At 33.4% G+C, this 72,089-nt stretch overlaps 1 protein-coding gene across 1 annotated transcript; it reads right to left on the bottom strand.

The window, feature by feature from the left end:
• Positions 1 to 26,399: 26,399 nt before the first annotated feature.
• On the bottom strand, positions 26,400 to 26,929 carry LOC120178770 (probable calcium-binding protein CML27). Its single transcript, XM_039184565.1, has one exon. The coding sequence runs from the start codon at positions 26,910 to 26,912 to the stop codon at positions 26,415 to 26,417; it is 498 nt and encodes a 165-aa protein (XP_039040496.1). The 5' UTR covers positions 26,913 to 26,929; the 3' UTR covers positions 26,400 to 26,414.
• Positions 26,930 to 72,089: the final 45,160 nt, after the last annotated feature.

Below are 72,089 nucleotides of genomic sequence, written 5' to 3' on the forward strand. Positions count from 1 at the left end.
AAGAATGGTATAGAGATGGTTGCGGAATTGATGGTCTTGTTGGTTGATGTTGTTGGTGTTGATGGTGCAATGGAGATAGTGATGTTGTATCTCAAACACGCCAAAGAGGAAACTATGCTATGAAGCACAATCCCGGTCTTCACAAACTTGCTTGAGGGTTGGTGATAGTGTCTTCAACCCACTAGATATCAATCTAGGAATTTAGGAATCAAGATGGAAGGAATGACGCCACAAGTATAGGAACTATACTTGTTTAATCGATAAAGTTCACAAAGAACTTTGAAGAGAAATTAACTCACGAGAGTAATTTTAATATATGAGATGAGATGAGTTACAAATGAAATGCCAAAGCCTATTTATAGTTTTCAAAGGGTTTAGGCCGAATAGATACATGATGGTTCGGCCATGGATGAAACCCCTTTGAAAATACATGATTTTTAAATGAAAATACATGATTTTAATGAAGATACATGCTCTTGGCCGAATGGTAAGGTGTTGGTTCGGCCTATGGATGTTTTAAATGCTTTTGGAAGTCATTTGGGCGCCAAAATGGAGAGGAAGGAGTCTTTGGCCGAATAGGAAGCATCCCTTGGTGTTTTGGCGCCTATTTGATGTCACATGGAGTGCACATGCTTGAATGATGCACATGGCAGCCTACTTGAACGCACATGGGTCTTCTTGCAAGGCTTTGGTGAGGTTGCAACCATAGGATTATGTCTTGAAGTCCATGGGCAGCCTAGAGATGAACTAGCTTTAAGGTAAGCTAGGTGAGTGTCTTGGTAGCTAACTAGGTGACCTATAGCTTGATGAACTCAAGCTAGTTAGCTTTGGTCTTCTCAGCTACTCTCCCAGCTACTTCCAGTTACCTTTAGTCCACTTTTCAACAATTTGGTCCAAAGCTCTCCTCCAACTAGGTTCAACTACATGCTAGCTCCTCCAGCTAAGTTGAAGCTCCTTAAGTGATGAAATGAGCTGCCATAACGTTCAAGAGCTAGTGTGAGCAACTATGCTTATCCTTTTAGCTAACCAAGCTACCATAATATGCCTTGCTTTGTGTTTCACCTATAGGAATTAACAAACAAACCAAGTAAGCAATGTGTGAGCTCATTTAAGGTAAAATGCATGTTGTCGTGGGGTGTTTGAGTGATATAAGCTATCAATGATCATCTAGAAGCTAAGATAACATGTATATAAGCTAGATAAAAGGCATAGGACGTTCATGAGCTTTAAGAAAACATATATGAGCTAGAAAATAGATGCATGCATACAAATGAGCTAAAGAATCATGGATTTAAAGCTAGTGAGCTAATGTAAACATAACATGAGCTAGAATAACATGACATGAGTTAATGAATGAATGAATACATGCTGTCATGATATGTAAATGATATGCAAACATAATAAATGAATCTAAAACGTATGTAAACATAATATAAAGCTAAGTAAAGATGTGAAAACATATGTTATGCATGAAAATCATATAGTTGCAAGTGAATGATAACATATGATTATTCAAGCATAGTTTAAGATGCAAATGTATGCTCATAATAATATATAGTGTATAAATGAGTAAATATAATATAAAGTATGGTATAACTCCCTTATATCGAGCATGATGAATCTTCAATGATGTGAGTGTGTCATGAAGAAAATTGGTGCAAGACATGATCACATCATCCTCCTCTTCTTTTAGGCGATTTGTCCTCAAATCGTAAGGTGACTTCTCCTTAGTATCTTTCCATTCAAATTTTGCTGATTTGACTTCAAAATGTATCCATTCAATAGCAAATTGTTTAAGACATTTCCTTTTGAAAAGATCTATGAAAGGATCCTCATGAAAGGTCATGAATCTTGAATAAGTACTTTGAACCTCCTTGTCCTGAAAAGAAAGAAGACTTTTATAAGTAAGGGAAATATTAATCATTAGAAAGTTAAAGGTATACTCCCTGTTCACATCTTTTGGATGGCCAAAAGTGATGTCTTTTGAATCACAAGATATATTACTTTGAACGATCATGTCCCCAAAAGTCATGTTCCTTGGTCCTCCAATAGGTGTATTCATTGAATAATGAAAGGTTATAACTCTTGGAATGGAAAAGACCTTAGAATCCTCATAAGTCATGTCCTTTGGATGATAAAATGTCTCCTTTTACCTCGCATCTCTTGCCTCTTCAAAGGTCACGTCCCTAGCCTCCCAATTTGACAAGTTGTGTCGCTTGGAACATTCGAAAAATCAAAAAAAAATCTACAATTACATGGTTAGAATAATCATCCTTGATCTTTCGTTTCATCCATAGGCATTCTCGAATGACCTTGCCATCACCAAGTGATAAGATAATACCATATATATGAATCGAATTGCTGCAAAATAAATCAAAACATGTAAAGGAAAAACTATTGACAAGATGAAAGGAAATATCAAACCAGGGTGGATATTTAATGGGAGTTGGTTGCTGAATTCTTTTATGGATTGGCAATGTACTTGGAATGTCAACGAACACAACTCTTGGCACTTCAAGTGATGCTTCTTTTGGAACTTCAAATGGCATAACCTTTGAAATATCAAGAGACATGTTTTGTGAATCACCAAAAGTCATGCCTATTGGTTCTTCAAAAGTCACATCTTTTGGTTTTCCAAAAGCAATGATTTTTGAATCATCTCCTTGAAAAGATATGTCTCTTGAATTATCCTGCAAAATAAAAAAGAGAATAGGAGAAGAAGTAAGGTTAGATAAAAATTGTTCTTCATTCTCCTCTTTTCCTCCAAATTCATTCTTTTCAACTCCAACGGTTTCTGCATCCACTCTCCGTTCATCATTTTTAACTCTAACATTTTGTTCAACATCAAAATGCTTTTGTTCATTTGAATTTTTCTCCAAACATTCTTCAGTTGCATTGTCTTTAAGTTGTTCTTTCATTGCTTCAATGTTCTTCTTCAAGGTGTTCTGATCTTCATTTACTCGGCTAGGAGATAGTGGAGTCAAGATGATTTTTCTTTTATTGTGAAAGAAAGAGTATCGGTTTGTGAAACCATCATGGAAAGCCCGCTTGTCAAATTGCCATGGCCTCCCCAAGAGTAAATGACTCGTATTCATATGTACCACGTCACATAGAATCTCTTCTTTGTAACTTCCAAGTAAGAATGGAACAAGTACTTGTTTAGTGACCTTCATCTCTTCCTCGTTGTTCAACCATTCCAATTCATATGGGCTGGAATGTTTAATCATTGTAAGCCCCAATTTGTTCACCATGTATGTACTTGCAATGTTTGTACAACTTCCTCCGTCAATAGCTACAAGAAACACTTTACCATTTACACGGCAACGAGTGTGAGATGTGTTTGTTCTTTGCTGTTCGTTCTCCATTGTTTGGAAAGATGAAAGATCATAAGACATTGTTAGTAGAAAGAAAAAAAATTAAAACCTTTCCAGCACGCTCTCAAATCCTAACAATTTTCACTCCAAAGAAAATTAAGAGATCACTCCACTCAACACTCGTGTTTACTCTCGGGAATATAATTTGGCTTTTAACAATTCCCCTTCTGATCTCACTCTCTCAATTAGCCTTTTTCCACTCAATTTCTCTTGTTAAGTCCTTTGAGGAACTTACTCAAGATTATAACAAGTTAATTCTTTCCTTGTGTGCGTCGACTGCAAATAGGTTAGGGTAGAAAAAAAATAGAAGATATGGATAGGTAAAGAAAGGATTCAAGGTATTAAAAGAAGGAAATGGTTAAAGACAAAGAAAAGAATGAAAGGATTGAAAAGGAAGAGGTGACTTACAATTCAAGAAACAACACTTACTGCAACCTTTCTCAATAAACAATAAGGTTATCTTCTCTTAGTGTAGATGGCCTCTTTGATGTACTTTGCAATGGTATAGCACTTTCCTTGGCTTGCTCTCTCTTTTTGAACTTTTCTTTTCTTTTCTTCTTTTCTTTTCCTGATTTATTTCTTCTTTTGTCTTTTTCTTTCTTTTTGCACTCCAATTCTGATGAAGGAGTCTTTTCTTCTATTTTTTTGGTTTGCTTTGCACGCCAACGACACTTTTGTTGTCAATCCAACTATGCTCTGATTACCGCTTGATGTAAGGCGAATCTACACGCTTTGGGAGAAGAGAGTAGATAGCCTTATTGTGTCCCGATCTAGGATTGACAAGTATTGATGTCCTTGAATTATAAGCTTGGGCTGCAAATAAGATAAGAAATAAATATGTTTAGTAATGGAAGGATAAATTGAATAATAAGATAAGAAATTAATTTAAAAGAATGGTATACAGATGGTTGCGTAATTGATGGTCTTGTTGGTTGATGTTGATGGTGTTGATGGTGCAATGGAGATGGTGATGTTGTATCTCAAACACGCCAAAGAGGAAACAATGCTATGAAGCACAATCCCGGTCTTCACAAACTTGCTTGAGGGGTGGTGATAGTGTCTTCAACCCACTAGATATCAATCTAGGAATTTAGGAATCAAGATGGAAGGAATGACGCCACAAGTATAGGAACTATACTTGTTTAATCGATAAAGTTCACAAAGAACTTTGAAGAGAAATTAACTCACGAGAGTAATTTTAATATATGAGATGAGATGAGTTACAAATGAAATGCCAAAGCCTATTTATAGTTTTCAAAGGGTTTAGGCCGAATAGATACATGATGGTTCGGCCATAGATGAAACCCCTTTGAAAATACATGATTTTTAAATGAAAATACATGATTTTAATGAAGATACATGCTCTTGGCCGAATGGTAAGGTGTTGGTTCGGCCTATGGATGTTTTAAATGCTTTTGGAAGTCATTTGGGCGCCAAAATGGAGAGGAAGGAGTCTTTGGCCGAATAGGAAGCATCCCTTGGTGTTTTGGCGCCTATTTGATGTCACATGGAGTGCACATGCTTGAATGATGCACATGGCAGCCTACTTGAACGCACATGGGTCTTCTTGCAAGGCTTTGGTGAGGTTGCAACCATAGGATGATGTCTTGAAGTCCATGGGCAGCCTAGAGATGAACTAGCTTTAAGGTAAGCTAGGTGAGTGTCTTGGTAGCTAACTAGGTGACCTATAGCTTGATGAACTCAAGCTAGCTAGCTTTGGTCTTCTCAGCTACTCTCCCAACTACTTCCAGTTACCTTTAGTCCACTTTTCAACAATTTGGTCCAAAGCTCTCCTCCAACTAGGTTCAGCTACATGCTAGCTCCTCCAGCTAAGTTAAAGCTCCTTAAGTGATGAAATGAGCTGGCATAACGTTCAAGAGCTAGTTTGAGCTGCTATGCTTATCCTTTTAGCTAACCAAGCTACCATAATATGCCTTGCTTTGTGTTTCACCTATAGGAATTAACAAACAAACCAAGTAAGCAATATGTGAGCTCATTTAAGGTAAAATGCATGTTGTCGTGAGGTGTTTGAGTGATATAAGCTATGAATGATCATCTAGAAGCTAAGATAACATGTATATAAGCTAGATAAAAGGCATAGGACGTTCATGAGCTTTAAGAAAACATATATGAGCTAGAAAATAGATGCATGCTTGCAAATGAGCTAAAGAATCATGGATTTAAAGCTAGTGAGCTAATGTAAACATAACATGAGCTAGAATAACATGACATGAGTTAATGAATGAATGAATACATGCTGTCATGATATGTAAATGATATGCAAACATAATAAATGAATCTAAAACGTATGTAAACATAATATAAAGCTAAGTAAAGATGTGAAAACATATGTTATGCATGAAAATCATATAGTTGCAAGTGAATGATAACATATGATTATTCAAGCATAGTTTAAGATGCAAATGTATGCTCATAATAATATATAGTGCATAAATGAGTAAATATAATATAAAGTAAGGTACAACTCCCTTATATCGAGCATGATGAATCTTCAATGATGTGAGTGTGTCATGAAGAAAATTGGTGCAAGACATGATCACATCAAATATTGATAAAATTATTACATATTAATACTAAAAATTCAAAGTCAAATCTTGTGATTCATATCTTAAATTTGTAATGTTAAAGAACCGGTGTGTTGGATACACTTGCATATAGCGTGAATAAAATTAGACATAATTTGAAAAATTAAATATTTTAATTTAATTTTATATTTGACTTAAAAAATTTAAATTTAAATAACTAAAACTTTAGTAATTAATAGATATTCGCTGCTACTTGCGGAGAGAGTGTTGTTGGCAAAAGTGTTTGAATAATGTAATGGAAAAAAATTCTTCACATAGTGCAGTCGAACAATTATTTTTTAAGTAGGGTCATTGCTACAGCGACCACCATAGATCTCCAGGAGCACATGGCGACCTCCACAGGTCTCCAGGAGCACAAGGCGACTTATGGAGCACTTGGCGACTTATGGAGCTGTAACATCAAGAGAAGAGTTGCTGCGATAGAAAGGCTTTATCGCAAGGAAAATTTGGCGACCTATGGAGTACTTGACAATCAATGAGGTCACTGTAACAACCATCTCAGTTTAAGAAATAATTTGAGTAGAATCTGAGGAATTTTTTTTTTCCAACGCCTTACATGGGCAAGGAAGCCGGGTGTTGTTGGTCCAGTTGAGCAAGCGGCAGCGTGAGAATTGGTATGGTCCATAACCCATATGGATGCATGCCGCATCACATAATTGAAACCCTGTCAATTCATTCAATCAATTTGGTCCATTCATATTGACTTTCCACCACTTGGGCACTGGGAAAGGGATGCCCAGCCCCCACTTGCGTATTATTAAAGGATCACATATGATTTAAATAAATCATATAGAATGTAATATTTTAGTTTTGTTTTAGTTATTTATCATTATAAAATTAATTTTAACATTGATGTGTTATTATAAAATAATATTATATTATCATTAAAAAATTTAAAATTATCGCATCAGTAATACTGTTTATTTTTAACGATAGATAATCAAAATAAAATAAAAACGTACCATTATGATTTAAAAAAATAATTAAGTGACCAAAATAAAATTGTGAAAATAAGTGGAAAACTAAATACATAGCTTTCCTTGAATTTTTATACAAGAAAAATATTTTGGGTGCTGCTGAACCAAAAAAAAATGGGGCGGATCAACAGAATTTTGGGAATAAGAAGGAAAGCTGAGTTGATTCTTTGTTCTTGTGGGTTCATTTTAAGTTATATTTTCGATCGAGAAGTGAATTCACCTTCACCTCACCAATTATTGATGGTAAGATATGAGTTATGATCCTCTCCTCAATCTTGCATGAGTGTCGTTCGCCCGGGCACGAATGTTTATTTGGCGAGAAAAATGATGTTGATAAAAATGATTTTGATTAAAAAATGTTTTAGATTCGCCATCGAACCTTTTGGGTTAGGTAGATCGAATACCTAAAAAATCATCTTTTAAAATAGTTTTTAATAAAACACCATTTAAAAGATAAACTGGTCTACTTTTAACCAAAAATTCGTTCTTTTTAATAATAAAAAGGGATTCGTGGTCGGTTACGTTTGGGGAAGGATTAACACCCCACAACGTCCAAAATTGATACATGTCGATTATAAATTGTCTCTAATAATAGAATTTAAAGAATTTGAATATAAATTTAATTTACTTACACTTATTCCAGATTTAATCGAATAATTTTAAAGAAAAATAATTTTTATAAAACTAAAGTAAAGATGTATATTTTTAGGGTTTATAAATAAGGTATTTATTTATTTAGAAATATCAGAAAATGACACCTAGTTACTTTAAGACTGTCTCTTTCTTTAATATTAAAAAATAAATAAATATTAATAAAAAAATTAAATAAAAATAAATAAAATATAGTATATACTTATTTAAAAAACTTTTAAATGACGCGTGAGTCTATGCGCTGGTAAGAGTGATCAAATAAAACTTCCAACATTTGATCCATTTCCAATCCAAAGACCAAGGTAACTTCTTCTTCACATAATGTACTGACATGACACCTTATAATTATAACTCACATTTAAATGAATCAAACAATGAGGGGCCTACCATCATACCAAAACCAATTGAAATCAAGGAGCAAAAGTGAAAGATAATTTTGATTTTTATGTTTAAGAATGTTGAGATTTAAATGGTTTCTTAGAAATATTGTAACCGGTATTTATTATTTATTGTAATGAATCTAATGTATTGTAATAAAATGGGCTCATTTATTTATAAAATAAAAAATAATAATTAAAGAACTTATTTTAAAATATTTAAATATAAAGGGTAATCATAAAAATAGTAATAAAAATATAAAAATATATGATTAATAATAAAAAAAAATATAATAATAAAATCTAATTAAAATATTAAAGTTATTTAAAACATTATTAAAATATAAAATATCAAAATTAAAAATACTAATTCGAAATAGCATGTAATATAAGCATAAAGTATTATTTAATCATAATAATTTATTCGGGATCTAAATAAAATTAATTAAAATTAATAGGAGTTAAATAGGTTATTTTACCTTAGAGTATATAACTAAAGTAATTTAACTCAAAAGTAGAGATTTGATTTCAACAGGAAACACACAATTAATATTGGAGTTTTCAATGTAAAAGCATGGTAGGTTTTAATTTTACATCAAAACAAAAAGTTTTATTTTTATAATAGATAAAACAAAAGCATCATTTTTTTTATTTGAATTAAAGGGTCTTTTAATCAATTACTTGGTTTCAACTATACAGCTATTAATACGTTAATTAAGGGGCATATATATATATTAATTAATGACTAAAATTAAATAAAGATAAAATGAAAGATAATAATTAAAGTATTGAAAATAATAATAGAAATAAAATAAAATTGCAATTACATAATAATCAAAATAAAATAATTAAAATTATAACACTAAATAAAAAAATAAACTTATGGTAAAAAAAATACTAACATATCAGTAATTAAAATGTAAAATACCAAAATTAAAGGCTCTAATTCAAAATATTATGAAATATATATTTAATTTTAATTATTAACCAATGATTAAAATATAAATTATTAAAATCTAAGGGACTAAATCTGTTATTTACTATAAATATATATATTTACTGATAATGACTAAATTATAAATAAAATAAAATTAGAAGACCTAATTAAAACTTACAGAAATTGATTTCAGTGACAAAAATGGAAGTATACAAACTTAATGAACCTATATTGTATTTTACCCTATATGAAAATTATGCAGAAGGTCCCTCCCTTAAATGACGTCGTTTAACGGAGGGTATAAAGACCCTATTAAACTGGCCTTTAGGCCAGTTTTCTCCATATTTCCCATTTTGCTTCTCTCTCTATGAGAGAGAAGCTCTGCCTTCTCTCTAGTTTCATTCGTCGGAAGGAAAATTGATCCCCAGCCAGCCGTCGCACGACGCCACTAACCCCACCGCCGACCACCGTCATCGGTGGTCAGAAAATATAAAACACTCTCAAAAGATAGATCGAAATGATCTAAAACCGAATCCAACCCCCTTTTTTCTATAAAAACACATCCTATTTACGTAGATCTACAAAAATACCTTCGGGTATTTCGAATCTTTGCGTGATGCGTGGATGTTCGTGGTTTCTCCGGTGACCGTGGAATCCTCTTTGGTAAGTTCTCACTCTTTCGGTTTAATATTTGTTGGTTTTTGGTTGTTTGTGGCTCTTGGTTGCTGGTCGTTGGTGTTTTCCTCTTGCTTGCTATCTTTTTTGTTGGTTGCACTCTCTTTCTCCTCCTCTTCCTCCTCACAGGTTCGAAGGCTTTTATAAGCCCCCGATGACGGTGGATTCGGTGGATCTATGGTAAGTCTATGATGGTGACTTAACATAGATCTGTGAAGTGTGCGACCATCCTTGTGCTTCTGGAGTCTTCGGTGCGGCGTTGATGTCGTGGCAGCGGCTGGTTGGGGAACATGACAGTAGAGCAGTTAGAGTAGAGGCGGTAGAGCAGTTGGAGTAGAGGTGGCGTCGAAATCTCCCTAGGGTTGGTGAACCCTAGGGTTTCTGCCAAATCCATTTTGGGCCGTTGAATCTCCCCAGATCCAACAGATGAGATTGATGGCGGTTGGAGATAGGGATGAAAACCCTATATGAGTATTGGGTCGTCTGTTGGGCCTCCGGGTTCTTGATTTGGGCCTCCGAATTATTGGGCTTCGGGATTGATTTGTAAATGGGCTTCGGTTTGTAATTATTTATTAAATAATAATAATAATAATATATAATATTAATAATAATAATAATTTTAATAATAATAATAAAACGAAATGAAAAATTTATTATTTACAGCTGCCCCTATTTGCTCATTCTTGTGTTAACAAGAATAGAGCAAAGACGAAAAAGACAATAATTTTTCATCTGACTTCTTTTGAGTATGATGGAAATGTTGAAAACATCATGCACTGAAGGGCTTACAGATGACCCGAAGGTTTTGAAAAAAACATCAAAAAGCTCCTGAAGGCTTTTTGAAAACATCATGCACTGTAGGTCTTACAGATGACCCTGAGGGTTTAAGAAAACATCAAAAAGCTCCTGAAGGCTTTTTGAAAACATCATGCATTGTAGGTCTTACAGATGACCCTGAGGGTTTAAGAAAACATCAAAAAGCTCCCGAAGGCTTTTTGAAAACATCATGCACTGTAGGTCTTACAGATGACCCTGAGGGTTTAAAAAACATCATAAAGCTCCCGAAGGCTTTTTGAAAAAAAAATATCAAAAAGCTCTCGAAGGCTTTTTTGAAAACATCATGCACTTTAGGTCTTACAGATGACCCTGAGGGTTTAAGAAAACATCAAAAAGCTCCCGAAGGCTTTTTGAAAATATCATGCACTGTAGGTCTTACAGATGACCCTGAGGGTTTAAAAAAAATCAAAAAGCTCCCGAAGGCTTTTTGAAAACATCAAAAAGCTCCCGAATGCTTTTTGAAAACATCATGTACTGTAGGTCTTATAGATGACCCTAAGGGTTTAAGAAAACATCAAAAAGCTCCTGAAGGCTTTTTGAAAACATCATGCACTGTAGGTCTTACAGATGTGGGAAATAGTTTACTAAGTAAGAAACTATGGAAATCGTTTTCTTACTATTCAACAATTTCATTTTTAGAAAAGATTAAATGAGAAATTTTGGAAATCGTTTTCTCATTTTTTCCAAAATAGCATGGTTGATTGGGTAACATGCCCTAAAATAATACTTCTTTTATGGATTGCGTCCATCTATTCTTCATATGTTTGCATGATTCCTGCATTCAAGGTTTTGAATTCTACCTTATTCTTGTAAGGTTTCATGAATCTTCTTTTTTCATACGCAAATCTGAAAAAAAAAACCTCATGTTTGAATGCAATCAAATATATCGATATAATGAATTTTCTATTATGCAAATAATGTTTTTATGAATGCATGAATGTTGATGCAATCTTCATTTGACTTCAAAGTGACGAACTTGGTCTTCCTTCACTTGATCATTTATTTCCAGGGTTACCTTCGGATATCAGTGTAACAACCTATGCTATCAAACTTGTATCTTTGTCTCTTCTTTGTTTCATGAAAATTTTAGAAGAAATGTTTCATGTATGGAACTCTTGCTGTAGTCCGAACTATGGTCTAGATGCCCCATTTTCGTCTTTGATAGCATCGGTTTTCTTTACTTGGACTTGCGTAGAAATCCAATAAAGCTTTCATCTTTGAAAAGAGAATCTATCATCTTTGAAGATAGAATCTATCATCTTTGAAGAGAGAATTTATCATCTTTGAAGAGAGAATCTATCATCTTTGAAAAATGAATGTATCATATTTGAAGAATATAGATGTAGATTTGCTAAACTCAGCATGGATTAATTAGGATATCAATGTCTGTTTTGATTTGACTATTGCAACACAATATAAGGAGCATGTATCCTAATTCTTTTCATGTCTCCACATCTAATCAGATCTCGAACAACAACCTGTCAATTAACTTTAGTTGGCTCCACTAGTTTCTTGTTGTTAAAATTTTTATTTCCCTTCTGTGGAAAGAAATCTTCATTATATCTCATTTCTAACCTTAAATTTAAAGAAGACAGACTTCATCTTAGATCCATAAATGGAAATTCCATATGATTGCAACAGTGGTTCAGCACCATAATAACTGGTTCGTAAAACATTTGACAAAACATTCATCCTTTCCTGTGGCTTCTACACAGATTTCTGGTCAGGGAAACTCTTTCATAGTGTTCAGAACTTTTTGTATGATGTCACAAGACCACTTGAGACCAAAATTTAATGGGAATACAAATGAAATTCTGGTATGACCAAAAAGTTGGTCAAATTCACAAAATATGCTAGTGCCGAGTTGAATAAGAGATACCAACTGATATTGATATCATCTTGAGCAAGTGTGATACCGATCACGTTTTCTTCCGTAATGAGTGTTGTAGGAAGTAGAAACACGTCAGCTATAGGATCCATGTACAGAAGGAGGTACATGGAATTCTTGTTGCTGTAGATGAAACGCACATGATAAAACCCAATAGATTAAAACTCAGTTTATCCTGACTGGCAATGATAACCCCAATAACAATGGGAATAAGAATAACATAAGCTGAGCCTCTTTATTCAATGTAATCAAGTAAGCGAAAACTGTTGTGAAAAACATCTTCGTAGCCCCAACAATATGATTGAAACTAAGTGTAATGAATCTTAAAGAAATATGTCCAATCATCACCGAAACACAGAATACAAAATTCAAAGCTGAGATTTTGAAGAACTGAACCCTGGATCGAATAGTATGCCTGGGGACCATCTTTATCCATGCAACCGTGATGTATCTTAACAAAGAACATGTTGTCATGTGACACGTGGTTAAGAATATTGGGTATTTGAAACCATACTTGTTGAGTAGATATTTGTTCAACAACAGGACCCTAATGTAACCGCCTGATGAACGAAGCAATTATGTATAGTCAGCTCCACTGTCACTGTTTTTTCATTCTTCATACCTTTCTGTCTTATTGGAAATATTTGCTCAAAGCAATGATCTTTAACACATAATGTCGTGGGCCTTCAGCATGCCCCAGCATTTACTGATATGAACGTTCAAAATGTTATTCCAATTTCTGATTGAAATGGGCTTTCAGCATGCCCCAACATTTGCTAATACAGACGTTCAAAATACGCCAATATTCCAATTTTTGATTGAAATGGGATTTCAGCATGCCCCAGCATTTGTTGACGTGAACATTCAAAACGTGTCAATATTCCTGATTATGATTGAAATGGGCTTTCAGCATACCCCATCATTTGCTTCTTGTTGATGTGATCTTTCAAAATACCCAAATATTCATACTTACGTGGGCCCTCAGAATGCCCCACATGAATCATTTCTATCTGAAATGGGCTTTCGAGATACCCCAACATTTTTGTTTCTGATTCACTCTCAATGTCTGTTTAACTGGAATATCATGATCCTCGCGAGGTCCAATTTTGGCAATGCACTGTTATGGGTACTTGTGACTTTATTCGTGCCTTAAATATGTTTATCTTGAATACTCTCATTCTGATGTCACTAAACAGCAGTTGTTAAGTAACTTGAGGAATTCTCTTCATGTTGTCACAAACTTAAGAAGTAATCAATCATTTTGACGGAAATATCTAAATTGTGCCTCTTCTGAATGAGGTGCCCATTTTTTGGATCTGGAGGGATCTAGTCGGACAGAGTGGTATAAATCATTTGGTAATTCATTCTAGGCTGTCACAGTGAACCTTGTTTTTAGTGAATGCTATTTCTGGAATATACTTTTCTCTGATTATGAAGCGATCTTTCAGGATGATTTCACAGATATTGATAGTTCTTCTGATACCGAGGAAATCCTGAATTATGATTCTGATGAGGAGAATAAACTGTTACACTTGACGAAAATGGGGGTACTCAGATGCTGAGTCTTTAATAGCCATGGAGAGATGTGGTCTGGATTCATCAATTGCAGAGTTGACAGATTTTATATGTGCTGCTCAAATGGCAAAGGCTGCTGACGCACTTCTTCCGGTAGAAGATAGGAAGCCATTATGCAATGACCCCAATTACAAGAAAAGGCGAAACTCGGGCTATGATTTTTGTTTTTTTTATAAAAAGGAAGGAGCAGAGGAAGCTTGAAAAGAAGCTTTTTAATGAAGACGATCATGCAGTTCATCTTTCAAATCCAATGATTAGTTTTGGGGTTTCTACCGAACCAGATCAGATCTCAAAGAAAACTTCCAAAAGATGCTATTGGTCCTCCTTATTTCTACTACGAGAACGTGGCACTTGCTCCAGTTGGTGTTTGGACTGAAATGTCACGGTACTTGTAGATTCGAAGTATTTTTGTGCTGCTGCGCGGAAAAAAAGGCTATATTCATAATATGTCGATTGAGAACAAATTTTATTTTGTTCTGCTTCCTCCAAGCACCATACATGATAATTTTCCATTGACAAAAAACTGGTGGCCTTCCTTCGAGTGTCCAGAAGTATGTTCTTGATGAGTGCCGAAAATGGAATCTGGTATGCGTTTGAAGAAATAAAGTTGCTTCACTTAAACCTGATGAGGTGGAAATGCTTCTAGGTTTCCCTAAAAACCATACACGAGGAAAAGAATCTGCTAGAGACATGTTCCCCGGTGGTATCAATGTTCTGTCTCTTTTCTCTAGAATCAGTGATGCAGAGGTTATCTTTTACTATCTTGGCATATCCTTGAAATGTGCAAGAACTGAATGGTGATCGGTTGGAACAATTAATGAATAGATTTGGCGAATTTGACCTTGTTGTCGGTGGCATCCAATGTAATAATCTTAACAGAAGAAATAAACATCATTGGGATGAACTAGAAGATTTTTGTTGGTGCATTTTCTTGCAATGACTGCTACAGTGACTGGCTCTTCTGCTACTTCAAGATAGACATCTCCATAACCTATTCTTCCCAAACCATTGAAAGGTTTAGTTGAAATGGGTTTTCAGTATGTCCCTTTAGTACAAGGTAATCATTCTTGATGAGTTGCTGATAATGTCACAAGAAAGGGCATTACAAATTCAATTCTCCAGACTTTTTGGCTTCTTGGACCATTTTCTTTCAAGAATGTGAAATGATTCATCTTTTTGGCATCACTTTCTTTTTCTACAATAAAGGTAGAACATGCAACTTGCTTCAAGGACCTTCCTCATTTGAGATTGTCCTGTTTGAAAATGTTTTCTCATTTCTTTATAGAAGAATGAAAGAATTTTGTAAAATATTGCCTATTATAGGTTCAAAATAGAATCAAATCATAAGACATGAAATTAATGAATATCAAATAAATCAACTACTCTTTTAAATCATTCAAAAATCATAGTCCTATGGCAAGTGTCAAAATTATTGGCTGATTTAAGGTGTAGGTTGATTCTGGTAAAGTAGGGTTTCTCAGGTTAGTCCAACATATATGTCTCTTTGGGCTTTCATTAACTTGAAGAAATGGTTGTTATGCTTATCTGGTAGAGATAGTTAATGTTGTTATGCTCATCTCGTAGAGATACTTCTTGTTTCCAGACTCTCAGGAACATCTTTGGGATGTGTGGTGCTTCATTAAGAGCTTAAGATCATCTCTTATGTCGTTGTTGCACCATTTAATATTCGAGCCGCCTTTTCAGGTTTTCAACTCAAATCCTCCTTTGGTTTCAAGATGTTATTCAAAATTTACATCTTGAACCCCCTTTTATCATTTTTCATATCATGCATTAAAGATTTTAAAAACCAATTTTTGCAAATAAAAATCAATCTTGAGAGGCAGAATGAATTCAGAAGATATTCTCTTTTAATTAGATGCCTTCAATCTTGCTTTGCTTGACTTGGATCTGCTTTGCTGGGGATTTTTCCATAAGATTCATTCAACTCCAGTATTTCTTGCGCTTCTTGTTGAATATGAACTAATTGTATTTGATCAATCTTGTAACTTGAGGCTCTATGAGTCGCCTATTTTGATTCAATTTTTTCTTTTTTTCCTTTTTTCTTTTTTTTCTTCTTCTTTAAGTATAATATTTCTTGACAGAATCTGAGTTTATTTGGTTTCTCAGAACTTTCCCATCCATTTATGCCAAAATCAATGCTCATCTGGAAAAAAAAACCCATTTTTACAACATATGACCCTTCCCAATTAGGCATTCATTTCCCACGGAAATTTTTATGTATGGGCAAGATCTTTTTTAAAAACTAGATCACCCTCTTGGAACTCTCTCGGATGTACTTTCTTGTTATGATCTTTCATCATCCGTTTCTGATGCATCTTCCCATGGTAAATAGCTTTCAATCTCTTCTCATCAATAAGGTTTAATTGATCAAATTCAGCTTGGATCCCTTCAGCCTCCTCCAATTTTAGCTCCTTCAAGATACAAAGTGATGGGCTCTCAAATTGGTAAGACTGAACAATAAGGTGTTGCCCCAATGATGTTCGAACAGTATTTCGACATGCATATAAGGCAAAAGGTGGCTTCTCGTGTCAATCCTTGTAAATTTCAGTGATCTTTGTATTGATCCTCTTAATGTTTTTATTTGATCCTTCAACTGCCCCATTCATCTTTTGGCGATATGTCACTAAGTTTGTATGCTTGATTGCAAAGTTTAGTCATCTCATACATAGAAGTCTTTGTAAAAAGAGGTATCTCCAACGGGATGGATATTCAAGATTAACTTTATTTACATGAAAACAATGTAATTAATGCATGATATATTTATTTAAATCAATCCTTTTTTTCTTCTACTTTGAGTATGCCCCAATCACTTAAAATTATCTTCGATAAGTTGGTCCATAATGCCTCATCTCGTCTCTTCTTGCAGGAAGATCCACGGATAATTGAAAGTTTGGTTCTTTTGAGGTTATTTGGTTTATGATGGTTTTGTATTTGGAAGAACAAATGTGTGACTTTTGAAGTCGTGTATGTGGTGGAAGGTAGTATCATAAACCAATCAACTCTACCCAAGAAGGTAAACATCTAGAATTGGTGTCTCAAAAATAGGTAGAGACATTTCTTCAGAATCTCAGATAAATGTAGTGTCAGGATTTGGTTTTGTAAGGATCAAGTAATTGGCATTGGATGGGATAAGGAAAGATATAATTTTATCACTTGCTAAAGATCTATAACTCTTGAAAAAGTAAAAGAATATTTAATCTACTTGATACTAAAAAATTTCAAGATTAAAATTTGATTCCTTTCTCATAACCATAAAAGCAACACAAATTTATTTATTGCACAAAAGCAGAGAAATGAACAAAAAACAAGTTCAAACAAGATGCTGAAAATGAAAGGTACTACAGTGGTAGATAACACTTCCACTTGTTTATGCATCATTACTCCTCTAATGTTGGATGTGTAATAGGATCAGGATCATTGTCCTTAGTTGCCCCCCATTTCTTGATCATTTCTTGTGTCAAGACCCCCTTGTCAACAAGCGTCTCTATTTCTTTTAACAGTGGCCAACAACTCCCTGTTGAATTCCCTTTCACCCCCAAGTGAAAATTACAGAAGCTATTTTGATCATAGCAATGGGCAGAAGGGTTTGGTGGTACTTTCGTTGGTCTTGGTGTGATGTATCAACCTTTAACCAAATGAGGGTACAAGTCTGAAATGGAAGTTTGGAACACTTCCAAAGTTTTTCTTGATCGCATGACTTTCTTTGGTCGATCCGAACAACTACTTGCTCTTTTTCTTTTGCAATTACGAGGACTCTGGATGTGACACTCATTTACATCATCAGCTTTCGCTTTTTGATTCGCCAGGCTCTTGGATATGACTTTTGAGTTTTCTTCGCTGATTACATTCTCAATTAATTTTCCACTTGTCACAAGATTCTTGAATTCCTTCGTCGGATTTGCCTGCATTAACTCGAAGAAAGGAGCAGGAAGGGAATCACGAAACATACATGATATTTCTTTTTCTAACATGGGAGGTTGAACTTGTGCTGCCACTCCTCTCCATCTTAAGGCATATTCTTGAAACCTTTCATTGGCTTTCTTCTTTACTCCTTGAAGATTCATACGTGTTGGAGCTAAGCCTTTAACATATCGATATTGTCCCAAAAATGCATCAGCTAGATCAACCCATCTCTTGATCTGTTCTTGGTTCAAATTACTGTACCATACTACTGCTGGGCCAACGAGGCTATCATGGAAAGAGTGAATTAACAGATCACCAGAACTTAAATATCATTCCATTTTTCTGCAAAACATTCTCAGGTGGATTAGAGGACAACTGGTGCCATCATATTTCTCAAAATCAGGCATCTTGAATTCATGAGGAATAACCAAATCTAGAACCAAGCTGAGCTCTCTTGCTTCTAGCTCTTTGTAGGAAGTATTAACACCTTTCATATTTCTGATCGCTATTTTGCCCTCTTGAATCTCTCTTCATACTGTGAATAATTAACGAGGCTATTCATTGGGTTCGAGTGGGATGCCCCAGGGTATGTTATCATTCTTGACTCTTCAATCTGACAGCATGGTTGCTCTTTATCAATTATCTCTTCTTTATCAGATGCCATCCCCTGAATAATTTGACTTGATCCCTCTAGTACTGAATCTAATATGTTTTCCTTATATCCTGAGGTAACCCTGTCAATTATTCTGGCCACTGATCTTGTAGCCCCTCACAAGATTGCTCCATTGTTTTCATAATGATGTTACAATAATATGGATGAATGGTCTCGATTTTACTGTTACAGAACCCTTCATGAATTATTTATATGTTTTTATAATTAATGTATATACCAATACTTGAACAAATAAAAAAAATACAAAAATAAGAATGCAAACTATGCAATGCAAAAGTAAACATAAAAGTATGAATACAAAATAAAAATGCAAAGATGTAAAATGAAAATGCATGTATGAAAAGGTGTTACTCAAGAGTGATCATCTTAGAACAGATTTTATTGAACAAAAAAGTTTTTGTGCATCAAACAAAACTTTTACATGTAAGGGATAACTTTCACTCCTAACTTCTCTATTTCCCTTAAAAGCCAAATTAACTTCCACTCATGCTCAGGTGTGGAGTTATCAATCTGTTTTAATTATCTAGTAAAGCCAGCGAAGTCCACCAGCTTATGAGCCACATTACTTGTTTGAACATCAACTTCCTTCATGACGTTGTCTTTTTTCTTCATCTTTTGTGTCAATTCTCGGAATTGTAGACAATGTTGTTCATTTTTTCTTGTGAGAGAATCTTTGTGTTCAAGAAGTTCTTGTGCAAGATCTCCATAATCATCTAAACATTTCTTCAATGTCTTGTTCTTGGCTATAGTAGCTTTTAATTCAGTATCAATTTGATGCTGATGGATCTTATATGATGCTTCCATGTTGATTATAGCAATATTCAACCTTTGATTTTCGACTTGACACCTTTTCAATTCATTGATAGATGTATTGCGTTTTTCTTCTACAACTCGTAAATCATGAGAAAACTTCTTGGCTGTCATTCCTTAGGATGCCATTCCTTGGCTGCATCATATTTTGTTTGATCATAAAACTTTTTGTCCATTTATAATTTCTTTCCAATTTGATGAACAGTCTTTCAAGTCAACACCTTTTGGTTATGCCATGATCATGCAATGCAGACAAAAGAAATTAATATAAACAAGTTAGAACAAAATGTATAAACATGAGAAAGGAAAAAATAAATTGGTTAGTACAAATTAATGGAAAGAAAAGATCCTATCTATCAAGGTATAAATTCTAACCTCATGTTTTCTAGTTCCATGCGTTGTTTGAAAAAATTAACCTAACTGTATGATTTCTAGTTCGCATGCATTTATTCAGAAAAAGAAAAAAATCAAATAAATTAAAAAGACAAAAAGTTAGAACTTATTTCTCCTTTGTGTAAACCAGAGGTTCAGTATTGTCTTAGATCAAGAGAATTTCTAGGGTTTATTATATGTAGGATTTCAGTTCTAGGACTAAAGGTACTCGAACTGTCCTTGTTGATGCCTCCTTAGGCTGTCAATCCCTCAATCCTAGTCCATTACAGACTTAAGCGGATCGAGTTCAATTCGAGGGGACACATTTCTCTATGCCTGACACGGAGAACATAGAGCATATGAACCCCGAAAGCTACTTGCTAGGTCTGATACAGAGAATAAATTCTCACGAAGACGTCGCTTTCACTCTCACTTAAGAGGGACAAGCTTGATTATAAAGCTTATGTTATGAAATTCATGTATTGTGTGTGAGGAGAAATATTCAAACCTTTGACAAACAAATAAAAATGAAATTTAATAACTGGAAATAAAATAAAAACAATTAATAAAGAAGAATATAAAAATATTATGAAAACCATAAGTAATAAAAAAATTGAAAAAAAAGAATTATAAATTAAATATATATGAATTTTTAATTTCTAATTGATAGAGACAAATTATAATTAATTTTAAAAGCTTGACCAGGTCCCCAGTGGAGTCGCTAAGCTGTCGAAACCGGTTTTCGCCCGGGCAAAAATGTTTACTTGGCGAGAAAAATGATGTGGATAAAAATGATTTTGATTAAAAAATGTTTTGGAGTCGCCATCAAAGCTTTTGGGTTAGGTAGGTTGAATATCTAAAAAATCATCTTTTAAAATAGTTTTTAAGAAAACACCATTTAAAAGATAAACTGGTCTACGTTTAACCAAAAATTCGTTCTTTTTAATAATAAAAAGGGATCCGTGGTCGGTTACGTTTGGGGAAGGATTAACACCCCACAACGCCCAAAATTGGTACATGTCGATTATAAATTGTCTCTAATAATAGAATTTGAATATAAATTTAATTTACGATCCTCTTATTCCAGATTTAATCGAATAATTTTAAAGAAAAATAATTTTTATAAAACTAAAGTAAAAATGTATATTTTTAGGGTTTTATAAATAAGGTATTTATTTATTTAGAAATATCAAAAAATGACATCTAGTTACTTTAAGACTCCACTTTCTTTAATATTAAAAAATAAATAAATATTAATAAAAATCTTTTAAATAAAATTAAATCAAATATAGTATTTTATTTATTTAAAAAACTTTTAAATGGCGCGAGAGTCTATGCGCTGGTAAGGGTGATCAAATAAAACTTCCAACATTGGATCCATTTCCAATCCAAAGACCAAGGTAACTTCTTCTTCACATAGTATACTGACATGACACCTTATAATTATAACTCACATTTAAATGAATCAAACAATGAGGGGCCCTACCATCATACCAAAACCAATGGAAATCAAGGAGCAAAAGTGAAAGACAATTTTGATTTTTATGTTTAAGAATGTTGAGATTTAAATGGTCTCTTAGAAATATTGTAACGGGTATTTATTATTTATTGTAATGAATCTAACGTATTGTAATAAAATGGGCTCATTTATTTATAAAATAAAAATTAATAATTAAAGGACTTATTTTAAAATATTTAAATATAAAGGGTAATAATAAAAATAGTAATAAAAAATATAAAAATATATGATTAATAATAATTAAAAATAATAATAAAATCTAATTAAAATATTAAAGTTATTTAAAACATTATTAAAATATAAAATATCAAAATTAAAAATACTAATTCTAAATAGCATGTAATATAAGCATAAAGTATAATTTAATCATAATAATTTATTCAGGATATAAATAAAATTAATTAAAATTAATAGGGTTAAATAGGTTATTTTACCTTAAAGTATATAACTAAAGTAATTTAACTCAAAAGCAGAGATTTGATTTCAACAAGAAACACACAATTAATATTGGAGTTTTTCAATGTAAAAGCAGAGTAAGTTTTACTTTTCTATCAAAACAAAAAGTTTTATTTTTATAATAGATAAAACAAAAGCATCATTTTTTTTTGTTTGAATTAGGGGGTCTTTTAATCAATTACTTGGTTTCAACTATACAACTATTAATACGTGAATTAAGGGGCATATATATATATATTAATTAATGACTAAAATTAAATAAAGATAAAATGAAAGATAATAATTAAAGTATTAAAAATAATAATAGAAATAAAATAAAATTGCAATTAGATAATAACCAAAATAAAATAATTAAAATTATAACACTAAATTAAAAAAAATAAACTTATGGTAAAAAAAAATACTAACATATCAGTAATTAAAATGTAAAATACCAAAATTAAAGGCTCTAATTCAAAATATTATGAAATATATATTTAATTTTGATTATTAACCAATGATTAAAATATAAATTATTAAAATTTGAGGGACTAAATCTATTATTTACTATAAATATATATATTTACTGATAATGACTAAATTATAAATAAAATAAAATTAGAAGACCAAATTAAAACTTACAGATATTGATTTCAGTGAAAAAAATAGAAGTATACAAACTTAATGGACCTATACTGTATTTTACCCTATACGAAAATTATGCAAAAGGTCCCTCTGTTAAACGACGTCGTTTAACGGAGGGTATAAAGACCCTATTAAACCGGTCTTTAGGCCATTTTTCTCCATATTTCCCATTTTGCTTCTCTCTATATGAGAGAGAAGCTCTGTCTTCTCTCTAGTTTCCTTCGCCATAAGGAAAACTGATCCCTAGCCAGCCGCCGCACGACGCCACTAACCCCACCGTCGGCCACCATCACCGGTGGTCGGAAAATATAAAACCCTCTCAAAAGATAGATCGAAATGATCTAAAACTGAATTCAACCCCCTTTTTCTATAAAACACGTCATATTTACGTAGATCTACAAAAATACCTTCGGGTATTTCGAATCTTTGCGTGACGCGTGGATGTTCGTTGTTTCTCCGGTGACCGTGGAATCCTCTTTGGTAAGTTCTCACTCTTTCGGTTTAATATTTGTTGGTTTTTGGTTGTTTGTGGCTCTTGGTTGCTGGTCGTTGGTGCTTTCCTCTTGCTTGCTATCTTTTTTGTTGGTTGACTCTTTTTCTCCTCCTCTTCCTCCTCACAGGTTCGAAGGCTTTTATAAGCCCCGATGATGGTGGATTCGGTGGATCTATAGTAAGTCTATGATGGTGACTTAACATAGATCTGTGAAGTATGCAGCCATCCTTGTGCTTCTGGAGTCTTCGGTGTGGCGTTGATGTCGTGGCAGCGGTTGGTTGGGGAACATGACAGCGGAGCAGTTAGAGTATAGGCGGCGGAGCAGTTGGAGTAGAGGCGTCGCCGAAATCTCCCTAGGGTTGGTGAACCCTAGGGTTTCTGCCAGATCCATTTTAGGTCGTTGGATCTCTCCAGATCCAACGGATGAGATTGATGGCGGCTGGAAATAGGGATGAAAACCTTATATGAGTGTTAGGTCGTCTGTTGGGCCTCAGGGTTCTGGATCTGGGCCTCCGAATTATTGGGCTCCGGATTGATTTGTAAATGGGCTTTGGGTTGTAATTATTTATTAAATAATAATAATATATATAATATTAATAATAATAATTTTAATAATAATAATAAAACGAAATGAAAAAATTATTGTTTACACATTAGGATTTATATTACTTGCCTTTAATGCTAGTGTCATAAGACGGCTATATGCCTGTGTGTAGGTTGTTAGATTAAACAGATAGGACTGCTTGACATTAGATTTAACCCCGACATATTTCTCTCGACTGTCAGTAATCTTGGTAAGGAATTACGTTTGACCAGAGAATATGAAACTCCATAAATTCTAAACAGCGGACGAGTTTCTCTAAAGACCTGGGTAAACGAAAGAATAGTTGCGAAGTTGTGGCGTACAGAGTTCATCCAAACTTACACCATAATTGTTTCTGAACGCAACTAAAATACATGTACTATTGTGAAAACTCCCAAGTAGAATGATGGCAAAATCGAATTAATAGGTAGAGATGTTCTCATAGTATATAAGGTAAATTAAGTATTTTGTCACCCAACTATTTTTGCAGTTTCATTTTAGTCATCTAATTAGTTTTTTTAAAAGTTATACTTAACATTACGTTTTAGTTTCATTTTAGTCATTTTTCGTTAAAAATAATGTGATGTTTATGTATCACTATAAGATAATGATATCATTAAAAAAAATTAAAATTATAACATCAACAGTTCTAATTTTTAAAACTATGGTGATAAAAATAAAACAGAAACGTAATGTTATATATAATTTTAAAAAAAAGAATAATTGATTTACTGAAACAGAATAATAAGAATAATTGAGTGGCTAAATACATAATTTACGTATAAACTATATGATTACGTGAATGACATCAAGGTTCCGTTACTCTTTTGACTTAATACTGTTGGTGTTTGACGATCCTGGGGAAAGGGTTTACCGTCTTACTTCAGGGTTTAATTTTATTTTTTTAGTTTGTTTAATGAAATGACCATCCAGTTCAGTTGGTAGAACACAAGGTTCTTAACTTTGAGGTCGTGGGATCGAGTTTCACGAAGGCATTTCATAATTCGGAGGTCTCTTACGGAAGCTGCTCTCAACCTGGTGTTAGGAGTAACCTACTATCTTACCTCTCCTTACTCCATACATATGGGAAAAAGGGACAGTCATTTAGTTTGTTTAAATTTTAAGATTTAAAAAAGTCCAAGTGTATATATTTATTGAAATAATAAAAAAATAGATTAGAAAAACAATATCAAGTAGAAAACTGATTGTCTGTCCGGTCTGATCAACCTTTAAAAATAATTTTGTAATGAATCGGTTGAGAATCGATAAAATTAATGTGAATTGATGGTTCACATAATTTTATTTTTTTATTAAAAAAATTAAACCAAACGGAGCAGGAAGGGAGTGAAAGCGCGGTTAACTCGTTGATGAAAGTGTGTTAGGAATCATTGGAAGCCAGGGAAAAAGCAATAGTGGGTGGAGTTTTGACGCAGTTGCTGTTGCTTCTGCAGAGCCACTGTAGTGGTAGGACCAAAACAAAGGCCACTGCTTTGCTGAAGATGCTATGATCCATGTGGACCAAGCTGAAATTTAAATTGGTGTTGAATTACGGTTATTATCAAAATGAAGATTTGCCTGAAATTTGAGGGAATCAATTTTAATAAATATTATGATGATTGATATTTATATTAATTATATATATTTTTTAGTTAGTTGTTGATAAATTTCATTAAGTATTAACCTTAAATATTATGTTGTAATTGATTTGAATCATTTTTTCAGTTAATATTATAGTATTTAACTTATTTATGTTATGATTTATGATATTTTTATACATTTTAATATTGTAAACTTAAAAATAATGTTATATATATATATATATTAATATTACTTTGAGTATTATATTAAATTTTAGAAAATTATTATTTTATATAAATCAATTCAATCGCGATTTAATCACGATTGAACCAATAAATTAATATTTTCACCGGTTTAAGATCATGTCAGATTTTAAAAACATTGAAAAAATATGTCAGAGTATGATCACGACAGGCGACACGAGTTGACGTCGTTCTTAGAGAAACGTCTCAGACACTTGGTATTCGAGAGTTTCATTTTGGAAATGAATAATGAATTCGGTTGCATGATAAGCAGAAAATCTATTATTGTCACAACGTAAATGGTGAAAAAATCGTATTGTTTTTCTATGCCGACAAATCTATAAATTAAACAATTTATGAAAGCTGTGCTTTTGTGGTGATCCCAGATCTACTAACACGTGATTAAACAAAACTAAACCTCTACATAATCATATTTTATAGGATAAATTTTATATTTAATATATAAATTATCAATTTTGATATATTTTAATATTTAAATTTTAAATTTTTTAAAATCATTTTTAAAGTTTAATTTTTATTTTATTTAGTACATGCTCAAAATTTAACAATAAATTTCAAAAATAAAAATAAAAATTTAGGTACTAAAACAAAATAAAACTAATAGTTTAAATATTAAAAACGTTAGTTTTTAATGATTAAATAATAAAATGAAACAAAAACTAAACGTTAAATATAATTTTAAAAAAATTAAAAATTTATGTTCTAAAATAGACCGAAACAGATAAAAAAAAATAAAGACAATCACGATTCAGTTTTAAGCATGCATCATTAATTCATTCAAACAACGCAAACATTAATTAATCTAATATTATAAGCATAAAATTAGGAGTGCTAACGTGCAATAACTAACAAAGTCAACAGGATTTGCAATGCATTATTATGTTTTTATTTTAGATTATGGAGTAATATAAGATGCCAATGAATTGTACATTTGTAGTTTTAGATTAGAATTCAAATCTAAATTAAGGTGGTATTTATCTAAATGACAAACAAATTTATTTGTTACACAACTAGCTAAATCTTAAATCTGGTGTCAATGGTAACCAAGCTAAATTCTCATTTGATTCGATACAACAAGTACGGCAATTTCATTAGATATGTTGAAGAAATTATTTTTTTTGGAAACGACCACAAGGTCATAAAAAAAAGCCATAAAAAGACTAAAACTTACCTTTGACCGAATCGTCGGAATCAATCATTCACCGTCAAATTTCTTTCAATCCTAAGGCTTAGATCCGATGTCGCTATTCATCAACGAAGCACTCATCATCTTCTGAAACTCCTCGAAATTGACATTCCCATCGCCGTCGGAATCAACCGACTTGATCATCCGAGCACAATCATCGACCGAACTATTCATCCCCAGCCGATTCAGAACAAGATGCAACTCCTTCTTCGAGATCAGGCCGTTCTTGTCCTGATCGTACAAATCGAAGGCGTCGCGCATCTCCAAGGCGGCGGTGACTTCATCGGAAGACGAGCGGCAGAGAGTGGAGAACTCGGAGAGATCGATGAGGCCGTCTTTGTCGGTGTCGATGTCTTCCAAGACACGTTTGAGCTCGTCCTCTGAGTACCTGGAGCCCATTGCTTTCAAGACGTCGCGGAGTTCAGAAACGGAGATCTTGCCGTCCTTGTTGGCGTCGAACTGGTTGAAGACCTTTTGGAGTTCTTCGTCGTTGACGCGGGAGAATTTCGCGGTGGTGTTTGCAGTTGTCGACATGATTGCTTAGAAAAGAACAAAAGGATAGTGGAATATACTTTTGGGAGGAAAATCGAAAGGTGAGGGGGAGGGTGGGCTTTATAATATGCTAATCCAAAACCCTAACTTATATGACTTTAGTATTGCTAAATTCTGTATTGTACAAGTACACGTACGGTACACAATTCTTGTATAAAAGGGTTAAATACATCATACCCCTTATCTATATCATTTGTATTGTGTTATTCCTAAAATATTTTTCGAAAAATTTTATTTTTAATTTGAAATTGATACTATGTTTGTCCTAATATATTAACTCCGTTAAAAAAATTAATTGATCAATCAAAATATATCACATAACTGTTTATTTTTAATTTATTTTATATAAATAAATAAAAATCAATTAAAAAATAAAATTACATAATATGTAAAAATTACCTTCCCTTCTCCTCCTCCACCGTCTACCCTCCCTTTCTCCAACACCGTCCACACTCCAGCATCACCGAAAGCTAGTTCTTGCTCCAGTTGCATGTTATGTGTTGTGTTGCTTATATGTTTTTGGGGCGAGAAAATACATTTCATATTTCTTTCCCTCTTCGGCTTCAGTTTGTTCCTTTTCGTTCAAATCTTGTAATTTGATTCTACAAAAACAAAGTGCAAAGAACCAAATTTCTTCCCCTTTCCCCCACCTTGATTGCTAAAAAAGGGTTCTTCAGCTATTTTCAATTCTTTTCTTCCAAAAATATCACCATTTTAGCCATTACGGTTGCTGTTTTGATTTCTTCTCTTTTATCTCTTGCCTTGCTCTTCAGCCCTCTGGCATTAGCAAACATGTCTGCTAAATTCAAGTAAGTTACTTGCACTCACTTTCTGTTTTCCAGGAAAATTTTCGAGTTTTCTTCCTTAATTCCTGTATTTTAGATCAGATCTGACTTGGTTTTTCTCTTTCTTTATTTGTGGGTTTCCATTTCAAAAAATTTTGGTGTTTTTACTTGAACTCTGGATTATTTCAAGAAATTGAAATTTAAACACTTTCATCCGTCACTTTCCACTACTTCTTGTTACTTGATTCAGTTTTTAAATCGTTTCTGTTTTCATAATCTTGATGTTTTGATTATTTCTTTTCATTTTCTAATGTTTTATTTGAATTGTATATGAATACATGTGTTAATTCACTAATTTGATATTGATGTTGAAAAAAGTTGCCAAATTAGGAATAAATTCATCTTTACTTGAGTTTTCACATCACATCTTGTTTATTTTTCACGTGATAGTGTGTTTTAAATTCTGGGTTTTTTATTCTAATTCTCAGAAAATTTTACACTTTGAACATTTAAGCAGATCTGGTTTATCTGAGACTCCTAGCAAGGCTTCACCAGCAACACTTAGAGTGGCAAGTAAATTAAGCAAGGGACTGACTAAATTGGAAAATGATTCATCCTCTCCCTTGCAACTCGCCATTTGATTGATCGGCTCAGTTGAACTCGGTTCTGGAGGATTTGAAGAAAGCAAAGGAGCAAATAGCACTAATTGAGAGGGAGAAGTCACGAGCGACTGATGAACTGAAAGAAGCACAGAAAGCTGAAAGAGCAATGGGTGGTGATACGGGGGAGGTGAGGTTGGGAAAAGTGAGAAAGGGCAATTTTAGTATTTTATTTTATTTATTGATTTTATTTATTCAGATAAAAAATAAAAATTAGGAGGTGACCTGGCGTATTATAATTGGTAAGTGATTTTTTTAATGAAGTTAATGTTTTGGGGCAAACGGGATCACGATTTAAAGTTAGGGAGATAAAATATCTAAAAAAATATTTTAGGAGAAAACTCGGTACAATGATATAGTTCAGGAGGTGCATTTAAGCCTTTATAAAAAGGTAAAGTACAAATTTAGTAACTAAATTTTATTCTCTTTCATATTTGTTGAAAATATTTTTATATTTCGATATAACAAATTAGTTTAAATAAATTTTAAGATTTTACAAATGATTTTCTAAATATATTCGATTCAATTAATCGAATATCAAATTATTACTCCAAGTCTTTTAAGATCAATTTCAAACTTTACTAAATGTGTAAAATTGTGTTTTATACTTAATATATTTTTGAAATAATTTTCACAAAGTATTTTCAATAAAAAATCAAGCCTAAAATCAATTTTTCAGAGTGATGCATCGATGCACCATGAATTAAATTGAACATATAATGCATTTCATGCATCGATGCACATACCATGCACCGATGCACTGAGGATTTTATGAAAACATCGAATGCATTTGATGCATCGATGTACTTTGGCTATTTTGAAACATCGATGCACTAAGGGTCTAACGGTCAAAATATTTGAATTTTACACGGATGCACCGATGCACCATGGGTATGCATCGATGTACTGACGCTCCTAATTGTTTTTAATTAATTGTTTTCACACTAAAAGGGTTATATTGACTCCACTAATCATCCTCAACATTTAGAAGTGATTCAAGGTGTATTTAAGCAAGCTTAGAAGCCATTGATCAACAACAAGAAACATCAAGCAACAAGAATCAAGAGAGAATCAAAGAGAAAGCATCAAACATCAAGTTTGAGCATTTCAAGCCTATTTTTCATTCAATATTCATTTTGCTTTCAATAACACTTATTGTGCTCAATTGTATTCATTCTTGAGTATTCTTTTCTTTGTTCTAGAATTGTGCAAACAATCTACCTTGTGAGGATTTCCTTGTAAGTTTGCAAATTTGTATTGTTCTCTTTGGGAGAGAGTGTTCTCAAGAATTTGGGGTATAATTCTTGAGTGTTTGTAAGGTTACTCTTTGTCTTCAAAAGAAAGACAAATTAGTGAATTTGTGGAAAATCCTTAGTGTGGATAGCTAAGGTAGTGGACGTAGACTATGGTTAAGAAAGTCGAATCACTCTAAATCACTGTGCAAATTTCTTTCAATTTTCTGCAAAAGCTTTTACCAAAATTTTAATTGCCAATTCACCCCCCTCTTGGCCATATTCATCAATCGATCAACTCAACAATTGGTATCAGAGCCTAATTCATTTGAAGGTTTAATCGCCTCTTGAGTCGATTCGGGAAGAGTTACATCGATAATCAAAGTCATCAATGGCCTCTACTTCAAACTTCGACTCCGGCCTCGATTCGATGCCCGTCAACAAGCCTCCTTTATTCAATGGGGCTAATTATGCCTATTGGAAAAATAGGATGATGTACTTCGTTCAAGCAAGTGACATGGGAGCATGAAATGTTGTAGAAGAAGGATACTTCAAGCCTTTCACTCATCCAAGATTATGGAGTGAAGGAGAGACAAAAATGTTCCAACTCAACTCCAAAGTCATTCATATCATATTTTGTGCTTTTGGACCAAATGAATACATAAGAGTTTCATCTTGTACAACCGCCAAAGAAATATGGGACAAACTTCAAGTCACTCATGAAGGTACCGATGAGGTAAAGAAATTTAAAATTAGTATTCTAACGCATAGCTATAAAAATTTCAGGATGAAACCAAATGAAGATATCAAAGCTATGACGGATAAATTCTCAACGATTGTCAATGGTCTCAAATCATATGGAGAGATCATTTTAAATGAAAAGCTTATGAGGAAGTTAGTCTACTCCCTCCCAAAATCGTGGCAATCAAAGAAGACGTCAATCATCGAGTCTAAGGATCTAACGTCCTTAACTCTAGAAGAGCTAATCGGTTCACTCATCACTCATGAAATGATGCTTGAAGATGAGGTGGACCTTGATAAGATTGAAGAGACACCAAAGGAGAAGGAGAAGAAGAAAAACATTGGAGTTGCTCTCAAATCCACAAAAAATGAGAGTGATTCAGATGAAGATGACGATGACGAGGAAATGGCATTATTTGCCAAACGGTTCAGAAAAATGATGAGACCTTACCGAGAAAGAAAATTCAAACGAAATGAAGGCCTAAAAAATGAACCAAAAGAGAAGGACCCAATCATTTGATATGAATGCAAAAAGTCGGGGCATGTCAAATATGATTGCCCATAATTAAAGAAAAAGGGTCAATCAAAGAATAAACACAAGGCTCATGTGGCTACATGGAGCGATGAAGAAGGTTCCGATGAAGAGGAACAAGAAGTAGCAAACTTGTGCTTGATGGCATTCGGGGAAGATTCTAAGGTAACCTCTAACTCATCTGATTTTGATGATTTATCCTATGATGAGTTATTAGAGGAATATAATGGGTTGGCTTCAGATTATGAGAAATTGTTTTTAAAATATAAAAATGATGTTTCAAAATTGAATAAACTCATATCCAAAACCAACAACGATCTTGAAAGTAAAATCAAAGATTTGCAAATCAAACTAGAAGAGTTTGAAAAGAAAATTTTGGATTTGCAAAATTTACTTTCAAAGGTTAATAATGATCATCAAAAGAAAATTGATGATCTTAAAACTTCTTTTGATAAAGTTGGAACAAAACGTTTTGAAAATGGAGAAAATTCAAAATCCAACTTTGTTAGAAAAAGTTTTAAAAACTACAATCATAGAGGTCCCCAAAGAACCTCTAATGGAAAAATCATTAGAAGTATATGGGTTCCTAAAGAGCTCATTACTACTAAAGATAAGGATATCCTATACAAATGGATACCTAAGGGGACTAAGATTTTGGAAACTAATGAATATGGACGCAAAAGAATTTGGGTACCAAAAATTAGAAATTAATCTATGTTTGTAGGAAAAGGAGCATTGCTACAAGGCACGGGAAACAAATCCAAATTCATGGTACCTTGATAGTGGATGCTCAAGACACATGACCGGAGACAAAAAACGGTTCATTGAGCTTAACGCCAAAAATAGAGGAGAAGTAATTTTTAGTGATGATTCAAAAGGTCACATTGAAGGTATTGGTACTATTGGTAATACCTCTTCCATACAAATTAAGAATGTTTTATATGTGAATGGATTAAAGCATAATATATTGAGTATTAGTCAATTTTGTGATAAGGGATTCAATGTCATGTTTGATATTAATGGTTGTAAAGTCATTCACATTGCATCTAATCAGATTATGCTTGTTGGTCATAGAATAGGAAACATATACATGGTGCATTTAGATTCTATTGATATGACTAATATGTGCCTAGTTGCTAAGGATGAACATGATAGTTGGTTATGGCATAGGAGACTAGGACATGCTAGTATGAGTGTTTTGCAACGGTTAATTCAAGGTGATTTAGTTCGAGGGTTGCCTAAGCTTAAATTTGATAATGATAAAATCTATGATGCTTGTGCTAAAGGAAAACAAAAGCGAGTTTCATTTAAATCCATTAATGATGTATCAACTAGTAGAGTATTACAATTGATCCATATAGATCTTTTTGGGACAACTAGGACTACTAGCTTGGGTGGAAAACAATATGCATTTGTCTTCGTAGATGACTATTCTAGATATACTTGGGGTTCTATTCTTAAGTACTAAAGATGAAGCATTAGAAAATTTCATCACATTTTCAAAACTAATCCAAAACGAAAAAGGTTACTCTATCACTAGTGTTAGAAGTGATCATGGCACTGAATTTGAAAATCTTGGATTTAATGAGTTTTGTAAATCTAATGGTATTAGCCATAATCTTTCAGCACCTAGAACCCCTCAACAAAATGGAGTTGTTGAAAGGAAAAATCGAACTTTAGAAGAAATGACTAGAACCATGCTTTGTGAAAATAATTTACCAAAATATTTTTGGGAGGAAGCCACAAATACCTCTTGTTATGTTGTAAATCGAGTAATGATTAGGCCTATTTTAAAGAAAACTCCATATGAAATTTTCAAAAATAAAAAGCCTAACATTAGCTATTTTCATCCTTTTGGATGTAAATGTTTTGTTTCAAACAACAGTAAAGAAAACCTTGGCAAATTTAATGCTAAAAGTGATGAAGGAATTTTTCTGGGTTATTCCTTAAATTCTAAAGCTTATCGAGTATTTAATAAAAGAACTTTAGTTGTAGAAGAGTCTATACATGTTGTTTTCGATGATAATCCCCTTCCGAGGAAGGATTCTTGTGTGAATGATGATGTAGGTAATATAAATACAAATGAAGTTAGACATGACGTTGAAGAACCATCATCAAAGAAAGAAACAAAAGATGAGGTAACTCATGATCCTCTTGAGAATCTAACCATTGAAGAAAGGGAAGTATCTTATCCAAGAGAGTACAACTATGTCAAGGATGGTGAGATTATAGGTGATCCATCCAAATGGGTAATAACTCGATCTTCTCTTAGAAATATTTGTAATTATGTTGCATTTATTTCATGCATAGAGCCTAATAATATTAAAGAAGCATTAAAAGATGAACATTGGATTATGGCTATGCAAGAATAATTAAATCAATTTGAGAGAAGTAAAGTATGGACATTAGTTGAAAGGCCTAGTAATAAATCTACTGTAGGTACTAGATGGGTATTTAGGAATAAGCTTGATGAGAGTGGTAATATAGTGAGAAACAAGGCTAGACTTGTTGCTCAAGGGTATACTCAAGAAGAGGGCATAGACTATGATGAAACATACGCTCCCGTAGCTAGGATGGAAGCAATTAGAATGTTATTAACATTTGCATATTTTTATGAATTTAAATTATATGAAATGTATGTTAAAAGTGCATTTTAAATGGTTTTATAAAGGAAGAAGTGTATGTGGAACAACCTCCAGGTTTTGAAGATTCAAAATTTCCGGATCATGTTCTTAAGTTGACAAAAGCGCTTTATGGTTTAAAACAAGCTCGTAGATCTTGGTATGAAAGACTATCAAATTTTTTAATTGAAAAAGGTTTTTCAAAAGGGAAGGTTGACACTACATTATTTTTAAAGCATAAAGGTAAAGATTTATTAGTAGTTCAAATTTATGTTGATGATATAATATTTGGTTCTACTAATGATGTTCTTTGCCAAGAATTTTCTAAGCTAATGCAAAGCGAATTCGAAATGAGCATGATGGGGGAGCTCTCATTTTTCTTGGGACTCCAAATCAAGCAAAGAAAAGATGGCATCTTCATCAATCAAGCTAAGTACGTGAAAGATATGCTCAAGAAGTTTGGACTGAAAAATGGGAAACCTCATGACACTCCAATGAGCTCTTCTACAAAGCTTGACTTGGATGAAGAAGGTAAATGTGTAGATGTTAAATTATATAGGTCAATGATTGGATCTCTACTTTATCTAACTGCAAGTAGACCTGACATTATGTTTAGTGTTTGCTTATGTGCTAGATTTCAATCATGCCCTAAGGAATCACATTTACTAGTTGTTAAGAGAATCTTTAGATACCTTAAGGACACTCATAGTTTAGGACTTTGGTATCCTAGACACTCTAGCTTTAGCTTGTATGCCTTTTCTGATGCGGATTATGGAGGATGCAAATTAGATAGGAAAAACACCTCTGGTACTTGCCAATTCCTTGGAAATGTGCTAATTTCTTGGTTTTCAAAGAAACAAAATTGTGTTGCATTATCTACCACTGAAGCCGAATATATTTCAGCTGGTAGTTGTTGTGCACAAGTTTTATGGATGAAACAACAACTTTTTGATTATGGAATTGAAGTAGGTACCATTCCTATCAAGGGTGACAATACTAGTGCTATTTGTCTCACTAAAAATCCCATCCAACACTCTAGAACTAAGCACATTGAAATAAGACATCACTTCATTAGAGACCATGTCACTAAGGAAGATGTAGTTCTAGAATTTGTTGATACTTTGCACCAATTAGCGGATATCTTTACAAAACCATTAGACAAGGAAAGATTTTGGACACTTAGGAGAGAATTAGGTTTGACCAACCTATCTTCACTTAGTGTTTAAAATAATTTTAGCACTTTTATGAAAAATGCTTAATTTTTGATTGCATTCATTGCTATTAGTTAGGGAGAGTTTATGATTCTTGATGAAAATTAATTTTATGTTCAAATATAGTTTAAAGATTAATTTGATTGTTTGAACGTGATTAATTTTCAATATATGAGTTGCCAATACCACTAGAGAAAATTAATTTATCATTTTGAGTATTTTAAAATGAATTTTTGTCATTTCTGTGCTTAGTGCATCGATACACTTAACAGTGCATAGATGCATCCCTTTGAATGTGCATCGATTCATCATGTTGATGCACCGATGCACGCCTTGAATGTGCATCGATGTACATGGTCATGCATCGATCATCCGTCGGGTTTTGGGGTTTTAAAAGCTTATTTTTCTCATTTATCTCAAACCTTAAAAACTATTCTCTCTAGCCGTTCGTCCCTCTCACTCTAAAAATCTCCATTCTTGCTCAAAATCAACGATTTTTCGTCGGAATCTTTAAGTTTTTCAACTTTCAAACCTTCTTATATCATTAAATCGTGCAAAATAACTCCTCATCCCTCTCAATCCAAATTTTCAAGGTAATATTTCAAAAAAAACTCCATTTTATTGATTTTTGATTTTAAAACTAGTTTTGATTAGTTCTAGGCTGAACATTATATCGGGCATTGATTGTTTGTTGATTCTAAACTAGATTTTACTACCAATTTCATCAAAAACAAACAATTTTTCAAGATTTTTCTTTGAATTTCGAAATTAAAAAAATTTCAAAAATTAGTAATATTTTTGATTTAATTGTGTTGTTTTCATGAAAACTATATTTTGATATTATTAAAAAGTTTTCAAAACATGCCCATTAGAATATGGTTTAGAGAACCTTGAATTATTAAGGACTCATTTGAGTTTTGGGATTGATTATGCATACACGTGTTTCAAATTTCAGGTGATATTCCTTATTCCGATTTCCTTTAATCATGTCAAATCCTAAACGACCTAGGTCATCTTTGAGTCGGTCAAACCAAAACCGTCCTCCCGTTCCTCAACCTCCTAATCTTGTTCCTCCTCCACCATCATCTCTATTAGGATATTGTTTTAACATGCCTGAGCGTCGTAGAGACGAATTGTACTCTAGGTACAGAAACTCTTTCCAAACTTATAGAATCTGTGAAGAGCGTATTCCTTCGCTTCAAGCTATGGTTGACATTGATTTCGAATACCTTTCGATTCTTAAAGCTTGGAAGTTTGATAAATTGTTTAAGCCTAAACCTATCATCTATCAACAATTGGTCTGTATTTTCTATTCCAATGCGGTGTGTATTCAAAATGAAACTCAATGTGGAACTATAGCCATTAGATCCTATCTTTTAGGCCAATATATTAATATTGACCCCGAGACTATAGCTTTCCGATTTGGGTTAGATGATAATGGTTTATATAATGAAAGTGAAAATGTGGAATATCCCTATGTTCCAAACTCAAGTGTTAGTACTCTACGATCTCATCACGATCGTTTTCTCCATTTGATGATCTCTTGGTGGTTTAGACCATCCGGAGGTAGGTACTCCACACTTCGTGCTAGGGATTTATGGTGGATGTATTGTCTTAAAAATAAAATCAAAATAAATTTGCCCCACATTATATTCAGTCAACTAGTGGACATCATAAACATTGTTCCTTCAAAACATGTTGAAACATTGATTTATGGATGTCTTCTTAGTAACCTCTTTATCAAACTTGGTCTAGACGTTTCTCTTAACAATCATATCCCACTTCAAAATCAAATCAATCTCACATCCTTGAAGAAAGCGGATTGGAAACAAGACGAGGTTATCGATCAATGGGTTTTTAGACCCGGAAAGCAAACTCCGGGAGCTAGTTCCTCATGAGCTGCTCCTAGCTCCTCTCGTGCTCCTCCTCCTCCAGCTCCGGCTGATGACAATGATCATGAATTTCAATAACTTATGCAAGACATCGATGATCACGTACCTGATGGCGAGCCTGCACCGGAACTAGCTCCACAAGAAGAACAAATGCCTCCGTATTTTCGTTGGTTTTTGGAGACATTTGATTTAAGGTATGCGTCCATGGATTCGTGCTTCACATTCATTGAGTCCCAGCTCTCTACCTTGGGAGCTCGACAACAAGACATGAATGATTATTTAGATGCACTCTCACTTGAGATGAGAGCTCGTTACCCTCCTCCTCCTCCCGATCCTTCAATGGATGAATAGACTTATCTTTCATTGTTTTTGGGTTGAACTTGAATTGTTAAAACATTTTGGATTAACTTTCTTTGATCATTGGATGACTGTTTGATATTTTTTTATATATTTTGGTTTATTACAACATATGCATCATTTATTTTTTAGTTGCAATATGACCAATTTACCATTTCACATTTTTATTATGAATATTGATTATGAAACTAATGGCTAACTCTCTTTTGATTGTGATCTTAGCAGCTTAAGCTATATATATATATATAAAATCAATTGGCTATGTTTTTCAAAACCTTGTTCAAATCGATTTTAAGTCTTTTTGATTTAACAAAAAGGGGGAGAAATAATGTTAAGTGTTAAAATGTTTTAAAAGGGAGAAGTGTTATAGTAAGGGGGGAGTAATTTTTCTAAATTGAAATTGATTTCAAATTTTTAGAAAATCTTAAAATAACACAAATGTTTTGTTATATCAAAAAGGGGGAGATTGTTGAAAACATTTTTGTATTTCGATATAACAAATTAGTTTAAATAAATTTTAAGATTTTACAAATGATTTTCTAAATATATTCGATTCAATTAATCAAATATCAAATTATTACTCCAAGTCTTTTAAGATCAATTTCAAACCTTACTAAATGTGTAAAATTGTGTTTTATACTTAATATATTTTTGAAATAATTTTCACAAAGTATTTTGAACCAAAAATCAAGCCTAAAATCAATTTTTCAGAGTGATGCACCGATGCACCAATCCATGCATCGATGCACCATGAATTAAATTGAACATCGAATGCATTTCATGCATCGATGCACATACCATGCACCGATGCACTGAGGATTTTATGAAAACATAGAATGCATTTGATGCATCGATGCACCAGCCATGCATCGATGCACTCTGGCTATTTTGAAACATCGAATGCACTTGATGCATCGATGCACTCTTAGTGCACCAATGCACTAAGGATCCAACGGTCAAAATATTTGAATTTTACACTGATGCACCGATGCACCGTGGGTATGCATCGATGCACTGACGCTCCCAATTGTTTTTAATTAATTGTTTTCACACTTAAACGGCTATATTGACTCCACTAATCATCCCCAATGTTCAGAAGTGATTCAAGGTGTATTTAAGCAAGCTTAGAAGCCATTGATCAACAACAAGAAACATCAAGCAACTATAATCAAGAGAGAATCAAAGAGAAAGCATCAAACCTCAAGTTTGAGCATTTCAAGCCTATTTTTCATTCAATATTCATTTTGCTTTCAAGAACACTTATTGTGCTCAATTGTATTCATTCTTGAGTGTTCTTTTCTTTGTTCTAGAATTATTTAAACAATCTACCTTGTGAGGACTTCCTTGTAAGTTTGCAAATTTGTATTGTTCTCTTTGGGAGAGATTGTTCTCAAGAATTTGGGGTATAATTCTTGAGGGTTTGTAAGGTTACTCTTTGTCCTCAAAAGAAAGACAAATTAGTGAATTTGTGAAAAATCCTTAGTGTGGATAGCTAAGGTAGTGGACGTAGACTTTGCTTGAGAAAGTCGAATCACTCTAAATCACTGTGCAAATTTCTTTCAATTTTCTGCAAAAGCTTCTACCAAAATTTTAATTGCCAATTCACCCCCTCATCAATCGATCAACTCAACAATTGGTATCAGAGCCTAATTCATTTGAAGGTTTAATCGCCTCTTGAGTAACAACATAATTTAACATGAGTAACAATATAGGAAAAAAATGACAAGTTACAACAATTTATTTAAGCCATACCAACAAAATAAATTACAAGGCAACAATAGGCAACATGCAGCAACATTCAACATTTCTACATTAAACAAACATGCAGTCAGTGGTAAAGCCAAAGGGAATACAATGGCCAACAGTGCCAAACATTTCTGACATTACCAAACCCTTACAGAATCAAACATTCAACATAGTTTATAATAACAAAAACAATATCAAGCATAATCAGGAAAAATATATCAAAAAACATTTACAATGATGCTTCTTTTAACTTGCAAGGTACCCTACAACAAACATAAGCATTAGTAAACAATTGTTTCAGTTACTCTTAAACATAATAAATATAATAAGTCATTAGTAAAGGGAAGAAACAAGACAAAATCTCCAATTCCAATGGTTTCACTTACTGTTAAACACCCTAAAAAATTAAAATGAAAATTAAAGTAATTAATAAATAATTTGAAATATTAATGACATTAACATAAAAAATAAAACAATTTGGCATACCTTTACATAGAATACTCATTAAGCACAGTAAGGTATTCTTCATCCTTATCCTCCTACTCAAAACCATACAATCAATTACGTGTTGTTACAAAAATCTCAACATTTTTAGGTAATAGTTTAGCTCTTAATTTGTTCAAAATTCGACCCTCATACTAAAGAACGATTCAGATGCAACTAAAGTAATTAGAAATTCAATATATCTCTCGCCGTGCGAGAAAGTACCGGATATGAAATACTTTGATTTTTCCAATACTCCAAAATATCAAAGTCAGATTCTCCAGTACGAGGGACAAGAGGCAACTGATGTAAGAGTCAACATCGGATCGTCCACTCCTTGAAGCAGTTAAATTGGCATAAAAATTCTAAAAAATAAAAGACAAAAATTAGTTAATGAAAATAGGAAATAAATAAGATAAAATTCAACTCGAAATTATAATAACTAACCTGGAATAGATATGATTTTCTAAATGTTCGAGGTTAATTGGAACTTGAGTCACTTCTGTCTAAGGATGTGTTACTTTGGACAGAAAAAGAAGAGGAATAACCACAAGGTGCATTTTTTTTAATAAAATACATATAACACACGAAACTCATTATAAATGAGACTTACCATCCGTTTAACCTCATCCTCAACATAAAGAACATTGTACAACTCATTCAGAAGTTGTAATTTATATCGAGGATAAAGTAAAACAACAAAAGACGGAATCATTGAGTGACCAGACCAATATTTATTATATAGTTCAAGCATGGGTACTGTCATTACAGAAATACCTTCACAAGGATCATTATGAGTAACACACAACAATTTATCAATTACAACTATAGACATGTCTTTTCTTCCTAGAGTTTCCTTTTGTTTTATTTTGGTTATATATATAGTTTTATAAAATAAATATAGTTTTGAAACACACACACACACACATATATATAGTTTTATAATATATATATATATATATATAGTATAGTTTTGAAATATATATATATATATATATAATTTGGAAATAAATATAGTTTTGAAAAATATAATAAGTATAATTTTGAAAATATATATAATATAGTTTTATAAAATAATAATTTGGAAAATATATATACAATATAATTTTAGAAAACATAGTATATGATTTAAAAATACAATATAATAGTAAAAAATATATATAAAATAATATAGTTTTTGAAATTTAAATAAATATAATATTATATATTTATGTTTTTAAATTATTTTTATTATTATTTTATTAATTATATTTTTGTTGCAAGGTCTAAATTCAAAATCCCAAATTTAGAGGCCCGGTTAACGTCCAAGTCCAGTGGTCCAAGTCCAGAAAGTCGGGTTCATGCCCGATTACAAATGACCCGGTTCAGGCCCAATGTTGTAACCCAGAGTGGAGAAACCCATTAGGGTTTCATACTATTGTCCAGCGCCATTAGAAGCCTGGAACCGCCAGTTCTGAACCAATCAAACAGTCCAAATTCAACCAGAATTAAGGTTTAACCCTAAATATCTCAACTCAAGCCGCCTCAGCCAATCACCGACGTTGGTGAGTCACCGGCCAGATCCCAAAAGATTTAGGTGCATTTAAGGCACCCAACCACCTCACCGGCCACCCCTGATGAGTCACTGGCCGCCCCTGGTGAGTCACCGCCATAGACCCGGTGACTAAGAGGGTTTCTCCCATCAGACCAGTTCGAAAGTTGAATCAGAGGTCCGTATAAAAGGAACCCAAGATACCTGCAAGAAAAAAAAAGAACAAGAACAAGGAAAAACCAGCAACCAACAACAACAAGCAATCGTTCGAAAAGAAACAAAAGAGAGAGAAATGAGGAGTCTTACCCTTGAAGCCTCACTCATCATCGGAAATATCAAACGCTGCCGAAGACCATTTTATTCAAAGGTATCCCTTTGGTTTTTTTAGATCTTGGACACTAGGGTAGTTTTTGGGTATAAGAAAAGTCGGATTCAGGTTTGGGGGTTGAGAAGAGTGTTCGACAGGGTTTTTTAAGTTTTTTAGCCCCCATGGACGGTGGACGGCGGTGGTCGCTGATGCCTATCTACGACAGTCGGTCGGGCTGCCATAACTAGAGAAAGAGAGAGAAGAGAGAATTTTATCTCTCTCAAAAGTGAAGAGAGATAATGAAGAAATAAGGGTTTTCCCTTAATTTTGGGCTAGTTTAGGGTTTATATACCCTTCCCCAAATGACACAGTTTTGGGAAGGGACCAGAGTGAATTTTCGTATGTGGGTTAATTATGTATTAGGTCCCTCGGGCTTTTTGATTTATTGTTTTGGTCATTTAATGAAATTTTCTGATATTCTATTTTGAGCACCATATTTTATCCACATATTATTTTAGTCCTAATGCCTATATTTTTATATTTGTATGTATATATGTATATATGTATATAAATTTAATTATATTTTTTGATATGTATGATGGCCTCATAAGCATATCTCGACTTCATTTAAAATAATTTGATTAAATGTAAAATTTGTTAATTTTAAAATTATCAGGAAGTGATCGTCTTAACTAATAAGAGTGTCACTTTCGAATATTTTAAAATGAAAGAATATCCTATTAAGTGGAAATTTAAAAATTAATTATGCCTAAAATTTGGGAATGAAAGAAAAATAACATGTTTATTTATTTAAATTCTTCTAGAAAAGATTGTTAGAACTTATCTAAGGTCTGAACTCAAAGTTTTTAAATAAATCGAATATTCTTTTTCTTTCTAAAAGGATTGGTAATTTTAAATTAATTTAAGTTCTTGCATATCAGGGTAAAATTATAATATTTATTTGTTTCAATTGGAATTGATTGTCTCAAGATACGAGAGATGAATTCCTTTCGATAGGAAATAATTAAATAATATGATATTTCATTCCAAAAATTAAGAATTTTATTTTATGGGATCTTAAATTAAATTAAATACAAAAATGTGAATTTTATTGCAAAGATAAATAATTAATGGACAAGGTACCGATTTAGGGCGTTGTGGGGGTACTAATCATTCCCTACACGTAACTGACTCTCGAACTCATTTTCTGGTATGCATACCCATTTTGTGTTGTTTTAATAATTTTTAAAATAAATTTTATTAAAACAACAAAATATTTTAGGTGTCCAATCACACATTAATCAAAGATTGGTGGCGACTCCTTAAATTGTGTTTTTATCTAATTTATAAAGTAAACACCAAAAATATTCGAGACGACATTTTAAAAATAATTGAATTTATTTTCATTAAAAAATCGTTTCGACAGCTTGGCGACTCTGTTGGGGACAACTGGTTTTATAGATTCAAGCCACCAGTTCATTAATTAATAATCTTTGCAATAAAAATAATAGGTTTGTTTTAATTTAGTTTTTGATCCCTTGATTGTTTTAAATAACCATTCTTTGTGTGAAATAATTTGCTATTAAATAGTTGTACTAATTCGTTTTCTAATTTTTTAGAATTAATTGTGTCTTTAAGGCAATTGATTGAATGTTGTGATTATGTGTTTCTTTTTTTTATATTTTCCTCACACATTGTGCATTGCATTATCATAAAATGAGCTAAAACCCCGCTCCATCCTATTTAAGTAGGAATGAGAAACTACTCCCTCGTGTGGTTTTCACCTTCGTATGGGATAGTGGATCACTCCTGGAGCTCACGTATTATAGTCCTCGTGATGGTATTCACCTCCGTATGGACATAAAGAGGTGTGTTCCCTCGAATTGAACTTGATCTAAAAGCCTGTGATGGGCCAAGATTGAGGGTTTGGCAACCCATAGGGGCACCACCAATGATAATTCGAGAACATTTTACTTTAGAGACAAAACCCAGCATATAGTGAACCTAGAACTCAAACTTAGTTAGAGCATAGCCAAACCTTAGAAATCCCGTGAGGAGAGCACACAAGGAAAAGTTTTTTGAGTCTTTTAATTTTCGTAGTATAATTTTAATTTTCCGAATGAATGTATACGAACTAGAACTCATGCGGTTAGGTTTATTTTTCAAACAAGCATGTGAACTAGATTGCATGAGGTTAAGATTCTTATGATAAACAAAGCATGGGGGTAGAAAACATGTATAGATTGGATTACTATTTGATAAAATCATGTCAGGGTAAATACCATGTTGGGTATAATATTTTCTTTCCATAAAATTGATTAGTATTAACCATTCATCTTGACTTATTTTTTCTTTGTCTCTTATTTGTATTTGCATTTTCGTTTTGCATTAGTTTATTAATTTATTTATTTTGTTATTTGAACTAACCTGTTTTTATGTTGTTTTCTTTTTGGTTGCATTGCATGATCATAATCAAAAGGTGTTGATTTGTGAGTGGTCATTAAAGTAAAAGATTTTCATGTTGGACAAAAGGTTTCATGATCAAGTAAACTATAATACAGCTAGGGAATGATATCTTGAGGAAACTCCGAAAATAATGGAAAGCTATGCACCCAAAGATCGTATCTCTGATGAAGAGCAAAAGGAGATACGAGAGATGAGAGGGAAAATGTCCAAAATGATGGATACAATGTCTACTTTGGCCAAAAGAAAAGATACTTTTGCACAAGAAGAGAAAGAGCTCAACAAACACCATCCTACAATATCAAATACATGAGATACCACTAATCCTAGTTAATCTGAGAGATCACATCCGATCACTATTTGTATCAACGAATTATCTGGAAATACCAAAGAAATGGTGACAATTGTAGAGGTTCCCAGAGATCAGAACTCATTGGTATTTAAGAGCTTGATCCCAAAGATGAAGACTCAAGTTCAATCCAAGCTGAGAGGTGGTTTTTATTTTGATTCTATTCCTATATCATATAAGGAGCTGTACAAGAAGCTACTAGAAGCCCGAGAAATGGCTCTGTATTATGCGAAACCTTGGCAACCACCGCTTCCAAATTGGTATGATGCCAATATTCCCTGTGAATATCATACCGTAGCTCATTTACATTCCATTGAGAACTGTACCACCTTCAAGCATCGAGTCCAACATCTTTTAGATCATGGAATCTTAGAGTTCAAGATAAAAGATTAACCTAGTTTGGTAAATGATTATCCTGTTAGATTGGTGCCAAAAGTGTTCAAAGGTAAGGGTATCATTGGGGGCATCCAGAAGGAAGAAGACTCAATAAAGTATGAATTTCAAATTCGTCATTTGAGGAATAAAAAAGATAAACTGAGTGGAGAGATAGAAGCTATACGTGATGGTTTTCAAAGGATCAATTTAGCCTTTAAAAATGCTGTTATAGGAAATACCCCGGAAGAATGGAAAATAAGGGTCATTAAACTAAAAAACAACGCTAAACATTGGAAAAAGAATTGCAAGACACATGAAGGTCGAACCAAGAAGTTCTCTTATGATTTACGGATTACATAAGAAAAACGCAAAACAACAGTCATCGATTTGGAAAAATGTCAAGCCAAAACCAGATATTGAATATTTCCATAAATAATATGTAAGTTTCATATCAATGCCACAAGCATGAGAATGATGCTAAACAATACATTGATGAAGATTGCAGATGATTATGAAAATCTTGTACGAGGACTTCTTGACCACAAAGACTTTCTTACAAGGATAATGAACAACTTTATCAATAGCTCCGAGAATTGACACATAAGATGGAGGAAAAAGATAAGATTATAAAAGAAGCTGCTGCCCAAGCAAAAAAATGTGGCTCATAAACTAGTTGATTTAGCTGGCTTTACAAGAAAATTAAAGCAGATTGGTAATTTAACACACGAGTATGAGTGGAAGTTAATTTGACTTTTAAGAGGGATAGAGAAGTTAAGAGTTAAAGTTATTCCTTATATGTAAAGTTTGTTTGTTATGCTAAAACTTTTGTGTTCAATGAAAGTTGTTTTAAGATGATCATTCTTGAATGGCACCTTTTGTATACATGCATTTGTATTGCACATTTTTGCATTCTCATTTCTGTATTTTCTTATTCGAATGTGTATTTTCATCTTTACATTTACATATATACGTCATCCATTGCATAATATATTATATCTCAACATGCAATAATCATTGATCCTAGTGGTAAACCGTGGAGAATCTTGTAACAGTAATATTGAAGGAAAATTGAGGCCACCTCGTTCGTTCCTAAAGAAAATTTGTGAGCTAGATTTGAAGTCCGGGGCATGCCATTAAGAATTATAGGGAGACAAAGAGCAATTTACATAATCTGATCATTTCGGAGACAAGGTTTTTTAAGCAAGTGGGGCATTATATTGTAATAACCCTGAATATCAATCCAAGCACCACATTTCTGATAAGTAATGGATCATCCTAATTAGGAAAAGATCATTTCATTCATCATTAAGCTCTATTTCACTTGTAGGGTCTCATTTGAGTTTGTTTTTGTTTTTTCTTTTTATATTTACCTAAATATTTACTAAAAATGTTGGGTGATTGAACTTATGGTACTTTTTAAGGTCATGAGCAATGGAATCAAATTTTTAATCTTGAAGTTTTTTGAATACTAAGTGAATTGAAGATTCTTTTAATTTTTCAAGAATTATAGATCTTTGGCAAGTGGAAAAATTAGATCTTTCATATCTTTTCCAAAGCCAAAAATACAAATACTCGATCTCTTTTACCTTACATAATTTATGGTCATTACCAAAAACCAAATTTTGACAATACATTTATCTAAGACTCCGAAGTCATACATTTACCTTTTTCATACTTTTGCCTTCTTGGGTAGACCTGATCTATTTATAACAATACCTTTCTCCATACTCATGACTTCAAAGTCACATTTTTTGTCTTTTCAGGTACAAAACCATCATTTTTCTTTATACCAGTGAAACTGAAAAGCCTCAAAGTACAAAACTTTCATTTTTCCATGAATCTTCCTATAAGAAGAGACAAGATGGGGCATCATGGTTCAACTTGTTGAAGAGAAGCTTGAGTAATTGGGGCATGATCGAAGCAAGAAAAAGAATAAAGAATAAAGAGAATGATTTAAATAATTATATCAAACGTTACTTTCATTATTCTGAATATTCATCCCCCTGGGGATACATTTTTTACAAGGACTTTTGTGTATGAAATGATGAATGACCTTCTTTCATTTTTCCCTTCACAAAATGAGAAAAATATATCCCTTGTTGTCCCCATTTGAGCCTGAATTATTTTTCTTTGGATTCAACCCTAACCAAGGATCACTCTCCATATTGGGGGCAAGGTGAAGGATATATTCTCGCAAGAGTAAGAATCATCAATCCAATTTTATTACAGAGGCAAATCTCCATGAAATAAAGAGGAATAACAAAGAACCACAAGGTAGATCAAATGCAAAGTGCTCAGAGATCAAAACCAGTTGAGATCAACGAAAGAAGTTCTAAATACAAGAAACAAAAGAAGTTGCCAAAAGCAATTGGAGTCATATAAAAATATAAAAAACAATAGAAAATAAATCATGTATTTCAAGATGAGTGATTCATTGAGTCTCAAGCCCCAAGGTTGATCAAGTGCAATCATTTCAAAGATTCATATTCAACAAGATGAGCAAGAAATGCTGAAAATATAAGAAACTGAAAATGATCTCTAGGGTGAAAACCCAAAAATGGGTAGTCTAGAGAGATCCAGAAAAAGACAAGTAGCAAGTAGATCCAAGCCAAGCAAGACAAGATTGAAGGCATCAAACCGAATTGATCCTTGGTTCAATTACCCTTAAACACTTGTTTGAGCCTATTTATCATTTTCTTTCACAATCATGAGCCCTGGCCTATATTATGTCCTTGAAAAGTTCATTCTAATCATACATGGTTTTCTAAGTGAAAGAGATTATCTTCAGATTTCATTCCGCTTCTTAAGATTAATTTTTATTTGCAAAATTTGGTTTTCTATAATATTTAATGCATGATAGGAAAAATAATAAAGGGGGTTCAAGACGTAAAATTTTGAATAACGTCTTGAAGCCAAAGGAGGATTCGAGTTGAAAACGTGAAAGGGCGACTCAAATATTAAATTGTGCAACTATGACATAAAAGACGGTCTTACAAAGCTCTTGGCGAAGCACCACATATCTCAAATGTGTCCCTGAGAGTTTAAAACCAATGAGTATCTCCAAAAGATGAGCATAACAACCACTTATTCAAGTCAGTGGACGCTCAAAGAAACATATATGCTGTAATAAAAAGGCCAACCTTAGAGACATTGCCATTTTAGAATAAACCTACACCTTAAATTTATCAGTCATTTTGAAATTTGCCAATGGGTTATGATTTTTTGAAAGATTAAAAGAGTAGTTGACTTGTTTGATATTCATTAAATTCTTGTTTTATGACTTGTCTTAATTATGAAATCTAGAAAGGGATAATATTTAAAAAAAAATATTAAACATTTTTCAAAATTCTTTTAATTGATTTTTTTTATTTTTTTTTGGAAATAAAAGAAAAGAGAAAAAACATTTTCAAACAGACAGTCTCAAATGCAAAAGGTCATTGAAGCATATGATGCTTATTCTTTCTTTATTAGAGAAAAAGAATAAACAATTCCAGAATAATGAAGCATTACACAATCTTGAAAGTAAATAGTCCGAGAGATTGGAAGGACTGAAGGATAAAATTTGTAACAATTCCTTGCGACTTTATCGGTAATTCGTTGAGAAACAGATGATCACCCTATTTGAAAGGGGCACATATCCAAGCTCATAGCATTTCTGTTACCAAAATTGATCATTTCTTAAGTGTCCGTGGAAACATGAAAAGAAGCCCTCAAGCTATGTGACAACACTGTTGTTTAGTGACATCAGAATAAGACCATGCAAGATTAAGATATTTGGGAAAGAAGAGAGCCATGAGTACTCATGTTGAACATCTTTTAAAGGTCCGTATCATCCAAAAGTATTAATGTGGGGTACTATTGAAGGTTCTTATCATCCAGAAGTATTAATGTTAGGGCATTTTGAAGGCTCATATCAGCAAGAAATAATAAATGTTGGGATATTTTTATGGCCCATATCATCCGGGAATACAAGATCATTAATTTGAACAGACATTTATTAAGACATAAGGGTGTGAAGAATGTAAATGGTGAAACAGGGACAATGGTACTTATCATATATGATCGTTTTGTTCATCATACAGTTGCATTATTCTGGTAAATATTAGCGAGCCGAAGTGTCCCACTTATATTCCCACTGAGTTTTAGTGTCCTTGTAATGCTATACAAAAGCTCTAAACATTATGAAAAGAGTTCCCCTAGTTGAAAAATCTAGGTAGAAGCCACAGAAAAGGATGAATGTGTTGTTGAATGTTTTACGAACCAGTAACTATGGTGTTGAACCAATGTTGCGATTATATGGTATTTCCATTTTTTGACCCAAGATGAAGGTTGTCTTCTACAACCCCAAGGTTAAAAGTGAGGAATAGTTAATATTTCTTTAGAATGAGCGATGAAATTTTAACAACCAAAAACTAGTAGAGTAAACTAAGATTAAACGATGAGATGTTGTTAAACCTCTCACCACGATATGGTACAAATAGCCTTGTTCGAGATCCGATTAGATGTGGAAACATGAAAGGAATTAGGATAAACCCTCCCTTTGATGTATTTCACTAGTCAAATTAGAATAGACGCTACTTTCCCAGTGATCTTTGTCAAGTTTGGAATAGTCATATACACAATATAAAAAAATGGTAGATCATCCTTTCAAAGATAAGAGCTCTATTGGATATCCACACAAGTTCAGTCAAAGAAAGCCAATCTTATCAGGAATTTTTTTTGGGGGGTAAGAAGAAATTGATACAACTCAAGACCTACAAGAGCGCACGTTGGTGCAAACAAAAGTGAATATAATTTAATTAGGAAGAGAATGAAGATCACTCTTGCAGCTTTCCCCACCACGGATCAAGAAAACATGTATTTATACATGATACATGAATTTGTGTCATTGCACCATACATTATTTCATACATGATAAATTTTGATCTCTCTCATGATGATGTCTGTTAAAATTTGTTTTGAGAATTTTTTGTCTCTTTTAAAGTTGATTTCCCTAGAAACTTCAATCGTGGCTTTCTGGGAATATGTTTCCTAATAAACTCAATCTTGTCTTACTAAAAATCATTTTCCCTGGAAGCTTCAACTTGAATTCTTCATGAAATGAAGTCAATCTTTGTTATTCCTAACTCCCTCATGAAGAGGATTCAATCATTGACTTCCTCGTGAAAAGAAGTCAACCTTTGTTATTCCTGAATCCCTCGTGAAGAGGAGTTAATCCTTGATTTCTTCGTGAAGAGAGGTTAATCTTTGTTATTCCTGAATCCCTCACGAAGAGGAGTCAATCCTTGATTTCCTCATTAAGAGAAGTCAATCTTTTTTTTTCTTGATTCCCTCACGAAGAGGAGTCAATCCTTGACTTCATCGTGAAGAGAAGTCAATCTTTGTTATTCCTGACTCCCTCGCGAAGAGGAGTCAATCCTCGATTTCCTCATAAAGAGAAGTCAATCTTTTAGATATGGTCTTCCTGAAGAGCAGAGAAGCAAATCACGTTTGATTCAATCTTCCTTGAAGAGTAGCAAAGTGGATCAAAAGTTTCCTTGAGTCTGATCTCCCCTAAAGAATAATGGAGCAGATTCTTCTTATTTCAGATTTGCTCTTCCTAAAGAGAAATGAAGCAAATCACGTTTGATTCAATCTTCCCTGAAAAGTAGTGAAGTGGATCAAAATTTTCCTTGAGTCTGATCTCCCCTAAAGAGCAATGGAGAAGATTCTTCTTATTTAAGATTTGGTCTTCCTGAAGACCAGCGAAGCAAATCAATCTCGAGTCTGATCTCCCTTAAAGAGTAGCGGAGCATATTCTTTTCCTTTTTGATTTGGTCTTCCTGAATAGCAGCGAAGTAAATCACGTTTGATTCAATCTTCCCTGAAGAGTAGCGAAGTGGATCAAAAATTTCCTTGAGTCTGATCTACCCTAAAGAGTAGTGGAGCATATTCTTCTTATTTCAGATTTGGTCTTCCTGGAGAGCAGTGAAGCAAATCAATCTCGATTCTGATCTCCCCTAAAGAGTAACAGAGCAGATTCTTTTTCTTTCCGATTTGGTCTTCCTGAAGAGCAGCGAAGCAAATCAAGTTTGATTCAATTTTCTCTTAAGAGAAGTGGAGTGGATCAACAATTTTCTTAAGTCTCATATCCCCTAAAGATTAGTGGAGTAGACCCGTCTTCCCTTTGATCTAATCTCTCCTAAAGAGTAGCAGAGCATATCGTCATTTTCCAAATTTGATCTTCCTGAAGAGCAGTGAAGCAAATCAATCTTGATTCAATCTTTCCTGAAGAGAAGTGAAGTGAATCACAATTTTTCAGATCTGACTACCCAAAAAAAGGAATAGATCACATCCGATCTACCCTGAAATTATAGTGGAACGGATTTCCAGTTAAAGGATAAGTCGTATCTGGATGAAAACTTGTGTCTTTAATCTTTTTCATATTTTTGTTATATGATAATGGACAAAGAGGGGCAACTGTAGACATGTGGTTTCATCCTAGAGTTTCATTTCCTTTTGTTTTATTTTTGTTTTATTTTGGTTATATATATAGTTTTATAAAATAAATATAGTTTTGAAATATATATATATATAGTTTTGAAAAATATAATAAGTATAATAATATATAATAGTAACAAAATTGAAAAATATAGTTTTAGAAAGCATAGTATATGGTTTAAAAATAATATATAATAGTAAAAAATTGAAAATATATATATAATAATATAGTTTTTGAAATTTAAATAAATATAGTATTAAATATTTATGTTTTTTAAATTATTATTTTATTATTAATTATATTTTTGTTGCAGGGTCTAAATTCAAAAGCCAAAATTTAGAGGTTTGGTCAACGTCCAAGTATTGTGGTCCAAGTCCAGTGGTCCAGTTCTAGAAATTCGGGTTCAGGCCATATTGTAAATGACCCGGTTCAGGACCAATATTGCAACCCAGATGGAGAAACCTATTAGGGTTTCATACTATTATCTAGCGCCGTCAAGATCCTGAATTCGTCAGATCTAAACCAATCTGACAGTCCATATTCGATCAGAATTAGGGTTTAACCCTAAATATCTCAACTCCAGCCGCCTCATTCATCCACCGACGTTGGTGAGTCATCGGCCAGATCCCAAAAGATCTGAGTGCATTTAATGTACCAAGCCACCTCACCGGTTGCCCATGGTGAGTCACCAGCCGCCCCTAGTTAGTCACCACCATAGACCCGGTGACTCAGAGGGTTTCTCCCATCAGACCGGTCTGAAAGGTGAATAAGAGGTCCCTATAAAAGGAACCCAAAATACTTGCAAGAAAAAAAGAACAAGAACAAGGAAAAACAAGCAACCAACAACAAGAAGTAATCGTTCGAAAAGTAAAAAAGAGAGAGAAATGAGGAGTCTTACCCTTGAAGCCTTGCTCGTCTTTAGAAAGATCAAATGCCAACGGAGACCGTTTCATTCAAAGGTATCCCCTCAGTTTTTTTTAGATCTTGGACATTAGGGTAGTTTTTGGGTAAAAGCAAGGCCGGATTCAGGTTTGTGGGGTTGTGAAGAGTGTTTGACATGGTTTTTAAGTTTTTCAGCCACCATGGACGGTGGCCAGCGGTGGTCACCGATGTTGTTCTATGGCGGTTGGGCTAATTTAGGGTTTATATACCCTCCCCAAATGACGTAGTTTTTGGGAGGGACTAGAATGCATTTTCGTATATAGGCTAATTATGTATTAGGTCCCTCAAACTTGATGATTTATTATTTTAGTCATTGAATCAAATTTTCTAATATTCTATTTTGAGCACCATATTTTATCTGCATTTTTATTTTGGTCCTAATGCCTATATTTTTATATTTGTATGTATATATGTATCTAAATTTAATTATATTTTTCGATATGTATGATGGCCTCATAAGCATAACTTGACTTCAATTAAAATAATTTGATTAAAGGTAAAATTCGTTCATTTTAAAATTATTGGGAAGTGATCGTCTTAACTAATAAGAGTGTCACTTTCGAATATTTTAAAATGAAAGAATATCCTATTAAGTGGAAATTTTAAAATTAAGTATGCCTAAAATTTCGAAATGAAAGAAAATTAACATGTTCATTTATTTAAATTCTTTGAGAAAAGATTGTTAGAACTTATCTAAGGTATGATCTCAAAGTTTTTAAATGAATTGAATATTCTTTTTCTTTCTAAATGGATTGGTAATTTTAAATTAATTTTAGTTCTTTCATATCAGGGTGAAATTATAATATTTATTTGTTTCGATTAGAGTAGGAATTAATTGTCTAAAGATACGAGAGATGAATTCCTTTCGATAGGAAATAATTAAATATTATGATATTTCATTCCCAAAAATTAAGAATTTTATTTTATGAGATCTTAAATTAAATTAAATCCGAATATGTGAATTTTATTACATAGCCAAATAATTAATGGACAAGGTACCGATTTAGGGCATTGTGGGGGTGTTAATCCTTCCCCACACGTAACCGACTCCCGAACTTATTTTCTGGTATGCAGACCCTTTTTGTGTTGTTTTAATAATTTTTAAAATGAATTTTATTAAAAAAAATGTTTTAGGTGTCCAATCACAACTTAATTAAAGATTGGTGGTGACTCCTTAAATTGTGTTTTATCTAATTTAATAAGAAAAACACCAAAAATATTTGAAACGAGATTTTAAAAATAATTGAATTTATTTTCGTTCAAAAATCATTTCGACAACAACAATGTTAGCCAAATACAAGTTAGAAGTGGGATACTTAGAATCAGAGAACAAAGTAGCAATTTCATAAAAAGACTCAAAAAAATCATAGATTGTTTGAACTATTTCCCACTCATGATCAGGAATGATATCCAACTAATTTTCCCTATTAACAAAAAAGTTAATTGCTAATCTGGCCTCAAGTGCCCTATGAATCATCAAGTAAGTAAAATTACATTGAGTAAGAACATCCAATACTAACTTACCAAAAAAAGAAGAATCACAATCTTTAACAGCTAATTCAAAGGCACAAAGTAGAGAGTCATACAAATCAATAAACTTAACAATATCAAGCAATTTAATAATAGAAGAATCAATTACCTTCAAACCTTTTTGAACTATCAAGTTCAAAATGTGGGCAACACACCTTATATGGAAGTACTTACCATTGCAGGGAAGAGGAGAAATGACATTCAAATCATCTTTCAGTCTCTTAACCATTTTATCATTTACAAAAGCATTATCAAGTGTAATGGTAAATGATTTTTTTCAAGACCCCAATCATATATCATATTTTTAACAAACTTAAAGATTGACTCACCATCATGAGGAGGAGGAAAATGACGAAAATTAAGTATTTTAGACTAAATTTTCCAGTTATTATCAAAAAAATTAGCAGTAAGAGTAAAATAAGAACGTGAAGTGCAGGCATACAAACCATCACATGTAAAATAAACAAGACTTGAAATAGAATTCATTGAATGAAGTAGCAATTTTTTATGCTTTTCATGCTCCAACATGCAATACTTAGTAACAATATACCTAGATATATCCTTAACAGAATAATTAAGGTAATAATGCAAATCCCTAAGTTTTTTATGCTCAACAACACTATATGCATAACCATGACACATAATAGCCTCATCAAACAATTCACGGTATTTGTTTTGATCAAAAGAACTTATCAAAAAAGGATTTTAGCAAGATATTCCTTATAAGATTGACATTTCCCAGTATGCCTTCTAGGGTTAGATATACCAATACAAGAATCAACTTTATATCTTTTAATTTTGCAATACGTACACTCAGCATAAAAAGAACCATCGATAGATTTGATGAAGGTGTAATACTCCCAAACATGAAAAGTTTTTCTCCCGAACTCAGCTGAACATGTAGCCTTCCTCTTAGAGGATTTATTGACATCAACTACTTTGGAAAGTAGATCATTTACATCACCTTGAAAAAAAAGGAAAAAAGGAAAAAAGGAAAAAAAGAAACTAGGGTTAGTATACAAAATTATAAATTATAAATATATATAAATAAAGTATTTACAAAAACATGAATTGGCAATTTACCTCTTTTATAATGTTCTTCATTATGATCTGTTGGGGTTTCTCCTACAAAACAAATGAAGAATATATTAATTTGAATATTAAAATAAAAATAAAAAATAGAAAAAAGAATGACAAATACCTGTATAATTCAACTCGTAAGACAAACTATCCATGAAACCGTAGAAAAAAATAAAGGTTTTGAATAGTTTGTAACAATCTTGGTTAGATATAGGATTACAGAAGATGAACAGAGACATAGGAAGAAGATGATGAACAATATCAGTTAGGGTTAGAGAAGATGTACATAATAAGAATAAGATGATGATGAACAATAAGAGTTAGGGTCAGAGAAGATGAACAAAAATAGAAGATGAAGATGCTCAATTTATTTTGGGGTTAGAGAAGATGAATAAAGACAGAAGATGAAGAGGCTCAGTTTGGGTTTGGGGTTAGAGAAGATGAATATAGATAGAAGATGAAAAGGCTCAATTTGGGTTTAGGGTTAGAGAATATGAATATAGACAGAAGATGAAGAGGCTCATTTTGGGTTTGGGGTTAGAGAAGATAAATAAAGATAGAAGATGAAGAGGCTAGGTTAAGGTTTGGGATTAAAGAAGATGAACAGAGATAGAAAGTGAAGAGGCTCAGTTAGGGTTTAGGTTTGGGTTAGAGAATATGAACAATTGTTGGTTTGATCTAAAAAATAGTTTAGGTTTTGATTTTCGGTGTTTGTAAGGATCAAAGAAGGGTTTTGGGATGAATATGGATGAATTAGTGTTTGGGTTTGGGGTTTGATAAAAACATGTTGGTTTTAAGTTTTGGGTGTTTGTAAGGATCAAAGAATGGTTTGGGGAAGAATAGGGAAGAATACATATGACCACGAATGAAAAAGGGTTGAATTTTTAGGTGTTTGATCAAGAGAAAAATGAGTTTAGGTTTTGGTGTTTGTGAATATCAATTGAGGGTTTTTGGGATGAACACAAATGAACAATGATTTAAATTTTGGGTGTTTGATCAAAAAAACATGGTTTGGGTTTTAGTGTTTGTGAATATCAAAAGAGGGTTTTTAGGATGAACACAGATGAAATTTTAGAGAGAAGTGAGAGAATTTTGAGATAATCATATAATTAGAGAGAGAGAGAGAGAGAGCAAAATCACAAAATGAGAAAAAAAGGAAAATGGTTGAAATTAGAAAAAATTTGGCTTATATACGAGTCCTATCCAAATTCGTATTTAGGTTGTGGTCCGTGTGTTTTTTAACTTTATTTGGTATTGTAGCATTGTACCCTAGTGTTACTTTTTTCCAATTTAGTCCAAATATAATGAATTAATTTATTAATTTAAGCTTCATATTTTAAACTTGTTCAATTTGATCATGGTATATTTTTCAATTCATTCAATTAATATATATGTTTATATTAATAAATTAATATATAGTTTATATTAATAAATTAATAAAAAATTATATATATTAATGAACTATATAATGTATAGTTTATATATACTAATGAACTATACAATTTATTAATATAATTATATAAAGTATGTAAACTATATATATAAACTATAAAGTATATAGTTTATATTAATAAACACTACATAGTTTATATAAAGTATATAAAATTATAATTATAAACTATATAGTTTAAATATATATATATTACAATTGTTTTAATTTTTTCTTAACTTTTGAAACAAATGCAATTTACTCTATTTTTCAGATTTGCTCTACATTTTACAATTATTTTGATTTCATCCTTTTGTGGTCTTTACTTTATTTAAAATTTAATTCGTTCATTTTCATATTTATTCAATTTAGTCATTAAATTTATAGTTGCATCTGAATTTGGCCCATTCTTATTTCTTATTTATAATTTTTGTAATTAGCCAATAACTTTTTAAATGGTATAATTTAGTCCTTTTCTATATTAATTTTAACCTCATGTTTTAAAATTATTTTGATTTGGTCCCTCTTCAATGCGAGTTGTTTAATTTATTTAATTTTTTATTCATAATTTCATATTTGTTCAATTTAGTCCTTAAATTTACATTTTTTTCATAAAATGGATCCATTATTATTTATATTCTTAGTAATTTACTCTAAATCATATACAATTACAAATTGCAATTCAACGTTCGTGAAAGATGAAAAATAATTAATCCAAAAATAAAAATTGACTCGATCTAAACTCAATCTGTGTCTGATAAAGATCCGACCTGAATTTTATCTGTCAATGATGTGACCCGATTTGAACGAGATCCACCTGAAGTCTATTCGAACCTGAATTAATATGGTCTTTAACTGCTCTGAACCTGAACTGACATCGATACGAACCGAAAGTAACTCGAACTGAACCTGGTGTCAAATCAACCTGAAAATGACTTGAACTTATCCAAGTCAAAGCATCAAATTGACCTGACTTGACTTGTATCCGATTTTACCCAACCTTACGGGATCCAACTAAAACCTGAACCATTACCTGATTTTACATCCCTAATTGCACTTTGGAGCCTGGATTTTGCTTTGGTTCCATGGAGACTATTTTTTAATATATAAAATGTAATGGCTAATTTTATTTATGAAATGCATCAATCATGATTTAAGGTGATATAGAACCAAGAATTTATAATAAAATAAAGGCATTATTTTTTTATGTAATTGATTATTTGATTAAATATTATATGGAATGGTTTATAATAAAATCAAGGTAATATTTAATATTTGGTTTAGTACTTTCTTTATGTAATTGATTGTTGATTAAAAAGTATATGGAATGGAATCAACAAATTAGAATAAATGAAATCATATTTATTACAATGGTGCAATCAATTTGTAAATTGTAATAATGCTATCAACCTGTAAATTGTAATAATGCTATCAACCTGTAAATTGTAATAATGCTATCAACCTGTAAATTGTAATAATGCTATCAACCTGTAAATTGTAATAATGCTATCAACCTGTAAATTGTAATAATGCTATCAACCTGTAAATTGTAATTGATTATTTAATTAAAAATATATGGAATGTAATCTAAAATCTTGATTATTTGATTAAAATTATATAGAATGGAATCTTCAGATTGTAAAAATACAATCAACTTGTAAATTGCAATTGATTATTTGATTAGAAATTATATGATCTACCTTTTGTTTATATTATTGGATTTTTATTTTTATTTATTATTTTTGTTTATATTATTTTAAATTTCAGATGGTTGAAAAACGAAATAATGATCAGCTTCCATTGAATCATCAATTCCTATGGATTCAACAAGAAATTATGAAAATCCTTAACCTACAAATAAGAATAATTTCATATGTGATTTTTGTGGAAAAGTTTATAAAGGAGAGGCATAATGAATGAATTAACATTTGGTTCAAGGATTCTGTAACACCCCAAATTAAGGCTTAGGAGTTTCGAGTTTAATCGAATGGACCTTAGAATAAATTCCCCTTGGCTTTTGTATAGTTGGACCTAAATGGATTTGATTTGGGCTTGAGATGAGCCTAATAAGAATAATAAAAAAGGGTGTTTTTATTCTTGACCATTTTTCAAACCAAAGGCTGAATCCCATTAATTTAGGATGATATCACGTTTGAAACATCTCTCCTCTTTTTCATCCTCAAATTTGTCATTTTTTCCTCTCTTCTTTCTCATCTTCTTCCTCCCAAAGCCAAGACAAAGGTCCAAGCTTTCTATATTTGCAAACTTATTTCAAAATTCCAAGTAAGAATAAAAACCTACTCATCCTAAGCTTCAAATCAAGATATTGAAACTAAGTTTTGGCTTAGTAACCAAAAATGAGTTTTAGTGGGGTTTATGAAATCTTAGGATTTTAATATATTTTTAGGGAGTTTTAAGTTATAGAAATTGTTTCTAATACTCTCTTAAGTTCTAAAATGAGTTAGCAACTTTTTTTCGTGGTTTTAATTAGTAAAAGAGCAAGGGGAGAGCTCAAATGCTCGATACAAGGAAAAACTAGTCCTTGGGTGATTTGGGGACGTTATCAACCAACCTAGCATCGAGGTAACACGTTTCTAACTTGTCCATACCATATGTAGGTCATTAAATGTGCACATATATGGTTTGTTTAGCTTATGAAGCATGCTAGAGTAATTTTATGGTAATTTCTATGTATGATGTTTGTAAGTGTGAAAGATAACACCTTTTGACCCCTAAGACCTTAAATAAGACTTTAAAAATTTTTGCTAGTCTTAGGGGAGTGAATGGGTTAGTTAGGGGTGCCAATCGGGTGGGGGAAATCAAAAACCATGGGGATCTGAATCGATAAGGATGGGAATAACTGAAATCTTTACCCACAGGAAATAAAATAGGGGAAGTTTTATCCCTAAAGCTCAAATAGAGATGGGGATTGCTATATTCAAACCACAGGGATAACCAAATAGTAACCGTGTGAATAACTGTAGAGATCCCCAAAAAATATCCATAGAGATCCCTGATATTTTACAAAATTTTAAAAATATAGTTATAATCATTTCCCTATATACCCTTAAAATATATTTTAATAAAAACTTATATATGATAAGATTATGAGATTATGTGTTACTACTGTTACATCTTAAAGGAACTAAAATTAAAGTTTAGAACTTTCTCGTTTAATATAAATTGATTTGTTGAGATTGAAAATGGTTAAGATTGTACATATAGATTGGGTGTTAGATGAATATTGACGTTTGAAACTTTTATATTATAAATAGAGAACGATTTGAGACAATCTGATATATCTTACAATTTTTAGGTTTTGCATTGATTTAAAAAAATATGTATTTATTTTTTGGGGCTGAGAATTAACCGAAACCCAAAGGGATCCGTAAGGGATGAGTATGGGGAAAAATCCCTGAAATATATAATGGGAATTTCTCAAAACCCTACCTGCAAGTATTGGGGACGAATTGGGTAATGCAAAATTATCCCCGCCCAAACCTATTGCAAACCTTAGGTGAGTTTGGGATGTGATTTCATGCCCAAAATAGGGCACTTCAGGTCGTCAGTATCGGTACTGGAAGAACAATACCGATATTGTTCTTCGTGGAAGGCTAAAAAAGGCAAATTTTGAGGGTAGTATTGATACACCCTCAAGAAGTATCGACACTCGGGGTCCAATTTTGATACTCAAGGGGTGGTATCGATACTGGTGGAAAGTTAATGATTCTAGAATGTTATTTTGGTACCGATACACATGGGAGTATCGATAGTAAGGATAGAGTATCAATACTCCCCATTGGAGTATCGTACCAAGGTATTTTTCAAAACATAGAAGCTGTTTTTGGTATCGATGCTTAGGGTGAGTATTGTAATACCTCAAATCCAGGGTTAGTAGTTTGGGTTGACCCGAGACCTATAGATAAGGACCAAGTGATAGGTTTTGGGGTGAGTTGATTAAGAAATAAATGGAATAGGACCTAAAGCATAAATTTCCCATTTTTCAAATTAAGAGCTAAAACCCCTTATTTTCTATGACATCAACGTGAACCACTCCCCTATTTTCCTCACCAATCACTCTTCCTCTTCTTTTCATTTTCTGTTTTCATCTTCCTCTTCCAAAGTAAAGCAAGATTGAATCTTTAAGGATTTCAATACCTAGTTGGGTCTAGATAAGGTAAGAATATTAATATTCCTTTAAAGAACTTCAATTTAAGCCCCATATTCCTAGTTTTATGCTATGAACCAAAAATGGGTTTAGTGGGGATTTAAGGACATAAGGGATTCTAACTTGTTTTGGGGTTAAAATGGAAGTTAGGAAGTGTTTTTAGATTTATAAATGTCCCATAAGCAAGCTAGTAACATAGTTTCTATGACTTGTTAGTGAAAGAAGCTGAAGAAGGTTCAAAAGCAAGGGGTAAGATGAAGTTTTAATATGCTTTCATATGAATTAGGACGTGTTCCAGCTACCAAGCCCTTAAGGTAACACCTTTCTAAACTTCATAAACCATTTGTATGTCTTATTATGCATTGGTGTAGCTTACAAGAGTTTATAAAGTTTAAGAGCATGTTTATGGTAAATTATAGTTTTATGTGTTTTTACGTTTTAATACGACTTCTTATGACCTTAATAAACTCAAATATGATACTAATAATGTTTGAGAACCTCCTTAGGGCCTCTAGGATAGTTTAGAAATGATTTAACATGCCCAAACATGGCATTTTCGAGTATGAGTATCGATACTGGAGGAACAATATCGATATTGTTCTTATGCAAGGCACAAATCTAAGAAATTTTAGGCAGCAATATCATTACTCATGTATAGAGTTTCAATAATATAGGCTCGGTCTCGATACCTGAAGAAGAGATATCAAAACTGATTTTCTATAGGTTAGTTTTAGTACCGATACTTATGGGAGTATCGATACCAAGGGCTAAGTATCGATACTACCCTATTTTCTCATAGTTGATTTTAAGCTATCAATATTGATACTAAAATGAAAGTATCGATACTCCTAAGTTAGTATCGATATTGATGGATTAATATCGATACTATCTCATGTTTTGAAGTGAGAATTATGGGAAATTTAGGGATATAGTAGAGGGACCTAAAACACTCTTAAATCCTCTAATAAGACATCAAGTAAGAATGATATTAATAATGTAATATTTCATTTAGAAATCTAATAAGTTAGGGAATCATAAGATTTACCTTGTATGATGTTCTTGAAACGAATCGAACACCAGAACCGCTCTAGAAAATAGAGGAACGATTGTATGCTAAGTTTTGGCCAACCCTAAGGTAGTGCACTAGGAACTTCTTTGCTAACTAGGCGTAGATGCCCTAAGGATTGAAAGAGCAAGTTAATCGAGTGTATATTTCTGATGTAAAATATGGATTTTCACCCTAGGTATGATAGAGATATTCGTGAGCTCCAAGATATAGCCCCTCAGCAGCAACATAATGCCTACCTCTGTACATATGATTTAGCTAGCATACTCGTATGCTAACATTTATGTTATAAGTATGTGAAATAGAGGATGCATATAGTATAGTTTGTTTATTAGTGTGGCACTAATTTGTGAGCTCAACATCCAAAATTTGTTTCCCTGCGCAGGTTAGTAGTAGGAACTTTTAGAGGAGTCATCACCTAGACCATTTAGCATCCAACCACCTGCTTTTGAGTACGTCTCAGCTTATTATTTAGTAGGCATGCACTATATATAGACCCTTGTACGTCGAGTCAGAATGATATGTATGAATATTTTTAAATCTATATTAAAGTCATTTTGGGGGCTCCTGTGTTTGTAAAATAAGTATTATGTATTTATTGTTTTTTCTATTTCAATAAATGGATTTAAGTGAATGACTATGTTGTTTTAAAAGAAAAAAAATTTGGGTTAGCCACTCCGGTGATCAGTGTGGTGTAATAGTTTATCTATCTTTGGGTCGTACTGGATTAAGACGTTATATTTAGTGGTATCAGAGCTTCCAAGTTTAGCCGTTCCTAGGACCCATGAGTTAGAGTCGAAAAAGGTTTATATACATACATGCCCCTAGAATTTTGAGATATAGTTTTGAGTCTAGAATAATTATAACAACCCTTATTTTTTCCTTATTATTTCAGAGTGTAATTATGGACGGTGGTTCAGACCCTAGTCAGAAAGGAAGAGTAGAGAGCCATGCCTCCTTAGTAAATGACTCAGGGGATGATATCACCCAGATAAAGATTTAGAGGTTTTAAGAGATGCTAGGGTCGATGAAGTAACATTTTTTTAGGGATTTGACAATGTCCTTGAGGTGTATAATAAGAGCCACACCTAAGACTTTAGTCGCGTTACCTCTCCCACCTATACCTCCAGTAGTATCATATTAGGAATCTCTGTTAGAACGATTGTGCCGATATAAGACGATCAAATTCTTTGGCTTAGGGGACGATGATATTGTTGTTATGGACCAGTGGCTTAGGGAGACCCCTCGTACTCTCAAACAGTTACATCTGACTCTTGAAGGTAACTTAGAATGTGTCACCTCCCTACTAAAAGATGATGACATCTACTAGTGAGAGACAATCAAGTTATCGATAGAGCCTGAGAGGCCAACGTGGGAGCTTTTTATATCAGAGATGAAGGAGAAGTATATTGGGGAAGCTCATGTAGATGATTTGAGGAACCATTTTCTTAATCTGAAGTAAGGTGACCGTTCGGTGATGGAATATGAGATAGATTTCTATGGTTGAGTCGTTATGCACCAGGTTTGATTTTATATGAGTACCATTATTGTATGAGGCTTAGGGAAGGCCTCCACCTTGACATCCTTACCATCTAACTACTGACCCACTTATGGTTTTCATGGAATTGTATTAGGAAAGTTGTGGGGATGAGACCTAGAGCGCCATGTGTTAATCTAGAGTAGAGTCAGAGGGAAACAGAGTCAGAGGGCACAGAGTCCTCGAGGTCCACTCAGATACTAGCCAAGAGGGTCAGGGATTCTCAGGGTTCGTGGAGAACCCCAACATACCAGTCTAGGAGACCGGTCCAGAGCTTAGATCATGGTGGTAGATCAGTGTCCTATAGAAGACTGTTCGGTACTACATATGTAGGTAGTTCTGGTGGATTAGTGAGAACACCCTATCCTGATTATCAGACCTGTGGGAAGAAACATCAAAGAGAATGCCATTTTAGGACCGGAGTATGTTACGATTGTGGCTCACACGGTCATTTTATCTGGGACTGTCCAAAGGCATAGAGAGCCGCTCCAAGTTAGACTACGAAATCCACCCAGTTAGTTCAGAGGGGTTGAGGACCCTCTAGAGGTGGTAGTTCTACTTCTTGCTAGCATGGTAGAGATGCTACTAGGTTTGTGGCTAGCTTGAAGTCATGGATAGCTTCTCATCAGTACGTTGTACGAGCTCAAGAGGAGTGTGACCCAGTCGATGTGATTTTAGGTATATTTACCGTATTTTCTATTCTGTTTACATCATTAATAGATCATGGTCCACACATTCTTATATATGTTATGACCTAGGTCAAGAAAGAAACCTTTCAGCTGAGGACTTAGAAATAGGAGTTAGAGTGTCTAGTTCACTAGGGTTGGGTGTCATAGTCGACAAGATCTATTGTTTCTACCCTATTGAAATCCATGATCAAATTTTCCTCGTCGATTTAATGGAGCTACCGATCAAAGAGTTTGATATTATTTTAGGCATGGATTTGCTTTCAAAACACTATGCAAGTCTAAGGTGCAAGGCTAGACGACTCAAGCTTAGAAAGAACGATATGGCTAAGGTTGTGATGATTACTGAAAGTATTGGGTGTTCTAGATTGGTTTCGATAATTAAGATGCAGAGAATGATCGAGAAGGGATATGAAGCTTTCTTAGCCCATGTAGTTGACACCCATGTTGCAAGTCCATCGTATGTGGATATCAGAACTGTCAGAGATTTTTTGGATGTGTTACTTGAGGAATTACCAGGGTTACCCCCTGACCGAGAATTAGAGTTCAGTATTGAGGTATTGTTAGGTTCTGCTCTAATGTCCATTGCACTTTATCTCATGGCATTGACCAAGCTTAACGAATTAAAAGTCCAACTTCAAGATCTTTTATAGAAGAGTTTCATTCAAACAAGTACCTCTCCTTAAGGAGCATTGGTCTTTTTTGTAAAGAATAAACACTGGTCGATGAGGTTGTGTATCGATCACTGCCAGCTGAATAAGTTAATGATTAAGAACCAATACCCTTTCACTATAATAGATGACCTTTTTTTATCAGTTTAAGGGAGCTTGCATTTTCTCAAAGATAGACCTGAGGTCGGGTATCACCAGTTGAAGGATAAGGATACTGATATAACAAAAACGTTGTTTAGGACAAGGTACGATCATTATGAGTTCTTAGTGATACCATTTGGACTTACCAATGCCTTGGCAGTATTCATGGACTTAATAAAATTATTCTTCTGCCTGTACTTAGACTAGTTCGTGTTGGTTTTTATAAATGATATTTTGGTGTACTCACGATCAGAGGAAGAACACGACCAACACCTTCGTATAGTTTTACAGACTTTGCAAGACCATCGGTTGTTTGCGAAATTTGAAAAGTATGAATTCTGGCTATCTAAATTATCATTTGTGGGCCACGTAGTATCGACAGAAGGCATCCGGGTTAACCCTAAAAAATTCAACTAGTATTGGAATGGGAACCGACAAGAAATGTGATGAAGTTCATAGTTTCTTAGGTCTTGTGGGATATTACCATCAGTTCGTGAAAATGTTCTCAATGATAGCCATGCAAATGACAAAGTTACTTCAAAAAGGAGTTCTGTTTGGGATGAAAAATGCTAGAAGAGTTTTGAACAATTAAAGATTGTTCTAACCCAAGCGTCAGTTTTAACCCAACTAGAATCTGATAAAGAATTCACAGTGTATAGCGACACTTCCTTGAATGGTCTTGGATGTGTACTTATGCAAGTGGGAAAGATTCTAGCTTATGCATCTTGTCAACTCAAGCAACATGAGTGAAATTATCTTACCCATGACATAGAGCTCACAACTTTAGTTTTCACGCTTAAGATATGTATACACTATATGTTTGGAGAGAAGTGGCATATCTTCACTGACCACAAAAGCCTCAAGTATATGCTTACTCAGAAAGAGTTGAATTTAAGACAACATAAGTGGGTAGAGTTGCTGAAGAGTTATGATTGTATGATCGACTATCACTCGAGAAAAGCAAAAGTAGTGGTAGATGTTAGATGTTAGACTTGAGGGATTTATTAGCACAATTTAGGTTGTCCGAGCAAGGAGGATTGTTAGCAGAACTTTGAATAGTGCCCGAGTTAGTGGGTGAAGTCAAGAGGTTACAAGTTTCAAATAATCGCTTGAGGGCTCGCTTGGAGCATGTTCATCGAGGCGAGGGCGAGGTTTTGAGTTGAAAGACAGAGATATATTATTCTTTAGAGATCAATTATGTGTCATGCAGTCGAACAATTATGCAACAAGATTCTTTATGAAGCACATTACAGTATGCTCATAGTTCACCCAGGTAGTAATAAGATGTACCAAGAATTGCGACCATTACATTTTTGGTCGGGTATGAAAAGGGAAATATCCAAATTCATAGTGAAATGTTTAGTATGCCAACAAGTTAAGGCATAACACCAGGTTCCTTTAGGGTTTCTTCAACCAATTCAAATCCCTCAATGGAAGTGAGAAAGAGTTACTATGGACTTTGTAACTTTGTTACCTATGACTAAACGAAGGCATGATGCATTATGGGTTATTGTAGATAGGTTAATTAAGTCATCTTATTTTCTCCCAATGCGGATGAATTTCACCATAGAAAGGTTAGCACAATTATATGTCCACGAAATAGTAATATTTTATGGCATTCAAACCTCAATTATATCCGATTAAGATTATCGTTTCTCCTCCCGCTTTTGGAAAGCTCTTCACAAATCCTTAGGCACCAATTTACATTTTAGAACCACTTTCCACCTAGACAGATGATCAATCGGAGTGTGTTATTCAAATTCTTGAGGACATGCTTAGGTGCTCAATTATGGACCTTGAGGGTAGTTGGGAAGACTACCTTCCACTAGTTGAGTGTGTGTACAATAACAACTACCAGTCTAGCATCAAAATGGATCCTTACAAGGCTTTATATGGGTGCAATTAGGACTCCCCTTTGTTGGACTGAGCTTAGTGAAGTTAATTTATTGGTTCCTAACTTGATTAGAGAAACCGAGGAGAAAGTTTGATTAATTCAGAATCGACTAAAAGAAGCTTCTAATAAACAGAGGTTTTATGCGGACTTAAAGAGTAAGGACATCGAGTTTATTGTGGGTGACAATATGTTCCTTAAATTATCTCCATAGAAGAAGGTGCTTCATTTTGGGTGCAAAGAAAAGTTAACCCTGCACTTAATAAGACCATATGAGATTCTCGAGAGGATTAGTCCGGTAGCATACCGTTTAGCTCTGCCTTCGGAGTTGGAATGTATCCATAACATGTTCCATGTGACTATATTGAGGAGATATCATTCCGACCCTTCTCACATCCTATCGTTAGAGCAAATCAAGTTAAGCCAAGATATGATGTATGAGGAGAAACCAATAAGTATTCTGGAAAAGGATGTAAAGGAGTTGGGAACAAAAAAATCCCTTTATTGAAAGTACTATAGAGGAATCATGGTGTCGAAGAGGCCACCTAGGAAACCGAGGAAGACATACGACTTTAGTTTTTGCATATTTTCTACTTAGGTAAAATTTCAAGAACGAAATTTCTAATTAGGAATGGAGAGTTGTAATACCTTAAACCCTGGGTTAGTAGTTCATGTTGACCCGAGACCCATAAATAGGACCCAAGTGATAAGTTTTAGGGTGAGTTTATTAAGAAATAAATAGAAGAGGACTTAAAGTATAAATTTCTCATTTTTTAAATCAAGAGCTAAAACCACCTTATTTTCTATGATATCAATATGAACATTTCTTTTATTTCCCTCACCAAACACTATTCATCTTCTCTTAATTTTCTCTATTCATCTTTCTCTTCCCAAGTAAAGCAAGAGTGAAACTTTAAGGATTTTAACGCCTAGTTGGGTCTATATAAGGTAACAATGTTAATCTTCCTTTTAAGATCTTCAATTTAAGCCCCATATTCCTAGTTTTAAGCTATGAACCAAAAATGGGTTTAGTGGGGGTTTAAGGACCTAGGGGATTTTAACTTATTTTAGGGGTAAGGTGAAAGTTAGAAAGTGTTTTCAGATTCATAAATGTCCCATAAACAAGCTAGTAACACTATTTCTATGTTATGTTAGTGAAAGAGGTTTGAGAAGATTCCAAAGCAAGGGGTAAGGAGAAGTTTATGCTTGGGTGAATTGGGATATTTTCTAGCTACCCATACCTTAAGGCAACACCCTTCTAACCTTCCTAAACCATTTGTAAGTTTTTTTATGCATTGATTTAGAAATGATGGTTTAGAAATGATTTAACATGCCCAAATAGGGTATTTTTTAAATATGATTATCGATACTAGAGGAACAATATCAATATTGTTCTTATGCAAGACATAAATCTAAGAAATTTTAGGCAGCAATATCGCTACTCATACATAGAGTATTGATACTATAAGTTCATTCTCAATACCTGAATGAGGGGTATCAAAACCAATTTTCCATAGGCCAATTTTGGTATATATACTTATAGGAGTTTCGATACAAAGAGCTGACTATCGATACTCCCCATAGGGTATCAATACTACTCTCTTTACTCATAGTTGATTTTAAGTTGTTGGTATAGATACTAAAATATGAGTATCGATACTCTTAAGTCAGTATTGTTACTGATAGATCAGTATCGATACTATCTCAGTTTTCTAAGTAAGAAATTATAGGTATTTTAGGGACATAGTGGAGGACCCAAACCACTCTTAAATCATTTGATAAGACATCAAGTGAGAACAATATTAACAATGTGATATTTCATTTAGAAACCTAATAAGTTAAGGAATCATAAGATTTGCCTTGTATGATGTTCGGGAAATGAATCAGACACTTGAACCCCTCTAGAAAATAGAGGAACGATTGTATGCTAGGTTTTGGCCAACCCTAAGATAGTGCACTAGTAACTTCTTTCCTAACATGGCTTAGATGCCCCAAGGCTAGACGGAGCAAGTTAGTCGGGTGTGCATTTCCAATGTAAAATTATAGATTTCCACCCTAGATAAGATAGAGGGGTGCGCAAGTTTTAAGATGTAGCCCCTCAGTCATACCATGATGCCTACCTCTGTTTGTATGATTTAGTTAGCATACTCGTATGCTAACATTTATGTTATAAGTATGTGAAATTAAGGATGCATATAATATGGTTATTAGTCTGGCACTAAGCTTGTGAACTCATCGTTCAAAATTTATTTTCGTGCGCAGGTTAGTAGAAGGAGATTTTAGAGGAGCCATCACCTAAACCATTTAGCTACCAACCACCATTTTTTGAGTACATCTCTGCTTATTATTTAGTGGGCATGTGTTGTATATGGGCCCTTGTATGCGGAGTCAAAACGATATATATGAATATTTTGTAAATATATATTCAAGTCATTTTGGGGGCTCTTGTATTTGTAAAACAAGTATTATGTATTTATTTTGTTGTTTATATCAATATATAGATTTAAGTGACTGAATATGTCATTTTAAAAGAAACAATTTTTGGGTTTGACACTTTGATGGTTCATGTGACGTAATAGTCCATCGATCTTTGGGTCGTAATAGATTAAGATGTTACAAGTATCGATACTTAATGGACATTATTGATATTGCAGGAACAATATCGATATTGTCGTCTTTTCTTAGGTAAATTGGTTCATTGATTTGGGGGTTCGAGCTTATGTGTTTTGAGATCGTAAAATCTTCAACTATTTGATTCATGTGAGAACAATCAAGTTAACCAAAATCAAACTTAGAAATCATACAAGTTAGGATGACATAAGATTGGTCTTTGTGTGATGCTCAGGAAACGGTTATGACATCTAAGTTATTGTAGAATTATGAAAATTATCCTATGTTATTGAAATATCTGGATATTGTTTTATTAGGCAGGCATTCGATGCACATAAAATTTAGGATCGTGCTCTAATACTCGAATAGGTTGGGGATATGAGCTTCCGATGCATGTAAAATTCTGGTCCTCACTTTGACATCTCGGGTATCTGAGATAGACTAGGTTTATAAGTTTCGATACACATAAAATTATGGTTTTTTCCCCAGAGCTATCATATTCTAGATAGATTGATATATGGTCTGAGATGTACGTAAAATTACTTATCTCATGTTTTTCTGTATACTTTGCATGTTTATGGCCTTACGCATCGACATGTGCATGTATTGAATACATGTAGTATTACATAGTTATTTTTGTGGCACTGAGCTTGCGAGCTCAACTTATGGAATGTGTTTCTATGCATACGTCTGTATAAGATTGACGATGTGCCTATCATACCAGTACATTCCAGACCAGAGATTGCAGAGTATGTCTTGAGTATATTTAGAGGGTATGCATTTATTTGGACCTTGTATTTATTCGAGTCATAACTCTATTTTGATTTAAAACTTATTGGTTGTATTTGTATGTATTTAGGAGACTCTCGTATTTTGTAAACCACGATTATGATTTTTGCTTATAACGTAATGAATGATTTTGATGTTTTATAAATGTTTCGAAAAGAAAGTTTTTGGGTTGACCATTTCAGTCGAACTAGATTAGGGTGTTATATTTTATGGTGTTAGAGCGTCCAGATTTAGTCATTCCTAGGCCCTACGGGTGTCAAGTAATTTAGTGGGTAAGATTCGGAGGTCTCCAAAGACTATTAGGCCATCTCAGTCATCAACAAAGCAATCCAGGCCCTCATAGTTTAGAGAGACCTCCATCAGGGCCGTCTAGGGAAACATATCATAGTTCATACCATGGAGGTAGATCTGGTACTCGTAAGAGACCTTTATCATTAGTTTTTTGTTCAATTGCCAGTATATCAGATTGGACACCAGTGTATCAGTGTGTTCGACTTGTGGTCGAGGAGACCTTGGATATTGTTATCGAGCGAACGGAGGTTACTTTAGTTGTGGATTATTGGACCACTTTGTCAGAGACTATCCCCTAGCTGAGATCTACGCCATCTGTTCAGTGAGGCCGAGGGTCCTGGAGGAGTGGCAGAGCTATTTCAAGGAATCAGAGTAGAGGTACCGCCAGATTTGAGATCGGCCAGGAGCCCAGAGTAGCTTCATGCCAGTATATCGTTCGATCCTAGGAGGAGTACGATGTTACTGATGTGATTTCATATATATTTACAGTCTTTACCATTCTTGTTACCGTATTAATAGATCTGGTCCACCCACTCTTATGTTTGCTATAAGCTAGTCGGAAAGAGAAATATCCCAGCGGAAGATCTAGAGATATGGGTTAGAGTATGTAGTCCCTTAGGATTAGACGTCTTAGTTGACAAGGTTCACCAATAATGTCCCGTGGAACTTCAAGGTCAAACATTCCTAGCTAACTTGATAGAGCTACCATTTCAGGAATTTGATGTAATCTTAGACATGGATTGGCTTTTAGAGCATGATGCTAGTTTAAGGTGCAAGGGAGATAGCTTAAACTTTGCAAGAATGATGGGACCAAGGTAGTGATGATCAGCGAGAGATCGGGTTACACTACCAAGGTTTTTTTCTCCGTTAGAGCTCAAAGATTGTTGAGTCAAGGGTGTGGAGCCTTCTTGGATCATGTGGTGGACACACGAGCTTTTATTTTGATGCTTAAGGATATTCGTACTGTGCGAGAGTTCACTGATGTATTCTCGGAGGAGTTACCAGGGGTATCGCTTAATCGTGAGGTTAAGTTCAGTATAGAGGTGTTGCCAGGTCCCGCCCTGATGTCTATTGCTCCCTATTACGTGTCACTGAAAAAGTTGAAAGAATTAAAGAATCAGATCCAATAGTTATTGAAAAAGGGTTTCACACGACCGAGCATTTTGCCTTGGGGAACATCAGTCCTTTTTGTCAAAAAAAAGGGATGGGTCGATGAGGTTGTACATCGACTATCGATAGCTAAATAAGTTGATGATCAAGAACCATTATCATCTCCCTATGATAGATGATCTGTTTGACCAACCTAAGGGAGTATGTGTGTTTTCCAAAATTGACTTGAGGTTAGGGTACTACTAGTTGAAAGTCAAGGATGCCGACATTCCCAAGACTATTTTCAAGACAAGGTAATGTAATTACAGGTTTCTCGTGATACTGTTCGGACTCACCAATACCCTGAAAACATTTATAGATTTCATTAATCATGGTTTTTATCCTTATTTAGATCAATTCATGGTTGTTTTCCTTGGTGACATTCTTGCGTACTCTCGGTCCGAGGAAGAAGATGATTGGTACATTCGTATTATTTTACAAATACTTCAAGAATGACAATTATAGGCCAAGTTTGGGAAATACAAATTCTAATTGAAAAAGGTTGCATTTCTAGGTTGCGTGGTAGGAGCTAATGATATTCAAGTAGACCCTCAAAAGATTCAGGTAGTGTTAGAGTGGGAACCGCCTAAGAATGTTTCTGAGATGCACAGTTTCTTAGGCCTTGTAGGGTACTACTGTCATTTCGTCAAGGGTCTTACAATGATTGTGGCACCATTTACCAAGTTACTTCAAAAGGGAGTTCCTTTTGCATGGAATAAGAAACGCCAAGAGAGTTTTGACCTCCTTAAAGATATCCTCACCCAAACTCCCATTTGACACAATAAGAATCGGGTAAAGAATTTACTATATTCAGTTATGCGTCAATAAATGGTTTGGGATGTGTCTTAATGCAAGAAGGAAAAGTAGTATCTTATGCGTCTCGTCAGCTCAAGCCTCACGAGTGAAAATATCCTACCCACAACATAGAACTTGTCGTAGTGCTTTTTTGCGTTGAAGATTTGGAGACACTACTTGTTCGGGGAGAAGTGCCACATCTTTACAGACCACAAGAGCCTTAAATATCTGTTTACTCATAAGGAGTTTAACTTGAGGCAACGTAGATGGATAGAGCTACTAAATGGCTATCATTGTATGATCGACTATCATCCGGGTAAGGAGAACGTTATTGTGGATTTGCTTAGCAGGAAAACTATAGTAGAGTTGCGAGCTTTGCTAGCGCGTTTCAGTTTGACTGACTCATGTAGTTTGTTAGCCAAGCTTCAGCTCGAAATCGAATTAGTAAGTGAAGTTAAGAGGTTGCAGAGTTTGGACGACCGATTGAAGGCCCGAGTAAAGCAAGCCCTCCAAAGAGAGGCTCCAGGTTTTGAGTTGTGTGATGAGAGTATGCTATACTTTAGAGGTTGGTTAAGTGTGCCTATAGTTAATCAATTACGTGAGAAGATTTTGCACAAAG

Source organism: Hibiscus syriacus, unplaced genomic scaffold, assembly GCF_006381635.1.
Source record: "Hibiscus syriacus cultivar Baekdansim isolate YM2019G1 unplaced genomic scaffold, ASM638163v2 tig00112382_pilon, whole genome shotgun sequence".
Taxonomy (NCBI): domain Eukaryota; kingdom Viridiplantae; phylum Streptophyta; class Magnoliopsida; order Malvales; family Malvaceae; genus Hibiscus; species Hibiscus syriacus.

What these genes read in the sequence shown, in the direction of transcription:
- LOC120178770 (XM_039184565.1), bottom strand. Translation starts at nt 26,912, where the DNA reads ATGTCGACAACTGCAAACACCACCGCGAAATTCTCCCGCGTCAACGAC.